The sequence below is a fragment of the Macrotis lagotis genome, chromosome 1, assembly GCF_037893015.1.
Source record: "Macrotis lagotis isolate mMagLag1 chromosome 1, bilby.v1.9.chrom.fasta, whole genome shotgun sequence".
NCBI classification, from domain to species: domain Eukaryota; kingdom Metazoa; phylum Chordata; class Mammalia; order Peramelemorphia; family Peramelidae; genus Macrotis; species Macrotis lagotis.
The window spans coordinates 911,075,703-911,147,791 of NC_133658.1; the positions used below are offsets into that span (position 1 = coordinate 911,075,703).

A 72,089-nucleotide genomic window follows, 5' to 3' on the forward strand; every position below is an offset into this window, starting at 1 on the left:
ACAGCACATTTACATATAGCCAAATCTGATTAAAATTTTAAATATAATCATCCTGCTGTACAATGAGTGCACATTTATTTTCCAATACATGTTCAAACTGTGTCATATAGTAACTAATCATAATTTTTGACAAGAATCTAAATAACCATAATACAAGTGAGTAAAAAAAAAATTGAAACCATAGATTAAATTTAGAAGGGAGGTTTGCATCTCAAAGCAACTGAGAAAACTCAGCGAACATGGAAAATTGTGGAGTAAAAGGCCAAAATAGCACAATAATAAGCAACATTAGCATTTAATTATTTTTTTACCCTCGTAATTCATTCCCAATATTCATTTAATCTGCATATTTAATCTTGCACTCCAGGTGCCCCACTTATTTGACTGGCTCTCTTTAAAAATTTTCTTGAATGTTTAATATTATCAATGATATAGCTATAAGAAAATAATTCACTTAGCAACCTATAATTCACTTGAACCTGCAGAGATTTTAAGTTTTTAAATATCTGTGTCTGTATCTGTCTTTTTCTAAACACTATGGTTCATAAAATGTGCTAAAAGTACTAAAAGAAGAATTTTAAAAAGCAAAAATAACAACCAAAAAAAATCTGTGAGAATCTGAATTCTATGAATCCTTCTTGTTCAAAATTAAATATTTCTGAAAGTAGAGTTTAGTGCATTGCTAAATTATTGTAAAATTATCACAGTATCGATTTTGTTACTTTCAGTAAATAATCAAAATTTTTCATTGTTACATTTTAAGAAATTCATATACTAACTGAAAAATTCAATGTTATGTATTTCAAAATTTCAGAGGAGGCAGAACTCTGAAAAATCTAAATTACGTATGTTCAATGTCTTTTGTTGTTTTCTTAAAATGTTGTGCTTAACTTTTTATTGCAATTATTTAGAACTCTATATTTTTCCATAGATTCATTTTCTTCTTTTAATAGCAGTTTGTTGCCAATATATTTGACTTCTTCTATTACCATGTAAGTGCCTCAAAATTCCCCTTCAGTGGAACATTCGAGGTTTCTTCAAACAAGGGGTCTAACATAATACCAAAGGAAAATGATAGGGAGCTCAAGATTGATTATATGAGCACTTTCATAATCAATTGAGATAGTGACATTGGGGCAGTCCTGGGAGACTGGGGCAACACATTGGTTCCTATTACCATTTTCCAGTAGCTGATGAGAGCTGGTCAGAAAACAATAGAATCAAAGATTTGGAGGACTTAGAAACTGGAAGTTGTATTATTTATCACAATAACCATCATGTTGAGTTTTTGAATAGGGTATTAAACTTTAAAGAAGACTTCATATATAGTTCACATTTAGCCTATCTGGATGTCCTTTTACTCTTTATGTCCTTGTCTCTTTTCTTTAAGGTCCTTTTGAACTCTCAATCCTGAAATGTTTATTTAGTTTTTTCTTTATACATTAGAAAATGCTTTTATCATAGAATTGATTGTTAACTTGAGAACAGTGTTATGTCTTGACAGACAGTTGAGAAATGTCTATCCAGTGCTTCTCCATTCAAAATAAAGGAGAAATTTTAAACTTTACCTATGATCTCCAAAGGACAGCTCATAATATCTGCAGAAAATAGAAATTTTTGCTAAGTTTGCCCTTCACGAGAGCTGATATAAGGGGTCCATTGTGTTACAGTGTTTTAAACATAATCAAATTATCTATAATAAGTCATTAAATATATTGAAACTATAGATTAAATTTCAAGGATCTCAAGGAAACTGAGAAAACCCATCAAAACGAAAGTGGTTAAGTTAGACTAGGACTTTGTAAGATTAAAGCTCACCAACAGATTTATTTGTGAAATTTTGTGAATACATTTTATAATTAATACTCCTCAATTTGAGAATGAGTGGACAAGTTCTGGTATGTGAATGCTATGGAGTATTATTGTACAATAAGAAATCCTGAGTGGCTTGACTTCAGCAAACCAGAGAAAGTTTTGAATAAAATATGCTGAGTGAGGTGAGCAGATCCAGGAAACATTGTTTATATTAGCAATATTGTAATGTCAACTCTGACGGAAGCAACTTGTCTCAGCAATTCAGTGTTCAAGGATGATCCTGAGAGATCTATTCCGGAAAATGCTAGCCATATGCAGAGAGGAAACTATGGATGCTATATACAGAGAAAAGCATGCTATGTTCACTTGTAAAAAAATGTTTCATGTTTTTTTTTCTTTCTCATATCGTTTTCTCCTTAGTTCTAATACTTTTTACAACAAGAATAATATGGAAATATGTTAAACACATTTGTGTGTGTGTACAAACTATATCAAATTGTTTGCTGTCATGTAGAGAAGGGAGAGAAAGTGGGGGGAGTGGTCGAAAATATAAAAGTCAATAGTCTGCAAAAGGATGAATGCTGAAAACTATCTTTGCTTCTAATTGATCATTATCAAATAATTTTTTGAGAACTTTAGATGCCATTCCATTTCATGCCTATATGTTTAATATTGATAGAATTTGATTGTCTATGCTATCGTTCAAGAAGATAAGGTTTTCTTATATACTTCTGCTAATTAGATCTATTTCTGTGTCTGGTTTGTTTGGGATCATGATAGCTACCCATGATTTTTTTTGCTTCAGCCAAACTATAATAGATTCTGCTTCAGTATTTATCTCTTTCTGTGGGTATATATATAATATATATATAATATATATATATATGTATATATATATATATATATATATACATATATATCTTCTAATGTATTTCTTATAAACATAATGTAGCATTATGGTTTGTAATCCAGGTCACATTTACAGTGTATTTTCTACCATTGTGTTTCAATCTAACTTTTTTTCACTTGTCTCCTTTCTCTTATATCCTTCCCTTTCTCACAAGTGTTTACTTCAAATCACCATTTCCCCCATTACAATCTCATTTTATGAGTTTCCTCTCCTGTTATTTCCATGTCTTTTCACCACTTTGCAGGGTAAAGTAGATTTCTGTGTCTTACTGTGTATGTTTTTACCTTTTGAGTCAATTTTGAAGAAAGTAAAAATGGACTTTTGCCTGCTATCCCTATCCTCTATTTTTTCTAATCATTATAATAGCTTTTTCATGCTTCTTTTATGTTGTATGACTTTTCCCATTCAATCTCCCCAACTCCTTCAAGTTCTCATGTAATTTTCATACTCAACTTTGTATTTATTTATGTGGATATCATTCCAACAAAGTTACCTCGTATCTACACTCTATGTCTACATGGACTATGGGAAAATTTTATTCCAGCAATGAACTTGTTAAGAGTCACATAATAATGAACTTGTTAAGAGTTACAAATATTACATTGACATCTAGAAATAGAAACAGTTTTATATTATTACTTTTCTAATGTTTTCTATTTCTTATTTTGTTTTTACCTTATTTTTCTCTGTTGAGTTTTGTATTTGGAGATCAAAATTTTGTCAACTCTTGTCTTTTAATTAGAAATGCATGAAAGCCCTCTATTTCACTAAATGTCAGCTTTTCCCCCATGAAAAATTCTATTCAGTTTGGCTGGGTAGGTGACTCTTGGTTGGAACCCTAACCATTTTTCCCTGCTGCTTAGTCATATTCCAAACCTCTGGTTCTTTAATATGGAAGCTCCCAAATTCTATAATCCTGACTGTAGTTCCATAATGCTTGAATTGTGGTTTATTAATTTTTTAATTTACTTTTTGGTTGCTTAAAATACATTGTCTTTGATGTGTGAACTCTGGAATTTAGTTGTGAAATTCATGGGAGGTGACATTTTGGGATGTCTTTGTCGTGGTGATTGATGGAGTATTGCAATTTCTGTCTTGCCCTCTGGTTCTACTATATTAGGACAGTTTTCTTTGATAATTTCTTAACAGATGTTGTTCAAGACGTTAAAAATATTTCCATTTACCCAATAATTCTTATATTATTTCTCCTGGTGTTTTTTTTTATGAGAGTTTGGTCTCTAGTTCTCTAGTCTTTAGTCTACCAAGATTTTTGTGCCATGGCTCTGGGTCTCACTGATGGCTTTCTCTGGACTTCAAGGCTTAGATGGTTGCTTTCTCTGGAAGGTAGAGCTTTCTTCAGACTTGTTAAGGAGAGAATGGAACCACCCTATTGACCTTCCCTGAGAATAAGGTTTAACTGCAGTCCTTCTTAGAGGATGGGACCTTGCTTCTTGGTTGCTATGGAAACAGATGCGTGCTTCTGACCCTGGTGGACATCTTGTTCCTGTTCTGCTATGGGTTCCTATGCTAACAGGGCCAAATTGCTAGCAGACCCTGGTGGTCTGATGTGTTGCTGATTGGGCTGAGGGGTGGAACCCTGCTGCTGTGTTCCTATGGAAATAAGGTCTCTCTTTTGGTTGTCTAGTCCTGGGTTAGCACTTCATCACTGTTCAGCAATGGGTGTCAACATGTGGCTGCTGACCTACTTTAGAGCTGAGGTGAATGAGTTGGGACCTTGCTGCTGCACAGACTGCTCACTTGACTAGGAGTCTCCTGTGCAGGAGGGTGAGGCATCCCTAGTGGATTGCCCCAGGTTTGTAGATCTGAAGCAGGTCCCCTGCTGTGAGGTGGCAGTGGCAGCTGCTGCAGCTACTACTATTACTAATACTAGTACTACTACCACTAGTAGTAGTATTAGTACTGCTAATACTAATACTAATTGTGGTACTGCTACTACCATTACTAGTAGTAGTATTAGTGCTACTACTACTACTACTACTATTACTAGTACTACTGCTACTGCCACTGCTACTACTGCTGCTGCTGCTCTTGGACCTCCCTTTTCTCCCACCCAAGAGAGAAAAACCTTTTCTGCAAAGCTACTAAGTAAGCTGCTTCCCTGTTCCTAGACCAGTTCTGAGATTGTTTGGTAGTTGTTTGGAAGGGAATTAGGGAAGGATTCAGGGTGGGTTGTCTTGATAATCATATAAAAATGCTGTCAAGTCTCTGTTTTGATTATGACTTTCAGGTCATCTAATGATTGTGACTTTATCTCTAGCATCTAGTTGCCTCATCTTTTCCTTTCATTTTTTTTCCTTTCTTTTTTTTGCAATGAACCACTTTATAAGTATTTCTATTTTTTCATTGATTTGAAATTGATTGGTTCTTGATATCTTATAGCATCCTTTTTTATTCTAACTTTTAAGGAGTTGTTTTCTTCAGTTAGTTTTTACATGTTTCCACTTGGTCAAGTGTATCTTTAAAGGTTTTGTTTTCTTCAGTAGATTTTTTTTATCTCATTTTCCATTTGGCCAATTGTTAACCAGTTTTTTTTTTTAATTTTTGCAAACTCATCTCCTTTCTTTTGCTATAATTCTCTTAAAACCCTCTAAATTTCCCTCATATTATCTTTCTTTTAAGTGATTTGCCCCAAGGTCATGCATTTTTATTCAACTCTTGTCTTTTAATCAGAAATGCATGAAAGTCATCTATTTCACTAAATGTCAGCTTTTCCCCATGAAAAATTCTATTCAGTTTTGCTGGGTGAGTGATTCTTTGTTGTCACCCTAACAAGTATTAAGTTATTGTTTTCTTCCACTGAGAAGCCCATACTTTTTCTATCAGCTTTGCTTGCCTTGTGGGGTTTTTGATGATTGCCATCAATCTCTTTACACATTTAATGTGGTCAGAAGACCAAACCCATGCCTCAAAGTGATTTCCCTTTTGGTCTTTTCTGCTGGATCCTTTAAAAATTGCCAAATATCTTAGTTAATAGGTAGCATTTTAGAGAAAGTAATAAGAACACAAGGACATAAATATAGGATTTTTTCAGATTTTGCTTCAGTAACAAAATTTCACTATTTATAATTGTGTATACTTTATGATTTCCTGTGTGTATATTGCTTAAGTTCATGACCAGTGATTACCTGATGCTTCTCTTGCTAAGACATAATCATGAAACCTACATATTCATAGCTCCTATCTTTTCCTTAGAAAGTCACCTGAGAGGGGTGGCTAGGTGGCATAGTGGATAAAGCACTGGCCTTGGAGTCAAGAGTACCTGGGTTCAAATTCGGTCTCAGACACTTAATAAATACCTAGGTGTGTAGCCTTGGGCAAGTCACTTAACCACATTTGCCTTGCAAAAGTCCTAAAAATAAAACAAAACAGAAAGTCCCCTGAGACTAGAGATGATACCATGTTGCTGTTAATCACCAATGTCCCCTTTTTCTCAATTCCATTTTGTTATTTGAGTATATTCAGCTCAATAATATTATCTTTGGTTCATCCCACAACCTCTCTCTTTGGATGCATGTTTTCTATACACCTGATAATTGGTACTTACTAGTTGTGATACCCAATTTCTCCAATTCCTGCACTCACTCTTGCAAAAAAAAAAAAAAGAAAGAAAAAAGAACAAAAAGAATGCTAAGTCTCTCTTTCTCCTGGCTTTCCCATTACCTAGCACTCCACTTTCACTTCTAGAAGTAGGAATTTTTAAGATGCAAATGAGAGTAGGACAGTACACAACAGGATCAAAAGAATCCTAGGACTTAGAAGTTTGAAGGGATTTTAATGAGAGCAATAACCTTAATCACATCCAACATTTGTATAGAACTTTGATGCTTGAAACATAATTTATATTTAGCCAGACCTGATGTGCTTTTATTATGAAACTCCTTCTTTCCCTTTCCTCAAACCATTTTGAATTCTTATTCCTGAAATTTTTGTTAAGTATTTTATTCAACTTTAAATTGTTTGTAATTGAGCCCCTTAAGACAAGTGATCTGTGCTGACAGTTGTGAAGTATAGATCAATTGTTCCTACCTATGAAGTCATGCGGAACATTTTTCATTTTCCCTGCTGACTACAAGATTTCATAATCAATGTCTAGAGAAGACTGAGAAAAGTACTATTCTGTGTAACTTGTCCGTCAGCGAGAAAGTTATAAGGAATGCATTATTTCATAAGTAAAATGGAATGAAAGCATAAAGTGAGACAATTCACAATAAATATGATATTTATCAATAGGTGCATGCCGGCTTCTAAGAAATGCTTCACCATATTGCTTTCTTGCATGTCAAAGACCCAGAGCAAAAGCATAGTTCATTTTTGATAGATCTTGGACAAAATATAACAGAACAGAATGGGGGGCTGATGTTTTTTGGATGAGGGTAAGAGGATTGAAAAGAGAGCTGAGGTTCAGGGAACAGCATGGAGGCTAGTAACACCCCTTCTTTACCTCTCAGACTCCACATGCAAGATAACCAACCAGACATCCTTAAAAAGATCTAAGTGCATTTAAGGAATAATTCATGTCCATGTTTCAACATAAAGATAAAAATAAAGATAGCTAAAAATGGGTTTGATGAACAAACTTCCTGTTGTGAGGTTAAAAAAAAAAAGGTCATTGTCCTTTGTCTCTAGTCCAGGGATCTCTTCTACCTTCTTGCTACAAGCAGAGGAATATCAGCTAGGAAGATTGATCCCTTGTTAGGTTCTCACAGATAAAAATTTCCCCTCATTTGAACACTCATTGACCTGCCTTCATACTGATAAATTCCTGGTCATCAAACTCCATTTAGGCAATGAATGAAATTCTTTCCTAATCAGGGAGCTTTATATTGTCCTAAATCAAGCTTTATATTGTTCAAAATAAATGAATGACAAAATTTTATATTCACAATCCCCTTTTTATCTATATCTACATCCATATCCCTATAAATGGTGAGGTTTTGCCTGGGTCACCCATTGATTGACTTCTCCTAAAGGTCTCCTCTTCCTCTGTTCCTTGGAATCTATTCAAGTACCATCAGATTTTCAGATAGAGAGAAAGTTCTGGGCTTCCAGTCTGGATATGCAGATCACTCTGGCTCAGACTATTAGTTGTAGTTGAAAAAGTCTGTATGGCTAATTTAAATGGTGAAGAAGCTGAAGTTATTCCTCTTAAAGAATCTATAGATATTAAGTCCATCTTCCCCGATCACACAATTCATAAGTTTCAAAGTAAATATTTGAACCCATTTTTGTCACTTCATATCTCATAGTCAACTACAAAATATCTCAGGCAACCCTCATTAGCCAATTCTATTGAGAATCAAGTTAATTGCTTCAGTAAGGATAGATAATGAAGCTAGTAATTTTAGGGCTGGAATTCCGAACTAAATTTTCAGACCATTGTTAATTCCAAATTCAAGTGTCTTTCCATTGAAGATGTCTCCATGAAAAGAAAGGATTAGTGATTGAGTGGATCTATTCTTCCCTTCATATCCTACAATCCAAGGTTTCATTTTGGTTGTTGGTGTTTTGGGGTCTGTATGTGCAGTAAGAGGCTTTGAAAACTGAGAAATCTGTGTCGACATTTGTGTGGGGTGGGTGACAGGCAGGCTCTTTAATGGTATTGGTCCTGTGAAGGAATTCCAAGACATTGACTGAACTGGCAGGACAGGGACTGACATTGATGTGAAGGAAGATTCTCAGCAGAGGAAGCTCAGGAAAAGCTCATTCCCTAACTTGCATTTCAGTGATCCCCTCAGCATCATCACCCCTCAGTGATCTTGTGTAGCTCACACATTCACTTCTCCCTGCACACCCATAAAAGTGTTTCTCCCAAGCTGCTTCAAGACAAATTTTTTAAATTATTATTTTTATCCACACTCATCTGTAATAAATAATTGTTGATGGGTATAGTCTCACTTACCAATAAAAAAATAGCTACTGCTGATTTTCACCTGGGAAAAGATTCAAGCTTCTGGTGACACTTCTGAGATCCCAGGAAGTCAATGTTCCTTGTCTTGTGGCTGACAAGATAATCACATCTCTGGAGACAGGCAGAATCTTGAGTCTATAACTAACTTCTGTCTCTCCCATCTGCATCCATAACCTGAGAGGCAGAGTCCAGATTTACACCTGTGCAGCAGAGCCCAGCCTGGTGAGTGTCTTCCCTCCATCTGATTCTTTCCAAGTCTGGGACTTAGAGGCAGAATATTACTTCTCTTCCTGAAGGTCAAAATAGAGGCAGAGTGGGAGATAAATCCTACATGAAGGTTCTGACATATTCCCTCAAAATCCTCAGGAAACATGCTTTTTTGAGGAGGGCTTCCTTCCTAAATTAAGTCGTTATTGCCATCCATGCAAGCTACTGCAGTGTCTTCCAAATAATCTTCTTGATTGGAAAGTCCCCTGTATCTCCTTGTACCCATTTTGTAAGAATTTTAATTCCAAACCCAATTTTCATCATAGCTGTGCCCTTAATTTCAGGAAGGGTCAGGAGTGAATGCTCCTTTTATTCTATTTGAAATTCTACTTGCTTGGTTAATGGTGAATGGGAAGTGATCTGAGAAGTCATCTAGCCAAAAGAAGGGGGAGGGGAAGCAATGCAGGTGGCCTCCATCACTTCAGCAAAATCCCTTCTAGCTTGCCATTCTTAAACAGACTGCATCTCTAACACTTGTAAAAACTTTCCAAAAGCTAACCTTCCTTTTCCTTTGCCTTGATCAATGTTCTTGTGAAATTTTCCTTGTATTCTTTCCCAGTGACATTAATTTTCTGAGGACCAATCATATGGCAAAACCTCCTTCCAGATCTTCTTCAGCAAGTCCCAAATGCACACAAGGATTGGGTCTGCACCTTGGGCATAGTTCCAGGGTATCCTATTCTTCTCAGTGGCTGCAGAGGGGGCATATTGAAATTGTGGAACGTGGATACATTTGTGCCAGTTGGAGAAATGAAGGGTCATGATAGTCCCATAAATGCCATTTGTGTCAATACTACACAGATTTTTACTGCAGCTGATGATCATACGGTGAGGATTTGGAAGGCACACGGTTTGCAAGATGGTCACATCTCTGACATAGGAGACCCCAATGAAGATGTTACCCTTAATTAAACATGAATTTAGATAATCATTAAATATAAAACTGTGATAAGATTCTGTGTACTCTTATACTCTGCCCTATATGAGGCAAGCAGTTTAAGTGAAATTAACTGGAAACACATCCTAACTAAATTGCTAAATATATAAGTTGTATCCACTTCATAGAACACACAAACACACACACAATATTTAATAAATGCTTGTTGTGGCTTAATTTACCCTATGTTTAAAAAATACCCTTGATAATTATTTGATCTGTTTTTCATTGCATAACAGTCATGGTATAGAATTTGAAACTGGAAAATACAGTGCAAAATACTTAACTGATTTTCTTATGGTAATATATTGCAAATGTTAATGAAATTATTCTCCCTGATGTATATGATGTTTCTTGAAATAAAATTTACCTTAATGTATTAACTAACACTACTAAATAATTTCTCTTAATGTTAGCCTTTTCCCCTTATTGACCAAAGTTGTTTAGCTGTATTATCCTCTGTGCTCAGGACTGAAATGTTATTAGATTGCTTCTTTTTGTTCTTAGTGCTGTTCATACCTTCTGAGGTGAAAGAAGTACATTCTAATGGAAAATATTAATCTATTTTCCTATGAAGTATTTCTATTATCACTTAATTTCACTTTAACAGTAAAAATGTTCTTCCTTTTAATCTAATTTTTATATATTCTGCTACAATATTTTAAATGTGTTGTATTTCCAAACCTGGACAGTTAAAAATGAGAAACACATCTGTAGTGGGGAAAGTTTTTGTAAATAGGTGAAGTACAAAGAAAGATTACTTTCCATTGTGACTGTATGAATTTTTAAATGTTATAGAATGGATAATGAAAAAGGGTGTATAATTTATCCAAAGATTTAGAATTTTAATTTGTAAATGCTGTTAATTTAAAGTTTTATGTAAGTCAATATTTTAAAATACTCTTTTTGTGTTTTGCTGTGTGTTTTGCTGAAAAGATTCTTGTAAAGGAAAGCCTGGGCAGAACTTAAATAAACTACCCATATGAAAAAAAAAAAGAAAAGTTCAAGTACTGGACTCTAAGCTCTGCCTAATACTGCCCATTGGCTGAGACATAATTCTGTTTAAAGACAGATTCCTGAAATAGAGTCACTTTCCATGGAGTGGTCCCTAAATTTGTTTTATTTTCATTTAATCTCTGAAGTTTTTTACCTTCAGTAAAGAGCTCAAGCTATTTGGGGAGATTCTCACTAGAACCATGTTAAAATTTCTCCAACAGTTTAGAAATGAGATGACTGCATCAATTCTGAGGTCACAGAGGGATGGAAGTAAAACCAGTACATCAGAGGTCAATCAGCTAGGTAAGATTTCTTATTCCTATCAAGACTTTCCTGCTTGCATTCAAGACTTCTTGTCCTCCTGAGTAGGATTATTTTCCTTTAAAATCTCTTGTTTTGCATGCTGCTACTGCAATTTTTAAGCCAAAATGATACCTAATTTAATTAAGAAAAAATTTCAGAAATTGGCCTGAATAGGAGAGTATAGACAGTGATTATTTACTGAATGAATATATTCAGTTACCTGGGAGAAAGGGTGGGGTAGGTTTTCTATTGGAATGTATTCTTTGATCCATTAATGTGGCCTTGTTGTAGTGAATCCAATCTGTATCAAAGATGGATTAGAATCAGGCTAATGTGATCTTTTCAGGTATTCTGATTTTTTGTGAGGATAAATTAGACCATGAATAAACAACATAGTAAGTGGAAAGAGTTAATCAGGATTATGTAGAAAAATCTCAATCTTAAATGCTTAGAAAGAAAGTAGGTGATTTCATTTGGCATTTGACAGCAGTAAGGTTATTTGCATTGCATAAATAGAGCTATTTATAGGTTTTAATAAAAGAATATGTTCAACCAATGAGACTTATGGATTGTTAGAAGACATCTTTTATTTGAAGAAACTTTCTCTCTGTTCACTGTATCTTCATTACTTTTCTTTTGTTGTTTATTTTCTGTTTCTTGTTTCTTTTGTTTATTTCTAACTTCCCAAAGTGTCCCTGGATATGGGAATTTAGGACTATAATGAAAGATTTTGTGCCATAAGTTTCTAGGAAGAATGAAAGAGATTAGGACTCTTTTTTTCATTTTTTTATCAGATCAATATCTGCCATTTTGTAGAGTGGAATTATTTGTAGGTTTACTTTTACCCATGCTCTGATCATCCAAAGATAAAATGTGGAAAGAATGAGAGTTTGTTAGATGAAAGACTGGAATATTTCAAAAAGCCTGTTTCAATTTCTTATTTCTTTTTTTCCTAGTTTTTTTCTGGGGTTGGGAGGAGAGAGAGAGAGAGAGAGAGAGAGAGAGAGAGAGAGAGAGAGAGAGAACAAGAACAACAAAGAGAATCAGAGAAAAAAGAGAGAGCTATACACAGAAACGAGAGAAATAGACTCAGAGAGACACCCATAGGAACAAACACATATAATCTCTCTTTCCTTTTCTTTATAAATTTATGACTTTGCAACCTAAAGCAACTCTGGACTCAAGTATTATATGTTCATTATGAATTTTCACATTGTAAGACAGAGTGAGCTTTGTATGTTTTACATAAATGGAAATATCTTGTTGTATTTTTTAATTCGGCAGTTTTCTTTGGTGGTTGCTGACAGTGCAATCTCCCTGTTATTTCTTTGCTTCCTTTATCTCATGTTTTCTCTCTGATACTTCATATGTATAAAGATTTATAAAAGTTTGAGTTTCCAATTCTGTAAATTTTTAAATTTGTTGTTTTCTATCTTCAAAACTATGCATAAAACTGTGCATAAAATATTTCTCTCCAGAGAAACTGAGAGATGGACTATTCTAATTATTTAATATAAATATGAAGATTAGTAAAATATATTATATTGGAGGCATGATGAACAGACTAAAACCTTTCATATTTCAGCTTTAATCTATTCTATTGTCCCTAACATGCATTTTAATAGTAATTTTAATAATTATACTGATAAGACCAACAAATGATAATAAACCATTCTTATAGAACACTGGCATATGTTCATGATGGTAAATAATAAAAAAAAATGAAATTTCTTACCTGTCCCCAGTCCAAAAAGGGAGACTTTGGAGAATATTACTTTAAAAAAAATTGCTAATGGTAAAGGAATCAGTAAGGCCCATGAATCAAGAATTTTTGAATCAAAACAGGATTTAAGGGTAGGTAGATGCTGCAGTGAATAGAGGCTTGAAATCACAAAATTTCAGGTTCACATCCATCCTTAGATACTTGACAGTTACTAGCTGTGAGACCCTGGGAAAATCACTTAACCCTGATTGTTTCAAATACAAAACAGAGCAAAAAGGAATGATCACAAGGATTAGGATCTTTTTTAGAAGTGTGTGCAGTTACTATTAATAATTACTGTATGGGAATTCAGAGCTGATACCTTTTCTCACACAGTCAACATAAGCTCTGGGAGCATATTCAGAATTTTCAGCAGGAACTAGAATCTTGAGCAAGGTCAGTTGGATCAATTGTACCTCTAGACAGATTTCTATGCATTCTTTTTGTTATAACTTCTTGACCTATGATTTCTTTTCTTTTCTTTTCTTTGTTTTTGGTTGGGAGGGGGGTTGATAGGCAATGGGTTTCAGTGACTTGCTCAAGGTCACAAAGCTAATGAAGCCTTAAGAATCTGAGTGCAGATTTGAACTCTGTTCCTCCTGAATTCAGGGCCAATGTTCTATTTACTGGGCAAGCTAGCTGCACCTTGACTTATGATTTCTTAGGAATTTTTTTTCTAAATTATCACTGCATTTTTATGGAGACTATGACAGATGGAGACTCAGGAGCATGATAGAAAACTCCAATTGATCAGATTTATCCATAGATGACTGAAAAAAAGACATTTTCTAAGGATTCAATATGCCAGCAAAATGGGAAATGGAAAACAGACTTGTCAATAGATAGGGAGGAAAAACCCCTAAAACCACGAGTGCCTATTTTCAAGAATGTGACACTGAGCTATTAATAACTGAATAGTTGATAAAAAAAATGTATTCAAAAACAATAGATGAGATTCTTTTTTGTGTGTTATCTTTTTTTCTTTTATACTGGATTTTATACAATTTGGCAGATTTGTATCTAGGAAGATAGATTTCATTTGTCCCTTCTTTTAGGATGAATGGGAGGAGAAAAAACATTAATAGAACTATGAATATGTGAATTTTAGTTGAGGAAAGGAACATAAGTTACACAACAAAAATGTGAACCCAACTTGTTTTGACTCCAAACAAGCCTGTTCACATGTGTTCCTCAACAAGAAAACAAACTTTCTTCACATATCTTTTTTTAATTAATTTCTATTAAAGATATTATTTGAATTTTACAATTTTCCACCCAATCTTACTTCCCTCCCCTCACCCCCCCCCATGGAAAGCAATATGTCAGTCTTTACTTTGTTTCCATGGATTTCATCCTCTTTGTGTTGCTCTTTGCCTTAAAATCTTCTGGTAATACTTCCACACAAAATCTTTGGAGTTCTATTTATAACTTAAACATTTTTCCTCTTTCTCTGTTGACATGAATAGCATCATCCACAATGGCATCAAGGACAGCAATACCACCCTAACCAAAATTACAACTAACAACAATGATAGTTATCATAAAAGTTGTAGCCACAGTAGCAGAACTACCAGAAATAGAAGACATGGTCATCACAATCATCACATTGTCGTTGTCTTGGACATAAGTGTTTGTACCAGTCTTAGATTTCTTTGGTATAAATGAGAAATTTGCTTTACCAGACCAGAGCAGAGTCCTTTATGAACCTTTGCTTCTAAGAGCATTATCTGACATGGCAAGAGTATGAAGGTTACCCAGGATTACTGACACGGTATCAAAGGTCACACTTCAAGATATTTTGATTTTGAGGCATTTAGTCATTTTTAATGCATATTCCCATAAAACAGTTTTACAGGCTTTGGTAACCATTTAGTACTCTTCAGTTCTATTTCTCTATATTTTCTTGATGCTTGCTTCCATTGTTTTCATAACAATTTTGATATGATTTTATTATTCAAATATATTAAAATTTTTTGAATACTATTGACATCAATTTAGAAATTATTCTAGGAACCTCATTGATCCTGATGAATTTTATAACTAGATGGCTGCTGTCATTTGCTTCTTGGTATCTAAATTTTGGTATTGTACCACTAAAACTATGAAATGTATTTTAACTATCCAATTTCACATAATAATCATTGAATTACATTCTTTTGTTTTGTTTTTTTGCAAGGCAATGAGTTTAAGTGACTTGTCCAAGGTCACACAGCCAGGTAATTTTTAAGTGTCTGAGATGGAATTGAAATGCAGGTCCTCCTTGATTCCAAGACCTGTACTCCATCCTGTGCACTACCTAGCAACCCCAATAACTTTCATTTTTTGAACTACTCACTCTTGCTTTCAAAATTTGGATATTTGAGGTTCCTTTTGTTAAAGAATAAGTAATTTTTATAATTACGTTTCATTTTATGTAATTCTTTTCTTTAGTAGTTCATGATTTGATTTGATTTGATTTTATGATCACATTTGCTTAATTTTTATTGATGTCATATATTTTTCTCCCATTTTCTGTGGATAAATAACTCATTTAATAACTAACTCATATTTGAATTTTGTGTTAGCCTGGGTTTTCAGAGGCATAAATTCTATTCAATTTGACATTTTAAAAAGCATTTGAGAGATTTTTTGCATATGACAATTACATTGCTAAAATCAGATGTAACATGATGCTCTAACATTCATCTTTTATTGTCACACTGCTATTGTGAATTTTAAAAGTTTCAATATGAATTAATTTTTGTTAAATTGAATCAAATAATATATTTAACTATAAGCTAAAGGATAAGCATAGAATTCCTCTATTGCTAAATTACCCACTGGCTTTTGTTCCAGAACATGAATAATGCATAATTTTCTTTCACATTTTTGAGTTCACTTAATGAATTTCCTTTATATTAAACTTTGTTTACATAGATTTTAAATCAGTCTAATTTAATAATATATTCAACTCTGTTATTTTTCACTTTATTGAATGTTAGCTTATTTCAATATTGAATTGTCTTAACTCTCCAGCCTTTCTGGATTTTTGCATTAAAATTGAACATTCAGTTTTCCAGACCCTTCAATCTCTTTCATAACTAAAATGAACATTCCTATTGGTCTGGTGAAATTGTGGTGTTTCACTTTTAGGACTATCTAAAATTTGGATATTTGCCATCTTCCAATGAGCAATGGAAAACATCAGAAAATACAAATCAGGTTGAGGATCACAAGCTTTAAGCTGATCATTAGGAAATGTTCTCCGAGAAAGTTTGAAAGCTGTGCTCCTCCTTTCTCCCTCCTTCTCTACATTTCTCCCTTCCTCCCCTCCCTCCCTCCCCCCTCCCTGCCCCCTCCCATACAACTCTCTTTCTTCCTTGTTCTCTTTGTGACACTGATGTCGTGTCAGAATTATTGTTGTCTCCTTAGTTCTAGGTCTTGTCTTCTTCATGCAGACAGGAGCCGGTCTACTGGGGAACTTCTTCCTCCTTTGCCATTGTGCCTCTACTTTCCTAAGTAGGAGCAGGATGAGGCCCAAAGACTCCATTTATTTCCACCTGGCTTTGGCCAACTCCATAATGCTTATTTCCAAGGGGGTCCCTCAGACGTTGTTTGGATTGGAGCCGAAAAACTTCCTGAATCATATCGAATGTAGACTTATCACTTTCCTCCATCGTGTGGGCCATAGTCTTTCCCTCAACAATACGTGTCTTCTGAGTGGTTTTCAGATTATCACCCTCAATCCCTTTACTTGTTCCTTATTATCAGAACTCAAAACCCATGCCTCGATTTACATTTTCCCAATCTGTCTTTGCAGCTGGATTTTTCACATTCTATTAAATAGCTATATCCTTGTGAATCTCAAGACCATTATAATCAGTAACAACACAAGGATATGGAATCTAGGATTCTGTTTCCACTATGCTTCAACCTCATTCACAGAAACACTATTTATAGCTGTTTACTCTGTTACGGATTTCCTGTGTGTGGGCTTTATGGTCATAGTCAATGGCTACCTGGTGCTTTTCCTGCATAGACACCATCAACAAGTCCAACATCTTCACAGTTCCAGCCAATTGTCAAGAAAGTCATCAGAGATTAGAGCTACCTACACCATCTTGGTGTTGGTGAGCACCTATATCTCCTTCTATTCAGTCAATTCCATTTTGGCACTCTATCTCTCTTCGTTTAGTAAACATAATCAGTGGATGATACCCATATCAGCCTTCTTGAATGCATGTTACTCAGCCATTAGCCCATTTGTATTGATCAATTCTGATTCCCAAATTCTACATTTCTTTTATTCATTCTGGGGAAAGAGAGTACCACAAGACCCTCTTTTTTTTGGATGTTCCACTGCCCCTAATTCTATTTCCATTTTTACAAAAAGAAATTTATCTGTTGCTCATGAGAGCAGATCAGAAAATAATAGAATACAAGAATTGTAGAACTTAGAATGTTGGAGATGTATTATTAATGATAATAAGCACCATATTGAGTATTTGAATAGAGCTTTCAAGTTTGAAAAGACTTCACATTTAACCTATCTCAACTCAAAACTCATGCCTCAATGTATATTTTCCTATTCTATCTTTTCTGCTGGATTTTTCACATTCTGATTAATATCTATATCCTTCTGAATCTCAAAAATACTACAATCAGTAACAGTATAAGGATATGGAATCTAGGATTCTTTTCCCACTTTGCTTCAACCACATTCAGTAAAACACTCCTTAATAATTGTTTATTCTGTTACTGACTTTAAGTCTAAACTCAGCTCAAATGGAGGAGTGCCTGCCATGGGGCGGGGGGGGGGGGGGGGGGGGGGGCTGGGGGGGGGGGCGAGAAGGAGGCAGGGACTTCAACTGCTTAGCCTTAAGGTGAAAAGCAGGTTCTGAGAAAGGAAGAAAATATGGAAATCATGTGTAATGAATTTCCTTGCTCTGATTGCATGGTCTAAAAATGTTCTACTCCTCACCCTCACTCTGTTTTTAAAATTTACCCATTTCTGAAGTGGATTTTTGGGGAGCACTCTGAGGTATTACAAGGGTATTAGTGCTGTTAAATTCTGATAAAAATCTTTGTACAGAATGGAAGTAAGCAAGCTACATTATTAAACTGGTTTTATCTAGATTATGCCCATGTAAGTTAAATCTGAGGCCTTTGATGAGCTCCCTTGAAACACCTTTTAATTCAAGGCATTCATAAGTTCTGTAGCAAATTTGGGAATCTATATGTATTATTAAGAAGAAAAACAATATTTATGTTAGCAGGAATATTTGCTGATTTCTTTTGGGAAAAAGACACAGGGGGAGAGAGTTTTATAAAGGCATTTATGTTAAGCCTAATGACGATGATAATTGTAGGATTCTTGATGTAATTTTGAATGTATATGCTGGATTCTCTGTACAAGGGACTCTAAAACTTTAATCAAACTAAAATTTTGGAAGTTTTAAAATTGCATTGTTGATAGCTAACTAAATGGATTGAGGTTTCATGTAAGGATTTAGTCCTTTGCCATTGGATTAACCTTAGCATAAATAAGAATTTTAGTGGAGTTTTAAATATATCATATGCATGAGATTGAATTCTTGGAGGATCCAGGTGAAGAAGCTTGGAAGACAAAAAATGGAAAAGATACTGGGATATTTATTTTGCTTTTGTTTTATGGGAATAAGCATAACAATCTTGTGTTTAATGTAAATTAATCATTTTATTTTAATTTTTAAGAAGTCAAGATTGTAGATTTCTTCCTTTATGGTAACTTCAGACAGCAGATGTGAGGGTTCTGAAGGATGACTGGACAAACAGCAATTGTGTGGCCCCCATGTAAGGTGACATCGCTGAGGAAGATGAGTTTATCAGTTATGTGAGATACTTTTTGTAACTGCAGAGAGAATACGTTTTCAATATTTGGCTACCTGTTGTGATTAACGCTTGATTGCTTTGAAAGGGTAATAAGGGAAGTATCAAATTAGGACCCCATCTGGGATCCTTGAAAAGTTAAAACTATGTAGTGAACATGGTCTAGTTCTGTGGGTTTATGAATTATATAATAAGGGAAAGATTGCTCTTTAAAACTAGTAATTAATATTGTATTCCTACTGCAGTTTTGATACATTGGAATTAATAACACACGTGGGAAAATTTAAAGTGACCTAAGATATTTTAGTGGTTTTAAAAATTCTGTAAGTAATGATTTGTGTTTTAAGCATGACTAGTAATAGTTAAACAGGTCTAATGCTTAGAATTTTCCAGTTATAAATGTAAATTGGGATTATTCTGGTTCTATATCCCAAAACTGTGATTGTTTGCTTTAAAGTAAAAGCAACTATGTAATATGAGAAAGATAAAACCAAGAAAGATAATTTGAGATTTTTCTGAGATGTTCTTTAGCTAACTGTTATGGGAGAATTAAAGAGATGATAGACAATCTCCTAGCTAAAACTAGGTATTAATTTATAAAACACCACAGTCTAGAAGAAGGGTTCTCTAGCCAAGAGGCATCTGACAATATCATCTTTATATAGAGATAGAACAGATATGACTTCCCACAAAGGGATGTGAGTCTGGAGATCAGAGGCATGGAGCAAGAGGTAGGAGATGAAGTATGTAAGATCAATCATAATTAGAATTCCTTGTTTTGACTAGGACCTAGGAAGGACACTCAAAGATTTGGGTAGGGTCCCATCAAGACTAAAATTAGAAATTAATAAATTGGACTCACATGAAGTACTAATTAGGTAAAATTATTATTTTAGATCATAGAACATTTAATTCATTTTCTTTTTTATGTCTGATACCAGGATTGATCAGCAAAAGGAAGTGTTAGCTGGTCAGTGTATTAAGGAAGCCAAGAAAGTCTACAGGATGCAGATTTCAAGTGACAGGGATGAACAGTTGAGGGGGGACTTTTCTGTGTGATCTGAGATTAGATCCTTTGTGACTTGATTTACCAAATGTGACATTTGCATAACATCTCACCTGATAGGTTAAATCTGGTCTAAGACATTTGACTACCCACATAACCTGTGCCTCAACAATGACATTCAAAAATTCTATCTATAAAGGAATTTTCCCCTTGATGTCCTGGATCTTTATAATGAGCTTCTTTGTGCAAACCAGATAAAGAAGTTTTAGGGTAATTGAATGTAATAGCCAGATAGGTTAAGTGTGTGACTCTGGCACCTGCTGTCAGCTATATACTTAGGTAAGGATTAAGATCCATTAATGTTTTTTAGAGGGGATATTTAAGGAAGAAAATGAGAAGTTTTTAGGACATGCCAACATGATCCTGTGTAATTAATTTCAAGATCTAGTTTAACGAAAACAATGTGAATCAGCCAAGTACATCAGGAAAAAGAAAGTCTATGGAATATTTGGGAACATTTAAAGAAAAAATATTCATTTTGACTAAGGGTGTTTGAGTCATTATTGTAGTGAGAACAAAAGGTTAAGACTGTTTTTATCTATAAATCAGTCACCAGATACTCTGTGAAATTTATATGTTACAAGTTTAAGTTAATTTGACAATTTTCAGTGAGTTCACTCATGTAGTAAAACAATGATATAAGTTTATCATGTTAAAGAGATACATCTATGTCAACATGTCAGTGAGGGAAAGGGTAAACTGTAGTAAGCTCCAGAATGTTATTGTCTTATGATGAAAACATGTTTTGATCTGAGTAAAGTTTTGTGTTAAGAAGTTCCTTCACCAGAAGATGAGTTCTCAGTAAGTCATCTGAGTTGAAGAGGACCTTTTGAAACATATACCGAAGATGCAGGAGGGCACTGGAGGTCTCCAGGGGAGAAGAGAAGAGCAAGAGCAGGAGTGCAAGAGAGTGAGAGAGAGTGCACCAATTTATCTCCATTATCTGATGCATATGTGTGTACATTGTTTAGTCAGGGGATCTTCCCCTTTTGATACTTGTACCTTTCCCTTGATCCTGTAAGTGAATTGCTCATACTTGTGCCCCTCCTCTTATAGATAGTATACCAACCAAGGATGAATATTATGCTGGAAAGGAGGAGGGGTGGGGTGAAGATGTAATCCATTGAGAGAAAAGGAGGTCGAGATTGTTGAATGGCATGGTTACATCCTATATGAGTCTGTGATTCCTATCATGGGAGAGTCTAATTACTGATTTAGAGAGAGATATAAATAATGGTGTAAAGTGGTTTCAATGAGTAAGATATAAGAGAAGGGACTGAGTGGTATTATAACTAAGTGAAGCCTCCCTCATTGTTTAGATGTTTCTTCTTTTTCTGGAAAGCCACTTCAACAGGAATTGCAAAGTCTGCATTGCCCCAAGGTCAGGCATAACAAAGATGATACAGCACTGTGCTAGTTGAAGGATACAGGATTGTCTCTCTGATTGAATAAAACTGGATCAGGATAATTATGCAAATGGGGCTTGAAATGCTTTATGCAGATTATTTAGATACTCACAGAAAGATTGGGAGCTCAACTATCCAGCCAAGGGGATTGCATACCTCCTTCATTTGCACTCCTCCTAGAGCTGTAACTCATTTTGTAGAGGCTGTGCCCCCTTCTTGAGAAGAGCAAATAAACTCCTTTTTGTTTTCTGGTCTGGATCTTCTGACTGTTCTGTTTAAGGAAAACCAATGCTGTGACATATGATTCTGCTACTTCACAGTCCCTAACTTGGACTTCAGGGTTCCTCTCATCTTTATCCCTCAGAGATCCTGTGCAATTCTTACAATCACATCTCCCTTTTATCCTACAAAAGTTTCTCTCAAGCTGCTTCCAGATGTATTTTTTAAATTATTATTTTATGTCTCTATTCATTCATAATGAATAATTGTTTATGGGAGGTGTATTCATCTGGGACAAAGTTCAAGGTTTTTATGAGATCCCATGAAATCAATGTTCCTTGTCTTATGGCTGACAAGAGAATCACATCACTGGACACAAGCAAAATCTTGCATCTCTATTTAACTTCTATCTCCCCGACCTGCATCCATAACCTGAGGGGCAGAGTCAAGGTTTACAGGTGTGCAGCATATCCCAGTCTGGTGAATGTTTTCTCTCAATCTGATTCTTTCCAAGTCAATGACTTAGAGGCAGAACATTACTTCTCATCCTGGAGGAAAATGGAGTTAGAGTGGGAGACAAACCTTGTATTTGATGATGAAGGCTCAGACATTTTTCCTCAATACCTTGGTGAAGCCAGGTCTTTGTGGAGGTCTTCCTTCCTAATTCAAGTCTCTACTGCAGCCCAGGTGGGCTACTGCAGTAACCCCTGATTAATCTTCCTGATTTAAGGCCCGTGTAACCCCTTCTACCCGTTCTGTCAAGAATACTTTTAATTCCCAACCTAATTTTCATCCTAACTGTATCTTTTATGTCATAGATTCATAGATCTTAGAGTCAGGAAGGAATGCTTCTTTCATTTCATTTGAAATTCTAGTTGCTTGATACATGTAGAATGGGAAATGATATGAGAAGTCATCTAAACAAAAGAAGGGGTTCCATTACTTTGCCATCCTTAAATAGACTGCTTCTAAACATCTAAAAATTCACCTTCCCTTTAATTGCTTTGAACATTGTTTTTGTGAACTTTCCTTGTATTACTTCCCAGAGATATTAATTTTTTGAGGAACAGTCATATGGCACAAACTCCTTCCTCTTCCTTCATTTTTCCTCGATTGAAAGGGATTGGTACTATACTAAATTCTCTGCATAATATTACCCATTGGGTGAGATAAAATGTCCTTTACATAGATTTTAAATGTTTCATTTAATACTCTATTTCCCTTTGTTACTTTTTTCAGTTTATTGAAGTTTAACACATTTCAATAATGAATTGTCTTAATTCCCCTTCCATTCTGGATTTTTTGGATTTTAAAATGGAGCATTCATTTTCACACACTCATCAATCTCTTTCTTGACTGAAAAGAACATTCCTGTTGGCCTGGTGAATTTGTGGTGTTTCATCTTCTCTGCTTTCTAAGATTGGATATCTGTCATCTGCCCCATTACCAGTGGAAAAATAAGAAAATACAAGTCAGGTTGAGATCACATGCTTTATGCCTATCATTAATAAATGTCTCCAGGAAAGTTAAAAAAAAAACTATGTTCCTCCTTGCTCTCTCCTTCCTCTATCTTCCTCCCATCTTCCCTTTCTTTCTTCCTTGCTTCCTTCTTTCTTCCCTTATTTCAATGTCCCCCATTGCCTCCCTCCCTTTCTCTATTTTTCCCTTCCTCCATCACTTGCTCCCTTCCTCCATTCATCCCTTCCTTCTTCTTCCCTCCATTCATCCCTCCTTCCCTCCTTCCCCCCCTCCCCCACACACTCATTTTCTGATGTTGATAAAAGGTATTAGAGGATTATTTATCTTGACTTAGTTCTAGGTGTTGTCTTCTTCAAACAGGCAGGAGCTGTGCAGCTAGGAAGCTTCTTCCCCCTTTGCCATTATATCTCAACTTTCCTGAGTGGCAGCAGGATGAGGACCATAGACTGCATTTTTATCCACTTGGTCTTGGCCAACTCCATGGTGCTTATTTTGATGGGAGTGCCTCAGACATTGTTTGGATTGGGGCTGAAAAATTTCCAGAATCATATAGAATGTAGACTTATCCCTTTCCTCTACTGTGTGGGCCAGTCTCTCAACAATACCTGCCCTCTGAGTGGTTTTCGGATTATCACTATTAGTCCCTTTCTATGTTCTACATTATTAGAACTCAAAACCCATGCCTCAATGTACATTTTCCCAATCTGGTTGTTTTGCTGGATTCTTCACATTATGATAAAATGATTGGCAGGATTGTTCATTATAAGCCAGCTGAATTCTGTTCAAAATTTAGGAAAAACGAATTATGACTTCTGGTGTTACATGGCAAAAGCAGTTATAAGATGAAAATCAATAACTTCCAAATAGAGTCAACAGGAAAAAAATAGAGAATTACCTTGATCATTTTAATTTAATTCCCCCCTTTGAACAAAACTAGATACGTATTTGTCACAGATCATTTAAATATAGACAAACTCTATAAGAATTTTTAAAATAATCATCAATAATATGGTGGACTTACACAATAAGTGTACTGTTCAAAATTTTGTTGGATTCTTTCTTTTTTTTTAGGTTTTTGCAAGGCAAATGAAGCTAAGTGGCTTGCCCAAGGCCACACAGCTAGGTCATTATGAAGTGTCTGAGACCGGATTTGAACCCAGGTACTCCTGAGTCCAGGGCTGGTGCTTTATCCACTGTGCCACCTAGCCATGCCTGTTGGACAATTTCTAATGATGTTTTTAGAATAATCAAATTATCCATTATACAAGACAGAAAATATTTTGAAACCATGGATTAAATTTAGAAGGAAGATTTGTGTCTCAAAGCAACTGAGAAAATCCTGCAAACAGTAAATTGTGAAATAAAAGGCCAAAAATTGCACAGTAAAGAGCAACAAATTTAAATAACATTAAATCTTCTTCTAACCATTAAATCTTATTGTATACCAGTAACTCACCCCCAATGTCCCATTTAATTAGCATATTTAATCTTGGATTTCAGGTATCCCATTTCATTGACTGGCTCTTTTTGAACAATTCTCTTGAACACTTTGGAATTGTTCTCATCCTCAGGCTATCCTTAAAGGTGCCTCCTCTTCACTTGAGTTATTTCTCTGGTTCCATAACTCTTATAAAATAGATCTCTGTGTAATCCTCTTAAATCTTCCAGTTAAAATCACCTCAAATTTTGTGGTTTCTATTAGCAATCATAGAGTTACAAGAAAATCATTTAATTAGTGTGCACTTAAAACTTCAAAGAATTCAAGTTCTTAAATGCCCCTTTCTGTTTTTGTCTTTTTCCAAACTCTTTGATTGATATAAATGTGTTACAAATGTTAAAAGAAGAAACTTCAAAAAACAGCAGCACAAAAATTATGAGAAATATGAAGTGTATAATGAATCCTTCCTGTTCAAAATTTAATATTTATGAAAGTAGAGCTTCATGCCATGCTAAATTCTCATGAATTTCATTATAAGCTAATTTGATTACAGTAAGTTACTAAAATGATTCATTGCTACATTTTAAGAAATTTAACGAATTGAAAACTTCATACCTTAGGATTTTATAGTATCAGAGAAAACAGAACTCTGAAATTCTTGTAATTTATATATGATCAGTATCTTTTGCTCTTTTCTTAACATTTTGTACTTATTTTTACTGAAATTACTTACAACTCTAAATATTTCATTGAATTCATTATTTTTTCTTTTGGAATTTCAATTTATTCCCATATATTTGCCTTCATATATTGGCATTTTAAGTGTCTCAAAATTCCCTTTCAGGGCAGCTAGGTGGTGTAGTGAATAGAGCACCCATCATGGAGTCAGGAGGACCTGAGTTCAAATCCAGCCTCAGACACTTAACAATTGCCTAGCTGTTTTGCCTTGGGCATGTCACTTAACCCCATTGTCTTGCCCCCACCAAAACCCCTAAAAGTTCCATTTCATTGGAACATTCAAGGTTTCTTCAAATAAGGGATCCACCATGATACTAAAGAAAATGACTGGGAAATTCAAGATTTATTTTAAAAGTATTTTAATAATCAAAATGTGATACATTGGGGCAGTTGGGGAGACAGGGGGCAACATACTGATTCCTTTTGCAAAAAAAAAAACATATCCCTCCCAAACCCCTGTGATAATTATCAAAATCAGACAAATAGAGGAGGAGCTATAGATTATCTTATGGTGAACTGGCTGATATTTTCAGGTTTATACTGCTCAGCACTGGGCTTGGGTCCAAGACACCTGTGGTGTCCTGTCATTGCTGTTTGAACTGGAATCCCTGACATACAAGTCTATTGACTGAAAATATATCAATGATGTCCTGGTTTTGTCTTGGTCTTTTAACTTTCATAAATATTGGCTTACTTATAATATTCATGGTTTTCTTTGATAGGGCATCACTTTATTTTTGATGGCATTCACCAATAGAAACTTTAGCTTAGAAAAGTAAATTTTTGGCAATTTTTACATATTCAAAAGGTCCATGTTATGGTTTTCATCTATAGGGATCCCAAAGGAGCTTTTAAGATTGTTAAGAATCTAAGTCTCATTTGAAAAGCACAAACTTTTTATATAAAGATGACATCTAATATACATTGGACAAACATAGAATTTTTATTTTATATTCCTTTATTTCACAAAAGTCTTGGAATGATGAGATTAACAGATCAGCTAAGCAATTAATTCCAATTTATACAATTTATCAGTGTACATCAATTGAGTTGTCTTACAGTAAGCTGAATCTATACTTCAGGACATGCTCTTCAAATGGATGTTTATTCCACATTAGATAATAAACCTAAATAAAATTAACTTCCTTAAAGGTAATTAAAGATATGCCATAAACTATTCTTCTCTAAAAAACAACAGATTGGACAAATTCTTTTACTCATTTCTGTTTTCAACTTGAATTAATAGGTTTATACACTGGTCCACCTCACTTTTTCATCAATGTGTAATGATTCCTGTACAATTTTGAGAAACTTCAAGGATGTTATCTTATACAGGAATACATATACTCTGAAGAGGCAGATGAGAACACCAAACAGTCATCAAGAGAGCTGTTTTGGGAATGGGGATGAGTTAAACTCAGATTGAAAATCTTAAGATCTTACCTATCTGCCTGCTAAAATAATGCAAAGGCTAAATATAAATTTGGCAGTGATAAGAACAGTCCATCACAAATTGCCTTGCTCTAGAGTTATCTGATGTGAAAAAGTTAATTGTTATGAGTAATATTGTTCCACCAGCCCTAAACCCCAGAGCCAAAAATGACTTAACACTGGTGTAATAAGATAAAACACCTTAGATCCATTATATTTCTAATGAGCATTAAAAGACATTAAAAGATAGACAATTTTTACAGCATGAATAATATGAAATATAGCAGAATTACATAATCTGACACCATTTTTTAAAAATTGAAGGTAATAGTCCTTGGTCTTTGTTCAAACTCCACAATTCTTTCTTGGATACAGATGCGACTGTCACACATAAACCAAAATTGTTTCTGATTGTTGCCCTGTTGTATGAGCAAGTCCATTAAGGTTGATCATCACTCCCAAATTGCTGTTAGGGTGTACACTATTATTCTGGTTCTGCTCAACTTGTTCAGCAACAGTTCCTGTGAATCCTTCCAGGCTTCCCTGAATTCCCATCCCTCCTACTTTCTAATAGAACAATAGTGATCCATGGCATACATATACCACTTTGTTAAGCCATTCCCCAATTGATGGACATTGCCTCAGTTTCCATTTCTTTGCCATCACAAACAGAACTGCTATGAACATTTTTTGTACAGGTGATGTTTTTATCCTTTTTTCCCATAATACCTTCGGGGTATAGACCCAGCAGTGGTACTGCTGGATCAAAGTTTACGTTTTTAAGGGAGAGTTCATCCCATTCACATTCAAAGTTAGAATCCCTGACTCATTACTGCCTTCCATGTTATCTTCCCTCTGCTTGTATTTTCCCCATTTTTCCCATTTATCTGTATTCCCCAGTGTTTTGTTTGCCCTCCTATATCTAACCCCCTCCCCTTTTACCCATTTCCCTTTGACCCTTCTTCCTTCCCTTCCTTCTGTTGATTCCTCCTTTCCTCCCCCTCCCTTTCCCCCCTTTTAACACTTTAAAGGTAAGTTTCTTAACTTAACTGAGTTTGTCTGTGTGTGTGTGTGTGTGTGTGTGTGTGTGTGTGTGTGTGTGTGTTAACTTTAAGCCAATCTGATGAGAGTAAGATTCAGGTGGTTCTCACCTCTTCCCATCTTCCCCTCTATTGTAATATGTCCTTTGTACCACTTAATGTAATGAGATTTACCCCATTCAATCTCCATTCTCCCATCTCTTTACTATCCTCCTTTTCAAGGAGATATTGATTTTAAATCATTCTCTCTGAGTGACAGAAAGGTCATGAGTGTCCAATCACTTCTGGCTGTTCACTCTAATATAATTACAATTATTGAGAGTTCTTAGAGTCTTTCTCCCAGGTAAAGATATAGCCATTTTCATCTTATTGGTTAACAGTTTCTCGAATAAGTCATACATATCTATCTCTTCTGGCTAATTAAATTCTCTCTAATAGAGTTACAATTTTTGAGAGTTGTTAAAGTCTTTCTTCCAGGTAGAGATATTGCCAGTTTCATCCTTTTTGACAATAGCTTTTTCCCCTCCCCCCACACAATTTTTTAATTTTACCTTTTCACGTGTCTCTTGAATCTCCTGTTTGAAGTCCACATTTTCTATTAAGTTCTGGTCTTTTCATCAGGAAAAGTTGGAAGTCTCCTGTTTCATTAAATGTCCATCTTTTTCCTTGGAAGAGAAGGCTCAGTTTTGCTGGATAATGAATTCTTGGATGCATTCCAAGCTCCCTTGCTTTTTCAGAATATCACACTCCAGGCCCTTCGATCCCTTAGTGTTGATGCTGCCAGGTCCTGCGTAATCCCTATTGTGGCTCCCTGGTATGTAAATGGTTTTATTTTGTCTGCTTGTAGGATTTTCTCTTTTACATGATAGTTCTGGAATTTGGCTATGATATTCCTTGGTGTTTTCATTTTTGGGTCCCTTTCCAGAGGGGATCCATGTATTTTTTCGATAACTATTTTGCCCTCTGGTTCCATGATATCAGAGCAATTTTCCATGACTAAATCTTGTAACATTGAGTCCAGGATTTTTTTCTCTTCAATGTTTTCAGGAAGGCCAATAATTTTTAGGTGATCTTTCCTATCCATTCTTCGGGTCAGTGGATTTGCTGACAAAGTATTTAACATTTTTCTTTTCTTTTTTCAACTTTTTGGTTTTGCTTAACAAATTCTTATTGTCTCATGAAGTCATTGACTTCCATAGACTCCTTTTTGTCCTAGGGAAGAATTTTCTTCATTTACCTTTTGCAACTCCTTTTCCAATTGGTCAATTCTATTTTTGTAAGTTTTCCTTCTGATCATTTTAGGTTTTGAGAGAATTGTTTACTTTTGGATTTGTCCAATTGCATTTTCCTAGGATTTGTTTTCTTGTTGCAAAGCATTAAATTTCTCTTGAGTTACTTTTCCCAAATTTTCCAATTGATTTTTAAACTCCTCCCTGATTTCTTCAAGGAAATCTTTCTGTACTGGAGATGAAATCATATTCTCCTCAGAAGTTCTATGTCTCTCTGAATTAGGGTCTTTTCCTTCTAGGAATTTTTCTATGGTCCCCCCTTTAAAGGCCTTCCTTCATTTTCCTAAGATCTTGTGTTGGGGAGAGGCTGGTTCACAGAGGTTTGGTATTGAGAACCCTATAGGCTTTACTCACTGAGTGTAATATCTCCAGGGGACAATGGGGGGGGGGGGCGGTGCTGAATGCTTTGCTCACTGAGTGGCTAGTAGGGGGTGTTGGAGGCTTTTCTCAGTGAATGTAATATCTCTTCCTGCCCAGTAGGAGGTTCTAGAGACTGGAAGCTACCCTCCAGGCCTTCCTGCAAGTCCCAGACTGTCAGTCCCACTCTCTGGTTCTTTCTCAGAGTGAAGTGGTTCCCACAGAAAAAGCCCCCAGGGCTGATCTTAGACTGGCCAGGCTCTCACCCCTCCCCACGGGCTGTTGGCACCCTGCATCTCTACACCCCCATCCCAGAGGACAGACCTTGAGGTGCGTGTTGTTTATCTAGCTAGCTTCTCTTTCTGGGTTTTGTCGATAGGACTTCCATTAAGAGGCTTGTTTCATATGGTTTATGAGGGGAGATCAGGAGACCTTAGCATAGGACCTGGCTTCTCTCCACCATCTTGGCTGGAAGTCCCCCTCTAGTTCTTTAATGTGGAAGGTCCCAAATCCTGTAATTCTGACTGTAGCTCCACAATGTTTGAATTGTGGTTTATTCATTAATTCACTTTTTTTTTCGGGTGCTTGAAATACCTACTCTTTGTTCTGAGTGCTCTGGAGTTTAGTTCTGATATTCATGGAAGTTGTTATTTTGGGATATCTTTGAGGTGGTGATTGGTGGATCATTACAATTTCTACTTTGCCCTCTGGTTCTAATATATTAGGTTCTAATATATTTGATTTAAAAGATTTTGTTCAGGTCTTTTAAAATATTTCAGTTTTCCAATAATTCTCATATTATTTCTCCTGGGTTTTTTTTTTAAATAGGAGTTTATTTTCTGGTTCTGCAGTCTCCCAAGATATTTGTGTCATGGCTCTGGGTCTCATTGATGGATTTCTCTGGCCTTCAAGGCTTATATTGCTTTCTCTAGAGGGTAGATTTTTCTTTAGACTTCTTGAAGAGGGTATGGAGTCTCCCTATTGACCTTCCCTGAGACTAAGGTTGAACTGCAGTCCTTCTTTGAGGATGGGACCTTGCTTCTTGGTTGCTCTGGAAACAGATGCTTGCTTGTGACTGACCCTGGAGAACACATCTTGTTGCTGTTCAGCCATGGGTTCCTATGGTAACAGAGCCAAGTTGCTAGTAGGCCATGGAAGTGTAATTTCTTGCTGTTTGGCCTGAGGGTTGGGGCCCTACTGCTGAGTTACTATGGAAACAAGGTCTCTCTCCTGGTTGGCCAGTCCTAGGGCAGGGTTTCTTCACTGTTCAGCAATAAGATCAAAGTATGGCAGGTCACCTTCTCTAGAGGTGAGATGAATGAGTTGGGACCTTGCTGCTGCACAGACTGCTCACTTAACTAGGAGAGTGAGGCATCCCTGGTGGATTGTCCCAGGCTTGAGGGTCTGCAGGAGGCACCCTACTCTGAGGCTGCAGCTGCTGCTGCTCTTACTTTTCTTCCTCCTCCTCCTCCTCCTCCTGCTAGTGGTTTTACTACTACTACTTGTACTACCACTACTGCAAGTACTAGTACTAGTACTAGTACTACTATTACCACTACTACTACTACTACTAGTACTACTACTGCTACTACTACTACTATTAGTATTACTACTACTACTGCTGCTGCTGCTGCTGCTGCTACTGCTGCTGCTGCTGCTGCTGCTGCTGCTGTTGCTGCTGTTGTTACTGGCCTTGGACCTCCCTTTACTCCCACTTCAGGGAGAAAGATTTTTCCTGCTAGACAGCTAAGTAAGCTGCTTCCCTGCTCCAGATCAGTTCTGAGGTTGTTTGGAGTTGTTTGGAGGGGAATTAAAAAGGGATTCATATAGCTGCTTCCTCCTTTCTCCTTTGGGCATTCTTTAAGTACCCATCTTGCCCACTGGTTTCAGGACATCAGAGCAGGTTTTCTTGTTAATTATTTGTGAGATGCTGTCCAGGTTTTCCTTTTGATTATGGCTCTCAGGTCATCCAATAATTCCGACTATATCTCTCCAGGATCCAATTACCTCCTCTCCTCTCCTCTCCTCTACCCCCCTCCCCTCCCCTCCCCTCCGCTCCCTTCCACTTCCCTCTCTTCATTTCCTTTATTTTCTATGAAGCACGATATATTTTTCAATTTTTTTGCATTATTTTGAAATTTATTGGTTCTTTTTCTCTTTTACCATCCTTCTTAATGCTAATTTTTTGCAGTTGTTTTCCTCAGTTTTTGTCTTTTCTATTCCACTTGGTCAATTCTAATTTTTAAGGAGTTGTTTCAATGGATTTTTAAATTTCCTTTTCCATTCGGCCAATTCTACTTTTAAACCAGTTTTGTTATTTTTCAAAACTTTCAACTCTTTTTCTTTGTGCCAATTCTCTTAAAACACTCGAAAGTTTCCCCAAGTTTTTTTTCTTTTTTATTTATCGAGGTAATGGGGAAAAAAGTGACTTGCCCAAGTTCACACAACTAAGCAAGTTTTAAATGCCTGAGGACAGATATGAACTCAGGAACTCAGGGCTCCAGGGCCATTACTCTAGCTGTTGTGCCATTATGGCTGCCTGCCACCCCCACCCACACCCTTGTTTTCCTTCTACTTTTTTTTTGTTTTTATAGGACAATGTGTCTGTGACTTGTCAAAGTTCACTTTGCCAGAATTTATCAGAATCTGAGACTGGATTTGAGCACAGCTCTTCCTGATTCCAGGGCTGATTGCCCATATCCACTATAACACATAGCTGCCCCTGTCTTACTTAAGTTTTAACTCCTGTTTTGAACTCTTCAATGAGATCTTTGGGACTTGAGACTACTTTTGTTTGGCGTTTTGCCACTAGACATTTTGACTTCACTGACATCTTCTGACTTGTTTTTCGAGATTCTGAGGTACCATAATTGCTTCTATGGGCAGATCCCATTGTTATCTTGTTTTGCTCACCTTTTTTGTCCTTTTCACTATGAAATTCGAGCCTGTTCCGGCTGGCAGGAGTAATCTGAGGCTTACTATGACAGTGGTTGCAAGCCCTGACAGTTTGCCTGGTGGTTCCTTGATGGTGCCCTGAGGCTCCTGGGGATCCCAGATGTCTACTGTTAAACCGAGGCAGGGGGGTGAAAGATTCCTGACACATTCAGGGGGGTCAGGAAGTTAGCACTGGTGTCTTGTGTGTGTTGAGACAGTGGTAGATTTGGGGCTGATAATTTTCCTGAATTTTGTTGGGTGTTGGTTATTGTTTTCCTCCACAGAATGATCCATGGTCTTTCCATCAGCTTTGTCTGCCTTCTGAGTGGTTTTCAGATGATTATCACTGGTCCCTTTACCCACTCAGCGTCTCCCAGAGTCCAACCCCAAGCCTCAAAGTGTTTTCTCTTTTGGTCTTTTCTGCTGGATCCTTTACAGACTGCCAAATATGTTTGTTAATATGTAGCATTTTAGAGAACGTAATAATGACACACTCTGTTCTGATGTTGCTTCAGTAACAGTTTCATTATTTGTAATTGTGTTTTATTTATGATTTCCAGTGAGTGCATTATTTATGATCCTGACCAGTGATTACCTGAAGCTTGTCTTGCAAAGACATAATCAAAAAAATCTACGTATTCATTGCTCCTGCCTTTTCTTAAGCTGGTCCCCATACCTACACCATCTTGCTGTTGATCATCTATGTCCCCTTTATCTCAATCAATTCCATTTTCTTATTTTAGTATGTTCAGTTTAAGAAGTATTATCTGTGGTTTATCCCACAAACTTTCTCTTTTGTTGCATGTTTTCTATGAACCTGCCAATTTGTGCTCATCAGTTGTGATTCCCAAATTCTCCTATTCTTGGACTCACTCTTGCAAAAAAGTAAAAAGAAAAGAGAATCCTAAGACCCTTTCCCATGGATGTTCCATTGCCCAATATTCCACTTTGTCTTCTAGAAGCAGTTATTTTTAAGAAGTAAATGAGAGTAGGTCAGTACACAATAGGATTGAGGAATCACAGGACTTGGAAATTAGCAGGGATTTTAATGAGAGCAATAAACTTAATCACATCAAACTTTGATTCTTGAACCATAATTAAGCCAATCCAGATGTGCTTTCATTATGAAACTCCCTCTTTCCCTTTCCTGAAATCATTTTGAGTTCTTAATCATGAAATTTTGGGAAGTGTTCTTATTCTACTTTAGATTACATTCGTAATTGTTCCTAATGGGATGTTAAGTACAGTGATTTGGCTGACAGTCAAGGGACAGTTGTGAAATGTTTATCAATTGTTACTGCCCATAAAGTCATGGGGGACGTTTTCATTTTTCCCTGCTGTCTACAAGTTTTTATAACCCATATCTAGAGAAGACTGAGAAAAGTACTATTTTGTGAAACTTGCCCCTCTTCAGGACAGATATAAGGAATGCATTATGTCATAAATAAAATGTAATGAAAGGGTAACGTGAGAAAATTCACAGATAAAGGTAATATTTATCAATGGGGGCAGGTTGCCTTTTAATAAATGCATCTATAATTTTGCTTCCTTTCATGTCAAAGACACAGAATAAAAGTATAGTTTATTTCTATAGATCTTCGACAAAATTAACAAATGACAGAGCAGGGGAGCTGACATTATTTGGATGAGAGTAAGAGGATTGGGAGAGAGCTGAGGTTCAGGGAACAACATGAAGTCCAGTAACACCCCCTTCTTTCCTCCTCAGACTCCTTGTGCAAGATAAACAACCAGATATCCTTAAGAGATACAAGTGTACTTAAGAAATAGTTCATGTTAACATTAAAGATAAAAAATAAAGATTGCTGCAAATGTGTATAATGAATGAACTTCCTGTTGTGAAGTAAAAAAGTCATTGTCTTTCGTCTAAAGTCCAGAACTCTCTTCTACCTTCATGCTGCAAGCAAAGAAACGCTAGGTAGGAGGTTAGGCTCTCACAGAGAAAAATTATTCCTCATTTGACCACTGATTGACATGCCTTCATACTGGTAAATTCCTGGGTATCAAACTCCATTTAGGCCAAGAATGAAATTCCTTCCTAATCAGGAAGCTTTATATTGTCCAAACTCGAGATTTATATTGTCAAAATAAGAATGAATGACAAAATTTGATAATCACAATCCCCTAATTATCCATATCCATATCCACATCCATATAAATGGTGACTTGTTGCCTGGGTCACTCATTGATTGATTTCTCAAGGTCTCCTTTTCCTCTGTCCCTTGGGATCTACTTAGGTATTCTCTGAATTTAGGGTAGAGATGAAGCTCTGGGCATCCAGTCTGGATATGCAGATCACTCTGGGCCAAACTATTGGTTGTGTTTGAAAATATCTGTCTGGTTAAGTCAGATGTTAAAGAAGCAGAAGAAGAGAAATGCAAATTCAAACATCAGTGAGGTTTCACCTCGCACCTATCAAATTGACCAAGATAAGAAATGATCGATGTTGGAGAGGTGTGGGATGATTGGAACAAGGATGCATTGCTGGTGGAATTGTGAACAGATCTAACCATTCTGGAGAGCAGAGCAATAAAATTGTTCATACCCTTTGACCCAGCTATTCCAATTCTAGGTCTATATCCAGAAGAAATTATTAAAAATGAGAAAAGTCCTACGTGTTTCAAAATATTTGTAGAAGCTCTTTTTGTAATGGCAAAGAACTGGAAATTGAGGGGATGCCCATCAATTGGGGAATGGCTAAACAAGTTATCGTTCATGAATCCTATGGAATAATGTTGTTCTGTAGGAAACCACAAATGATCAGACTCTAGAGAAGCATGGAATGAGTTACAGGATCTGATGATGAGCGAAGGGAGCAGAAACAAGAGAACAATGTACACATTTTCTACAACATTGTAAGATGTTCAGCCTTAATAGAAACAGCTCATCTTAGCAGTTCAGAGAGCTAGGACAACCATTTTAGACTGGCTTTGGATAATGTTATCTCCATCCAAAGTATAAACAAAACAAAGCAAAACAAAACAAAACAAAGAAAAATGAATTTCAGAATCTGATGAATACTTTATAAAATTATCTCTTATGTTTGTCTTTCCCTTAATCCTAATTCCTCATGCCAAAAATGACTAATATGTATACCTGTTTATCCAGAATATGCATGTACGATGCTAATCTGCATGTTTGCCATGGGGGGGGCAGGGCAGAGAGGGTGGAAGGAAATTTTATAACTTAAAAATATATTTGTGCATATGTATGAAAGTAAATGAATAAAATATAAAAGTAAGAGAAAAAGTTGAATAAATCTATAGAATCCATCTCCACTGATCACACAATTCATAAATTTCAGAGTAAATATTTGAACCCATTTGTTGTCACTTCAGACTAATCTACCAAATTCTTTTTACTATGAGATATCTCAGACAACCCTCATTAGCCAGTTCTCTTGAGAGTCTATTGAAAATCAAATTAGTTGCCTCTATCAGGATCATGTAGCTATTATGTTTCGGGGCTGGAATTCAGAACTAAATTTTCAGATCATTGATAATTCCAACTTCAATGAAGATCTCTCCATGAAAAGAAAGGATTGTTAGTGATGGAGTGGATCTCATCTTCTCCTAACAACCCAAGGTTTCATTTTGTTGGTGGTGTTTTTTGTCTGTATGTCTATTAAGAGGCTTTGAAAACTGAGAAATCTGCATCAAAATTTCTGTGGGTGGGTGACAGGCAGGATCTTTAATAATATTGGTCCTATGAAGGAAGTCCAAGACATTGACTGAACTGATGGGACAGGGACTGACAATTCTGACATTAATGTGAAGGAAGATTCTCAGCAGAGGAAGCTGAGGAAAAGCTTAAAAATCCAGGCCAACCCAAGATAATCCAAGCAAATTCCCAAACTGGGACACCAATGATCCCCTCACCATTGTCCTTTGGTGATTTTGTGCAGTTCTCACATTCACATCTCCCTACACACCTACACATTTTTTTTTCTCCCAAGCTGTTCCCAGGATATTTTTTAAATAATTCTTTTTGTCTACATTCATCCATAATGAATAATTGTTGATGGTTATACTGTCACAAATCAATAAAAAAAAGTTGTTACTGATTTTCACCTGGGACAAAGTTCAAGGTTTTGTTGATGCTTCTGAGTTCCCATGAAGTCAATGCCCCTTGTCTTGTGGCTGAGAAGATAATAGCAACTCTGGAGACAGGCAAAATCTTGAATCTATGACTAAGTTCTGTCTCCCCCATCTGCATCCATAACCTGAGAGGCAGAGTCCAGATTTACATCGGTGCAGCAGAGCCCAGCCAGGTGAGTGTCTTCAACTGATTCTTTACACGTCAGGAACTTGGAGACAGAGAATTATTCTCATCCTGGAGGTAAAATGGAGGCAGAGTGGGAGACCAATTCTGTATTTCCTTTAATTTTCCCTCAAAATCCTGGGGTAGTAAAGTCTTCATGGAGGGCTTCCCAACTACCTTAAGTTCCTAATGCAACCCATGTAAGCTACTGCAGTGTCACCCAGTTAATCTTCCTGACTGGAAAGTTGTCTGTAGCCCCCTGGACTTATTCTGTCAAGAAAACTTTTAATTCCAAAGCAAATTTTCATCATAGATGTGTCCTTTTATTTCAGAGATTCATAGATCTTAGGGTTGGGAAGTAATGTGTCTTTTATTCTATTTGAAATTTTAGTTGCTTGATAAATGGAGAATGGGAAGTGATCTGAGAAGTCATCTAGCCAAATAGAAGGAATAAAAAACAATGTAAGTAGCCTCCATCACTTCAGCAAAATCCCTTCTGGTTTTCCATCCTTAAATAGACTGCATCTCTAACATTTGAAAAACTATCTAAAAGTGACCCTTCCTTTTCATTTCTTTCATCAATGTTCTTGTGAATTTTCCTTGTATTACTTCCCAGTACCATTAATTTTCTGAGGACCAATCATAGGGCATAAATCTCTTCCTCTTCCTTCATTTTCCCTTCTTTGAAAAGGACCAGTACTGGACTCTAACTCTACCTAATACTGCCTGTGGGCTAACATACAAATTCTACTCCCATACAGATTCTTGCACGGGAGGGTCACTTTCCAGGGAGGCTCCACTAAATTTGTTTCATTTTCCTTTAATTTCTGAAGTTATTAACTTTCAGTTAAGAGATCTAGGTGTTGGGCGAGATTCCTAATGGAACTATGTTAAAATTCCTCCAACGATTTAGATATGAGATGACTGCAACCATTCTGAGATCACAGAGGGATGGAAATGAAACCAGTACATCAGAGGTCAATCACCTAGGTAAGAATTCTTATCCCTGTCAGACTTTCCTGTTTCTATTCAAGACTTTCTGTCCTCCTGAGTAGATTACTTGTCTTTAAAATCTCTTGTTTTGCATGCTGCTACTGCAAACTTTTTAAGCCAAAAATGATATCTAATGTTATTTAAAAAAATTACTGAAATCTGCTAGAATAAGAGAGTATGGTCAGTGTTTATTTGCTGAATGAATATATCCAGATCCCTGGGAGAAAGGGTGGGGTAGATTTTCTTTTGGAATGTATTCTTTGATGCTTTAATGTGCTCCCCCTACTCCAGTCTACAACAAAGATAGTTAAAAAAAATCAGGCTAATGTGACCTTTTTGGGTATTCTGATTTTGGTTGAGGATATATTAGACCATGAGCAAGCAATATAGTAACTAAAAGGGTTATGTACAAAAATCTCAATTTTTCATCCTTTATGTTGCTTAGAAATACAATAGCTGATTTCACATCACATTTGACAGCAGTAAGGTTATTTGAATTGGAGAAATAGAACCATTTATAGATATTTTAAAAGAATATGACTGGGCCACGTGGTGAAGTGAATTGAGCAGTGCTCCTGGAGTCAGGAGGACCTGACTTCAAATCCAAACTTGTACACTTAATAATTAACAAACTGCATGACCTTGGGCAAGTCACTTAATCCCATTGCCTTAAATATTTTTTTTAAATTTCAATTTAAAGAAAAGAATGTGATCTACCAAAGAGACTTATGGATTGCTTATAGACATTTTTTTATTTGAAGAAATTGTCTCACTGTTCACTGTGATCCCTTTGCTCATTTTGTTTTGTTTTTATTTTCTATTTCTTTTTTCTTTTGTTTGTTTCTAAATTCCCATAGTATCCTTGGATGTGGGAATTTAGGACTGTATTGAAAGATTTTTGGGTCACAATTTTCTAGGAAGAATGAGATTATAACTTTTTTTATTTTTATTTTTTACATAGTGCAAAATCTGTCATTTACTGGAATTATTTGTGGGTTGACTTTTACCCATGCTTTCATCACCCAAAGGTAAAAAGTAGAAAGAATGAGAGCTTGTCAGATGAAAGACTGGAATATTTCAAAAAGCATTATTGTATTCCTTATTTCTCCTTTTCTCTAGTTGTTTTTTTTTTCTGGGGCTGGGTCAGCTTAACAAAGAGAATAAAATAGAGAAAGAGAGAGAGAGAGAGAGAGAGAGAGAGAGAGAGAGAGAGAGAGAGAGAGAGAGAGACAGACAGACAGACAGACAGACAGACAGACAGACAGACATTGATTTATAGGAACAGAGAAATAGAAACAAACCTACATATAAACTCTTTCCCTTTCATTCGAAATTTATGGCTTTGCTACCGAAAGCAACTTTGTGACTCAAGTATTATATGTTCAATGTGAATTGTCACGGTATAAAACAGAGTGTACTTGGTACGTTCTTCATGAATGGAAAGGTCTTAGTGTAATTTTTAATTCAGCAGTTCTCTTTCCTGGTTGATAACAGTGCAATCTCCCTGTCATTTCTTCACTTCCTTTTTCTCAGGTTTTCTCTTTGATTCTTCATATGTATAAATATTTATACAAGTATAAGTATTTAATTTTGGAAATTTAAATTTGTTGTTTTCCATCTTGAAATATATGATTTTTAGAAGCATACAAATTGAGAGAGTGATTATTTTAATGATGTAATATAAATATGAAGGTCATTGGTCAAATAGTGTATATTGTAGGTATGATGGAAAAACTAAACTCTTGCATATTTGAAATTTCCCTAACATATTCATTGTAATGGTAATTTTAATAGTTATATTGATAAGACTAACAAATGAGACTATCCCCATTCTTAGAGAACACTTGCATATGTCCACGATGGTGAGTTATGAAAAAAATGAAATTCCCTACCTGTCCCCAATTAGAAAAGTTTGGGAAGCTTATTTCCCGACTTTGTGTAGCAGAGAATATTGTGCTAGGGGTAAAAAAAAATGCTAATGGTAAAGGAATCGACAATACTACTGAATCAAGAATTCTTGAATCAAAACAGGATTTAAGGGTGAGCAGTTGATGGAGCCTTGAAGTCACAAGACTTCCAGTTCAAATCCAATCCCAGACACTTGAAAGTTACTAGCTGTGTGACCCTGGGAAAATCACTTAATGCTGCTTGTTCCAAAAACAAAAAGTAAAGCAGGGATTATAAGGAACAGGAGCTTTGTTAGAAGTGTATGTAGTTACTCTATTGATAATTTCTCAATGGGAACCTAGAGCAGATACCCTTTCCTCACAAAGTCAACATGTGTTCTGGGAGCACATTCAGAATTTTCACCAACAACTAAGGATCATTAGCAGGGTCATCAGGATCAATTAGACAGACCTCTACAAAGATTTCTATGCATTCTTTTTGTTAATCTAATATACCTGATTTCATCCTCTTTGTGTTGATCTTTGCCTTTAAAATCTTCTGACGGTACTTCCACATAAAATCTTTGGAGATTTATTTATGAATTAAATATTTTTTCTAGTTTTTCTGTTGACATGAATAGCATCATCCACAATGGCATCGATAACAGCAATATCACGCCAACCAAAAGCTACAACTAACAACAATGACAGTTATAATAAAAGTCATAGTCACAGTAGGAGAACTACCAGAAAGAGAAGTCCTGGTCATCACAATCATCTCGTTGTTGTCTTTGATATGTGTTGTCTTTGTGTCAGTCTGAGATTTCTTTGGTATAAATGAGAAACTTGCCTTATCACCATCAGACTCTTTTATGAACTTGTGCTTTGAAGCCTTATCTGACATGGCAAGGGTGTGAATAACTTCCCCAGGATTACTGACTCTGTGTCAAAAGGTCACACACAAGAAGATATTTGTTTTTGAGGCACTTAACCATTTTAATGCATATTATCCTAAGTTACTTTTACAGGCTTTGCAAAACATAAAGTGCCTTTTCAGTTCCATTTCCTCTATATTTTCTTGATGCTTGTTTCCATTATTTTCATAGTAATTATTTTGTTTGCTTGGAGGGGGAGGGTTGGTAAGGCAGTGGGGTTACATGACTTGCCCAAGGTCACACAGCTAGGTAATAAGTGTCACGTTTGAGTTCAAGTCCTCCTGAGTCCAGGTCCAGTGCCCTATCCACTGGACCGCCTAACATCCCTCTCAGCATAATTTGGATATAATTTTATTATTGTTCAAGTGTATTAAATTTTTTGAACCCTATCGATATCAATTCATAAATTAGTCTAGGAACCTCTTCTAACCTAATGAATTTTATAACTAGATGGATGATGTCTTTTGCTTCTTGGCATGGGAGCTTTTGAATCTCTAAAATTATGAAATGTGTTTAAACTATGCAATTTCATGTAATAATCATTGAATAACTTTCTTTTGTTTTAGGTGGTTTTTTTACAAGGCAATGGGTTTAAGTGAGTTGTCCAAAGTCACACAGCTTGGTAACTACAATGTGTCTGAGATCACATTTGAACTCAGATCCTCCTTGATTCCAGGACCAGTACTCTGTCCTGTGTGCCACCTAGCTGCTCCAATAACATTAACTTTCAGCTTCAAATTCTCCTTTCACAATTTGGATATTTGATTTCCCTTTTGTTAAAGAATAAATAATTTTTATAATTACTTTTCATTTCGTGTAATTCTTTTCTTAAACAATTATTGTTTTTTTATATTATTTGGTTAATTTTTATGATATCTATTTTTCTCCCATTTACTGTGGTACATCAATCTTTAAATAAATCATACTTAAGTTTTGTGTTAGCATGGGTTTTCAGAGGCATAAATTTTATCATTTTTGACATTTTAAAAAACATTTTAGAGATATTTGATATGACAATTGCATTGATGAAGTCTGATGTAACATGATGCTATTTATCATTCATCTTTTATTAGCACATTTCTGTTGTGAATTAAAACTATTTCAAAATGAATTTATTTTTGTTAAATTGAAACAAATAAATAATGGAACTAAGTATCAGCTAATGGATGAACATAGAGTTCCTCTACTACTAAACACTTGCTTTTGTTCCAATACATAATATTTTTTAATTTATTTTTTATTCTCATTTCATACAAATGTTTTTCTTTACATTAATAAAATATACTTGTTTACAAGTAAACAAAATGCCCTTCCCCCCATGAATAAAGATAGACTTGCTTGGGCAAAAAAGTAAAGGGGGGAGAAAAAAAATTAAAATTAAAAAAAAATAATAGTAATAATTGTAGGTATGTCCAAGTGGTGCAATGGACAAAGCACCAACCCTGGAGCCACGAGCACCCAAGTCCATATCCAGCCTTATAAACACAATAATCACCCAGCCATGTGACATGCAAGCCACCCGATCCCCACTGCCCTACAAAAACCAAAAAGAAGAAAGGAAAAAAAGACCCAAAATGAAATAAAATAGTAATAATAGTAGGGGTGGCTGGGTGGCAGACAGAGCATTGGCCCTTGAGCCAGGAGCACCTGGGTCCAAATATGGCCCCAGACACCCAATGATCACCCTGCTATGTGGCCCCAGGCAGGCCACCCAGCCCCACTTGCCCTACACCCTCCCCCAAATAATAATAACAAAAAATGAGTTTCAGTCTTTGTTCCAACACCATCAACTCTGTCATGAGTGGATCACATTCTTTATAAGTCCATCACAAAAGTTACTTCCATATTTTTCCAACGTTGCCATTGCTGATTGCAACTCCCTCCTTTCTTATTTCTGCACTACCATGTACTATATTTTCTCTCTCCTTTCACTCTGACTCTGCTGTAGGGTAGCTGAGTGGCGCAGCAGACAGATCCCTGGTCCTGGGGCCAAGAAGCCCTGGGCCCCCATACCACCCCTTAGGCCCAGAATCCACCTGGCCAAATGGTCCTGGGCAGGCCATCCAATCCCAGCCCCTTGCAAGAAGTAAAAAAGAAAATGTGTTATATCTGACCACTCTCCCCCCATGGTCTATCCTCTCCTCCTTTATTCACATCCCCACCCCTTCCTCCTGCTCCCCCCTCCTTCTTACTCCAGTTGTCTATACCCCATTGAGTATATATGCTGTTTCCTCTCCTAGCCATCTCTGATGAGAGCAAAGGTTCCCTCATTCCCCCACTTCCATGTCATTGCAATAGCTCATTGTAATAAAAAAAATCTTACGTGAAATATCTTGGACTATTCCCCCCCTCCTTTTTCTTTCTCCCATTCCATTTCCCTTTTTTTCTGTTGACTCCATTTTTACACCATATTTTATCTTTGAATTCAGCTTTCTCCTGTGCTTCAACTATAAAAGCTCTCTCTACCTGCTGTATTAACTGAGAAGGTTCATATGAGTATTATCAGTGTCATTTTTCTATGCAGGAATACATGCAGTTCATCCTCATTAAGTCCCTTATATTTCCCCCCTCTCCTCCAATCTCCATGCTTCACCTGAGTCCTGTATCTGAAGATCAAACCTTCTGTTCAGCTCTGGCCATTCCAAAAGGAACATTTGAAATTCCCCTGGTTCATTGAAAGTCCATCTTTTTCCCTGGAAGAGGACATTCAGCCTTGCTGGGTAGTTCATTCCTGGCTGCATTCTAAGCTCTTTTGCCTTCCGGTATATTGTATTCCAAGCCCTACGAGCCTCCAATGTAGCTGCTGCTAAGTCCTGTGTGATCCTGACTGCAGCTCCACGATATTTGAACTGTGTCCTTCTGGCTGCTTGTAATATTTTCTCTTTGACTTGGGAGTTCTGGAACTTGACTATAATATTCCTGGGGGTTCGTTTTTTGGGATCTCTTTCTCAGGGGGATTGGTGGATTCTCTCCATTTCTATTTTGTCCTCTACTTCTAGAATATCCGGGCAATTTTCCTGTAGTAATTCTTTGAAAATGATGTCAAGGCTCTTTTCCTGATCATGACTTTCAGGTATTCCAATAATTTTTAAATTATCTTTACTAAGTCTGTTTTCCATATCAGTTGTTTTTCCAATGAGATATTTCACATTTTCTTCTATTTTTTCATTTTTTGGTTTTGAAGTATTGATTCCTGATTTCTGGTAAATTCATCAATCTCCCTGAATTCTATTCTTTATCTGAAGGATTTATTCTCCTCAGAGAGTTTTCTTATCTCTTTTTCCATCTGGCCAATTTTGCTTTTTAATGCATTCTTCTCCTTCATAACTTTTTGAACTGTTTTATCCATTTGACCTAAGCTGATTTTTAGCATGCTATTTTCTTCAGCATTTTCTTGGATTTCCTTGACTAAGCTGCTGACTTCATTTTCATCTTTTTCCTGCATCTCTCTCCTTTCTTTTCCCAGTTTTTCTTCTAACTCCCTCATTTAATTTTCAGAGTCTTTTTTGAGCTCTATCATAGCCTGAGCCCAATTTCTGTTTTTCTTGGAGTCTTTAGATGCAGGAGCTTGTGCTTCCTCATCTTCAGACTGAGTATTTTGATCCTTCTTGGGCTCCTTTGCAAAATATTTCTCAATAGTCTTCCTCTTGTTTCTTTGTTCATTTTCCCAGCCTAAGCCTGTTTTGGGGGGGGGTGCTTCCTTAGCTTTTGGGACACTCCCACAAGGGTCTCAGTGTGTGAGATTCTGTCTTCCCTCCTGGTCTGTGATGATGCCCCCCTCTGCCACAGGGCTGAGGTGGGGGGGCCCTGCTGTTCTATGGGGGGGCATAGACTGGGATCAGGATCTGAATGTGGTCAGAGCCCCAGAGTCCTGTTCCAGGGGCAGAGGACAGAGCTCTGTAGTCTCTCTCTGTCTTCACTCCCCTCCCTCAGCTCAATGGGCTCATGCCCTGGGGGCTCCTGCTTACAGGCTCCACCTGCTTCTGTTTCTTGGTCTAGGCTGCTGAAAGACCAGGCTGCTGGCTGTGTGTCCTGAGGGCTGGGCTCCATGTGCTTGCTCTGGCAGAGGTCCCCTGCTGTTTCCCTACTTTGTGCCGGTGCTCCCCAGGAGACTCCCCCGCTGCTGTGAGTTGAGGCTCCCAGCACCCTGGGCCTGCCTCCAGGAGGCTGAAGTTCTTTGGCTCTGGCGTGCCACCCCTCTGGCGGGCCACCCCTCCGGCCCCGGGGAGCAGAGCCTTTCTGCTCTTTTCCAGGTTACCTTGAGTAGGAGAACTGCCTCACTGGGTCCCTTTGTGGGTTCTGTCTCTCGAAAGTTTAGTTAGCGTATTTAGTTTATGAGTTTTTATCAGAGAGCTCCTAAGACTTGATCCCTTCATGTTGCCATCTTGGCTCAGCCCCCTCCAATACATAATTAATGCATGATTTTCTTTCATGATTTTTTTAAATATTGAATTTTCTTTATATTAAACATTGTTTACATAGATTTTAAATCAGTCTATTTAATGTTCTATTCATCTCTGTTTTTTTAAGTTATTGAATTTTGTCTTATTTCAATATTGAATTGTCTTAATTCCTTCCATTCTGGATTGCTGGATTTAAATTGAGCATTCATTTTCCCAGATATCAATCTCTTTCACTGACTGAAATGAACATTGCTATTGGTCTACTGAAATTGTGGCATTTCACATAAAGTATTTTCTAAGATCTGGATATCTACCATCTGCCTGTTAACAATAGAAAAATCAGAAAATAGAAATCAGGTTAAGGATCACATCTTTTATGCTTATCATTAGTAAATGTTCTCCAGGAAAGTTTGGAAGTTATGGTCCTCCTGTATCCCTCCTTCCCTACCTTTCTCCCTGCCTCCCTTCATCCCTCCCTTCCTTTCTTCCTCCCTCCTTTCATTCCTTTCTTCCTTCCTTCCATTCTTCCATCTTTTCTCCCTTCCTTCATACATCCTTCCTTCCTTTCTTTTTCTTTCTTTCCTTCTTTTTTCTTTTTTCTTTCTTTCTTTCTTTCTTTCTTTCTTTCTTTCTTTCTTTCTTTCTTGCATGTCATCTGTCTGACACTGAAAATAAGTCAGGATAGAATTATTTTTTCTTGACTTAGTTCTAGATATTGTCCTCTTCATACAAACAGGAGCTGGTCTACTGGGAAACTTCTTCCTCATTTGCCATTGTGCCTTCACTTTTCTAAGTGGCAGCAGGATGAGGTCAATAGACTACATTTTTTTCCACTTGGCCTTGGCCAACTCCATGGTGCTTATTTCCAAGGGAATCCCTCACACATTGTTTGGATTGAGGCTGAAAAATTTCCCGAATTATTTTTGGGGTAAACTTATTACTATCTTCCACCGCATGGGCTGTAGTCTTTCTCTCAACAATACCTGTCTTCTGAGTGGTTTTCAGATTATAACAATTGGTCCCTTTACATGTTCCTTTTTATCAGAATTCAAATCTCATACCTCAATGTACATTTTCCCTTTCCCTGCTGGATTTTTCACATTCTGATAAATATCTATATCCTTCTGAAACTCAAGACCATTACAGTCAGTAACAACACAAGGATATGGAATCTAGGATTCTGTTCCCACTATGCTTCAGCCTCATTCAAAGAAACATTATTTATGATCTTTTACTCTGTTACTGATTTCCTATGTGTGGGCTTTATGGTCATGGTCAACGGCTACCTGGTGCTTCTCATTCATCAACACCATCAACAAGTCCAACATCTTCACAGCTCCAGCCAATTGTCAAGAAAGTCATCAGAGATTAGAGCCACCTACAGTATCTTGGTGTTGGTGAGTAACTATGTGATCTTCTAGTCAGTCAATTCTGTTTTTGTACTTTATGTCTTTCTGTTTAGTAAACATAATCAGTGGACGATACCCACATCTACTTTCTTGAATGCATGTTACCCAAGCATTAGCCCATTTGTGTTGATCAGTTCTGATTCACAAATTCTGCATTTCTTTTATTCATTCTGGCAAAATAAAGCATCACAAGACCCTCTTTTCACTGGATATTTCACTGCCTAGAATTGTATATTCACTTTTCCCAAAAGACATTCATCAGTAGCTGATAGAATAGATCAGAAACCAATAGAAACAAAGAATTGTAGAACTTAGAAAATTGGAGATATATTAGTTATCATAGTAACCATCATATTGAGTTTTTGAATAGGGCTTCTAAGTTTACAAAGGACTTCACATTTAGCCTGTGTCCTTTTATTCTTGTATCCCTTTCTTAAGACCATTTTGAACTCCCAATCCTGAAATATTTATTTAGTTTTCTCATTCTCCATTAGAAACTAATTTTGTCATAGAATTGAATGAGATGCTGAGAACAGCATTCTGTCATAACAGTGAAGGACTAGTTGAGAAATGTCTATCCATTGCTTCTACATTTAATATAGAGGAGACATTTTACATTTTACCTTTGATCAGCAAGGATAAAAAATAATATTTGTAGAGAACAGAGATTTTTGTAAAGCTTGTCCTTCATAATGACTTGTATTAGGTATATTTTGTTGTAATTGAAACAACAAATTGATGAATTGAGGCAATTTACAGAGAAAGACAACATTTTTAAAGAGGGTCAGGCTCCCTGTGAATAAAGATACAGCAATGAAAGAAATTTCTGTTTTTTTTTAAATTTAAGAGGAGTACCAAAGGAGGAAAACATGCCTGAAGACTTCACATAGCTGAAATTAATATGATGGTTTAAAGAGCTGAGACACAAGGAAGAACATGTTTCATTTAAAGTTTATTAAGGGAAGCTAGCAATAACCCCCTCCTTCCCTTCTGAGAGTCTAGGTACATGAAAACTAACCAAACATTTTTGGAGGATTACATTTAGCATTCACTCCCTTCTGTTCATATTCATCCTCTAAGAACATCGATGATCCTCTAAGAAAGAATAGATCAGTGATTGGCAATAAGTGATTTGTTCATTATAAGCCAACTGAGTTCTGATCAAAACTTATAAATACAGAACAATGTCTTAGGAAATTACACAACAAAACAGTTACAAGACAAAAATCAATTACTTCCAAAACAATCAATAGGAAAATAAAAGAGAATCATCTCCATTATTTTCACTTAATTCCCTCACAGATCATTTATATATAGCCATAATATCTCTCACAGATTATTTATATATAGCCACACTATAAGAACTTTTAAAACAAACATTATCAATTATAGGGTGCACTTACATAATAATTGTATATTTATTTTCCAATAAGTATTCAAAACTATATTGAACATTAAATTATGATACATTCTAAAAAGAATCAAATTAGTCAAAATAAAACCATTAAAAATCATCTAAAGTCATTAATGAAATTTAAAAAGTGACATTTCCATCTCAACACAAGTGAGAAAACCCAGCAAACTGTGTAGTTAAAGGCCAAATTTGCACAATAATTAACAACATTAACATTAATTCTTCTTTTGTCCAGTAACTCACTCCCAATATCCAATTAATGAACATATTTAATCTTGAATTCCAGGTGCCCACTTAGTTGACTGGTTCTCTATAACAATTCTCTGCAATATTTTTGAATTGATCACATCCTCAGGGTGACTTTGAAGATGCCTCTTCTTTATTTGTGCTCCTTCTTTGGTTCCATGCCTCTTACAGATTCATACAAATTCTTCCTACAGCTTTTTAATCGAATAGATATCAGTGTAATTTAGGATATCCTCTTAAAACTTTCATAAATACCAGTTCAAATCAACTCAAATTTGCTGGTTTGATATTATCAATTTTAGAAAGATATAAGAAAATATTTGACTTAGTGAACTATATTTCACTTGCACATTCAAAGAATCTAAGTTCTTAAATATATTTCCCATTTGGTTTCTATCTTTTTACAAACTTTATGGTTGATATAAATGTGCTTAAAAATGCTAAAAGATGAATCTTAAAAAAATTATAAACAACAAAAATAAAAACTATGAGAATATTACTTGTAAAATGAATTCCTCTTGTTCAAAATAAGATATTCAAAGTGGAACTTATTGCCTTGCTAAATTATCATGGTCTTCATTATAAATTACTTTCAGTAAAGTAAGTCATGAAACTATTTCATTGTCACATTTTAAGAAATTTGAATACTAACTGAAAAATGCAAAGCTAAGTATTTTCAAATTCCAGAGAAGGGACAACTCTGAAAATACTTTAATTTATATATGATCGATAAGATTTGTTGTTTTTAAAATGTTATAATTAATTTTTTTCATATTAGTCATTTTTAAGAAGATTCAAGTGAAAGAAAGAATTTTAAGAAAAAAAGAATTTAAAAAAAGAAAAAAATTTAAGAAATATTAAGTTTCAGTTGTATTTAATAAATATCGGTTCTTCCTTTATGGAGATCTAGGATTATTTTATTGCTGAGAATAGCTAAGTCATTCACAATTCATCACTGAACACTATTACTGTGACAATGTCCTCCTGGTTCTGTTCACTTCACTAAGTATCAGTTCATGTAAGACTTTTCAGGCTTTTCTGAAGTCATCCTGCTTGTCATTTCTTTATTTACTTATTTATTTATTTTTTATTCTAATTTTGTACAAATTTTTTTTACATTAATAAAATATTCTTGTTTACAAGTAAACAAAAGACCCCTCCTCCCCTATGAATATAGATAGACTTGCATGGGCAAAAAAAGTAAAGGGGAGAGAAAAAAATTAAAATAAAAAAATAATAGTAATAATTGTAGGTATGGCCAGGTGGCACAATGGACGAGGCACCAGCCCTGGAGCCACGAGCACCCAAGTCCATATCCAGCCTCGTGAACCCAACAATCACCCAGCTGTGTGATATGCAAGCCACCTGATCTCCACTGCCCTGCAAAAACCAAAAAAAAAGAAAGAAAGAAAAGACCCAAAATAAAATAAAATAGTAATAATAGTAGGGATGGCTGGGTGGCAGACAGAGCATTGGCCCTTGTGCCAGGAGCACCTGGGTCCAAATATGGCCCCAGACACCCAATGATCACCCTGCTATGTGGCCCCAGGCAGGCCACCCAGCCCCACTTGCCCTGCACCCTCCCCCAAATAATAATAACAAAAAATGAGTTTCAGTCTTTGTTCCAACACCATCAACTCTGTCATGAGTGGATCACATTCTTTATGATAAGTCCATCACAAAAGTTACTTCCATTTTTTACAACGTTGCCATTGCTGATTGCAACTCCCTCCTTTCTTATTTCTCCACTACCATGTACTCTATTTTCTCTCTCCTTTCACTCTGACTCTGCTGTAGGGTTGCTGAGTGGCGCAGCAGACAGATCCCTAGTACTGGGGCCAAGAAGCCCTGAGCCCCCATACCACCGCTTAGGCCCAGAATCCACCTGGCCCTATGGTCCTGGGCAGGCCTTCCAATCCCAGCCCCTTGCAAGAAGTAAAAAAAGAAAATGTGTTACATCTGACCACTGTACCCCCATGGTCCATCCTCTCCTCCTTTATTCACATCCCCACCCCTTAACCCTGCTTCCCCCTCCTTCTTACTCCAGTTGTCTATACTCCATTGAGTATATTTGCTGTTTCCTCTGCTAGCCATCTCTGATGAGAGCAAAGGTTCCCTCATTCCCCCTTGCCTCCCCCTTTCCATATCATTGCAATAGCTCATTGTAATAAAAAAAAAATCTTATTATGTGAAATAGCTTGGACTATTCCCCCTCTCCTTTTTCTTTCTCCCATTCCATTTCCCTTTTTTTCCTATTGACTCCATTTTTACACCATATTTTATCTTTCAATTCAGCTTTCTCCTGTGCTTCAACTATAAAAGCTCCCTCTACCTGCTCTATTAACTGAGATGGTTCATATGAATATTATCAGTATCATTTTTCTATACATGCAGTTCATCCTCATTAAGTCCCTCATATTTCTCCCCTCTCCTCCAATCTCCATGCTTCACCTGAGTCCTGTATCTGAAGATCACACCTTCTGTTCAGCTCTGGCCATTCCAAAAGGAACCTTTGAAATTCCCCTGGTTCATTGAAAGTCCATCTTTTTCCCTGGAAGAGGACATTCAGCCTTGCTGGGTAGTTCATTCTTGGCTGCATTCTAAGCTCTTTTGCCTTCCGGTATATTGTATTCCAAGCCATATGAGCTTCCAATGTAGCTGCTGCTAAGTCCTGTGTGATCCTGACTACAGCTCCATGATATTTGAACTGTGTCCTTCTGGCTGCTTGTAATATTTTCTCTTTAACTTGGGAGTTCTGGAACTTGGCTATAATATTCCTGGGGGTTGTTTTTTTTGGATCTCTTTCTTGGCGAGATTGGTGGATCCTCTACATTTCTATTTTGCCCTCTACTTCTAGAATATCAGGGCAATTTTCCTGTAGTAATTCTTTGAAAATGATGTCAAGGCTCTTTTCCTGATCATGACTTTCAGGTATTCCAATAATTTTTAAATTATCTTTCCTAAGTCTGTTTTCCATATCAGTTGTTTTTTCAATGAGATATTTCACATTTTCTTCTAACTTTTCATTTTTTGGTTTTGAAGTATTGATTCCTGATTTCTCGTAAATTCATCAATCTCCCTGAATTCTATTCTTTGTCTGAAGGATTTATTCTCCTCAGAGAGTTTTTTTATCTCTTTTTCCATCTGGCCAATTTTGCTTTTTAAAGCATTCTTCTCCTCAATATCTTTTTGAACTGTTTTATCCATTTGACCTAAGCTGGTTTTTAGCATGCTATTTTCTTCAGCATTTTTTTGGATTTCCTTGACTAAGCTGCTGACTTCATTTTCATGTTTTTCCTGCATCTCTCTCCTTTCTTTTCCCAGTTTTTCTTCTAACTCCCTCATTTGATTTTCAAAGTCTTTTTTGAGCTCTATCATAGCCTGAGCCCAATTTCTGTTTTTCTTGGAGTCTTTAGATGCAGGAGCTTGTGCTTCCTCAACTTCAGACTGAGTATTTTGATCCTTCTTGGGCTCATTTGCAAAATATTTCTCAATAGTCTTCCTCTTGTTTCTTTGTTCATTTTCCCAGCCTAAGCCTGTTTTTGGGGGTGCTTCCTGAGCTTTTGGGACACTCCCACAAGGGTCTCAGTGTGTGAGATTCTGTCCTCCCTCCTGGTCTGTGAATGATGCCCCCCTCTGCCACAGGGCTGAGGTGGGGGGGGGGGCTGCTGTTCTATGGGGGGGCCTAGACTGGGATCAGGATCTGAATGTGGTCAGAGCCCCAGAGTCCTGTTCCAGGGGCAGAGGACAGAGCTCTGTAGTCTCTCTCTGTCTTCATTCCCCTCCCTCAGCTCAATGGGCTCATGCCCTGGGGGCTCCTGCTTACAGGCTCCACCTGCTTCTGTTTCTTGGTCTAGGCTGCTGAAAGACCAGGCTGCTGGCTGTGTGTCCTGAGGGCTGGGCTCCATGTGCTTGCTCTGGCAGAGGTCCCCTGCTGTTTCCCCACTTTGTGCAGGTGCTCCCCAGGAGACTCCCCCGCTTCTGTGAGCTGAGGCTCCCAGCACCCTGGGGCTGCCTCCGGGAGGCTGAAGTTCTTTGGCTCTGGTGGGCCACCCCTCTGGCGGGCCACCCCTCCGGCCCTGGGGAGCAGAGCCTTTCTGCTCTTTTCCAGGTTACCTTGAGTAGGAGAACTGCCTCACTGGGTCCCTTTGTGGGTTCTGTCTCTCGAAAGTTTAGTTAGAATCCTTAGCTGATGAATTTTATCAGAGAGCTCCTAAGACTGGATCCCTTCTTGTCGCCATCTTGGCTCTGCCCCCATAATTAATTTTTATGCTGCAATTAATTAGAACTCTTAATTTTTAAATCTTTTTTCTTTTTGAATTCCAATTTATTTCCATTTATTTGCCATCCTATATTACCATATAAGTGCCTCATTTCCCCCCAGTGAAACATACAAACTTCCTTCAAACAAGTGGTCCCACATGATTCCAAAGAAAAAGAAAGGGGAGCTTCAAATTGATTATTTAATTATTTTAATAATCAGTGTCGGATACTTACACTGGGTCTGTCTTGGGAGATTGGGGCAACATATGAAATCCTCTTGCAAAAAAAAAAAAAAAAACACTTCCCTCCCAAACCCCCATTGTAATTACAGAAATCAGAGAAAAAGAGAAGTTATAGGTTGTGTTAGGGTGAACTAGCTGATGCTTTGGGTTTGTTCTGCTCAGCACTGGATTGTCATCCCAGACACCTGCGATGTCCTATCATTTCTGTTTGGACTAGAATCCCTGACATGCAAGGTTTTTGACTGAAAACATGCCAGTGATGTGTTGGTTTTATCTAGGTCAGTGTGTTTTCTTTTTACTTTCATTAATCTTAGTTTAATAATATTATACATACTTTTCATTGATAGAGTCATCACTTTATTTTTGATTGCTTTCACCAGTAGAAACTTCTGTTAGGAAAAGTAAATTTTTCATGAGTTTTACAGTTTAAGGGTTTACATTATGGTTTTTAACCTGTAGGTATGCCCAAAGGAAGCATAGAGGTTGTTAAAGATCTAAGTGTTTTATGAAAACCACAAAATTTTTATTTAAAGATGATATCTAATTTACATCGAACTAATTCATATTTTCCAAATTCTTTTCCTTTGATTCACAAGAGTTCTGTTATGAGATGAACAAGCCAAATAAGTAATTAATTCCAAGTTTATATAATTTATCACTTCACATTAATTGAGTTGTCTTAAAGTAAGCTGAATCTTTTCTTCAAGACTTCTTCTACAAATGGATGTTTTATCCCATATTAGATAGTAAACCTAAGAAAAATTGCCTTTTTCATTAAAGAAGCACAAGATATTTCATAAATTGTTCTCCTCTATGAAAATAATTTGCATTGAAATTCTTTTCATCAAGGGTAATCTGAAGAATTTTCCATTTTCAACTTGAACAAATTATTTAGACTTCTGTCCAACTAATTTGTGCATCATTGTGTGATGATTCTGTGAGAAATTTTGGGGTGCTTGGGTCCCACAAGAATGTGAAGGAAGAATTGTTAGTTTACATTACAGACTGGGGTCTGCATGTACTGTTGCCTATGGGCAGGTTTGTGAGTCAAGACAATAGAATTAGCCTCACCTGATCAAAAACTGAGACCAGATTTCACCACCTAGTTCTAAATTAATGTAGGGTCTTGGTCCTTCTCCAAAGAGGTAGTAATAGGCAGGGAAGGGAAAACACATGAGGACCAATGTATTAGATTGTGAGGTCAGCCAATGATTGGCATAAAGGGGTAGGAACAAAGCCTTTCTAAGTGCATAAAAGACCTAACATTTCTGGGCTTCCTGGCCCCTCTCCCATCTTGAGAGAGGTGTGCCATTTATTGAGATGTCTTAATAAAAAAAAATTAATCACTCTGGACCAAGTATTCATGAGCCATTTATAGCAATCTGGGTGCTAGTTCTAGGATATTATAATGTACATCTCTTCTTTGATATTTTTCCCTGAAGAACAGAGGGAAATAGCAGGCAAATGGCTTGAATTCTTAGTGGTCTCCATCAGGGGAAATATCTCAGAGATTCCTGGGAAGACTGGCCTGGGGTTTGGAGTAAAGAGTGATTAAAATGTCTGGAGGTAAGGACCATGGGAAGGGGTGATCTCCAGGATGATGGGGGTGGTAGCCGGAACTGCCCTGGCTGAATAAGTCCCCCAAGCAGGAGATCTATCCCAAAGGAGAGACCAGATGATGCTAGGGTGCCCCAAAGAGAGAGAGAGAGAGGGAGATTTGGAGTCCCTCTTCAGACATTTCCCCCAAATCTTAAAGTCCACCTAGGGGAAGGTTGCCTCCAGACTTGGAGGGCAAGGGAACCATGTGGCCAGTAGGCAGAAGCCAAGGAAGCCAGAAGAAATGAAGCTGATTGGTTCCAGTCTGATGTATGAGTGAATTTGAATGTTTTGGTGGAGATATGTAACCTTTCTTGTGCAAGTGTTCTGTGGCTTTGGGACTCCATCTAAGTTTTAAACAGGGGCAATTGGGAGTTGGACAGAGGAGATTCAGAAGGTGGGGGAGGAGGAAGTAGTCCGACTTCTGGAGCTCTGGAGCTCAGCCCCTCTCTCACTGAGCCCAAGGTAGCTGTGCTGGTGTGTAGAGTTAAAGAGAGAAGTGTGTGGGGGGAGACTCCTAAAGAAAATATTCTGTGGTTTGGGGAGAGTTTAGGAGAGAAAGAACTTTTAAGGGAAAGATTAAGAAGTTATAGGAGGGAAGATTTCTTATTCTTATGACTGTCTGAGAAAGACCCCATGATTTCTCCCTGGATTGAGGGAAGTGGGTGGTGGTCTAGATCCCATTTGCCATCTTGTTAAGACCTGAACACTAAACTGAATTCAGCTGAGGAGGGCCCCACCCATGGGGGGGGGGGGGGCGTGGAGAGGTAAAAGACTTACAGTGCTTAAAAATTAAAGGAAAAAGACCACACCAAAATTGTGATTGAGAAAGGAAGAAAATATAACATCAGAGATTGGAGACACATTTATTGAAAGGAAGTCACCTTTAATGAAGTCTCTGCTCTGGCCAGATTACTTAAAAGTGCTGACTCACTCCATTTTTAAGGTCGACTCCTTTCTGAAATAGAGTTTGGGGAATCACTCTGAAGGTTTTAAAAGAGAGGAATTAGTACTGTTACATTCTGACAAAATTTGTACAGAATGAGAGGAATTAAATGATCTACATTGTTAAAGTGGTTTAGGATTTTAAACTATTGTAACACTGAGTTAAAGAAAAGTGGTATGCGTTGCTAAGAAGAAAAATATATAATTATGTTATCGGGGATATTTACTGATTTCATTTGGAAAAAAGCTCTAATTAGTTTTAATGTTAAACCTAGTGGTAACACTTGCATTTTTATTTTGGATGGAGTTTTTTAAATATGAGTACCAGATTCTCTGTACAAGGTACTCTAAAGATTTTATCAAACTAAACTGTTGGGAAACAAACTAGATGAACTGTTATCAGTTATGTGATTTTCTGCAAAGAGATTAATTCTATTTTTAATATTTTGTTATCCCTTATGAACATATAAGCTATTTAAATTCTGTAATGTTAAAGCCTGGAATTATCATGTGATTGGAAATATCAAAAATCATGACCTCTTTTCATATAGATCTGTGGTTTCATGCATAATGGAAGGATTGTTTTGTATAATGTACTAATTTGTATGTTTTTCTGTTTTGTTATATTGGAATTAATACCATGTTGGAAATTTAAAGTCACCTAAACTGTTCTAATGGTTTTAAAGAATTCTGAAAGTAATAATTTGTATGTTAGGGGGCAGTTAGGTGGAGCTGTGGATAGAGCATTGGCCCTGGAGTCAGGAAGACCTGAGTTCAAATGTGACTGTGGAACATTGGGCAAGTCACTTAACCACAATTGCTTTGCAAAAGCAAGAAAAAATAATTTGTATGCTAAGGATGGCTACTAGCTAAACAAGTTTATGAATAGAGGTTTCTAGCTATTTATGTGAATTGGGAATATTTTGGAAAATACACACACACACACACAAACACACACACACACATATATGTATGTATGTGTGTATATATATATATATATATATATATATATATATATATGTATATCTGCCAAAAATGTGGTTGTTTTAATGCAAAAGCATCTATGTAATTTGAGAAAGAGAAACACAAGATAATTGGATATTTTTCTATGACAATATTACCTTAATTGTTAGGTGAGAATTTAGGAGATGATAGACATTCTCTTTGCCCAAAGAGGCATTTATTTGTTGTAAAATAAAATAGGCTAGAAGGGGGGTTCTCTAGCCAAGGAGAATCTGATACACCATCTTTATATAGAGATAGAGGAGATATGATTTCAGATAAAGAGATGTGGGTCTGGAGATCAGAGGCCTCCAGTAAGAGGTAGGAGATAGTCATGTAGTGCTAGACATACTTCGAATTCCTTATTTTAGCAAGTACCCAGGAAGGACACTCAGAGCTTTAGGTATAGGATTCATTAATTGGGATCCCATTAAGACTATAATTGGAATTTTTTTATTTTTTTTTTTACAAGGCAATGGGGTTAAGTGGCTTCCCAGGGCTACACAGCTGGGTAATTATTAAGTGTTTGAGGCTGGATTTTAACTCAGGTACTCCTGACTCCAGGTCGGTGCTCTATCTACTGTGTCACCTAGTCACTCCTTATGATTGGAATCTAATGAATTGGACTCAAAGTTCTAATTATGTCAAACAACATTTTAGATGATGAGACTTTCTAATCAATGTTCTCTTTTTATGTCAGATACCAGAATGGTTAGCAAAAAGGAAATGTTACTGGGTCAGTGTCATGTCCTTGGAGTTAAGGAATCCAGTGGGTTAAAGAAGATGTAAAATGACAGGGATGTACAGTTGAAGGGGTAGCTTTTTAGTATGGCCTGAGGCTGGTCCCTTTTGACTTGAGTTCCCTAAAGTGACATTTGGATAATTTCTCACCTGGATGAATAAATCTGGTCTAAGACATTTGAACAATCCACATGTCCTCTGCCTAGAAACTGACATCCAATAATTATATCCATAAAGGAATTTTCATTTGATGCCCTGGATCTTTATAGTAACTCAGCAAAGGAGAAAATGTTTTAGGTGAAATGGATTTAATAACCTGATAGGTTAGGTACTTGACACTGACATCTGCTATTGGCTACATGTAAAGATAGCAATTAAGTTTCCTCAATTTTTATGTTAGAGGGGATATTTAAGTTGGAAGAATGGAAAATTATTAGGATAATTAAAGTTTCAGTCTATTTTAAGGAAAGGAATAAAAGTCAGATAAGTACATCTGGAAAAAGAAAAATTTTTTGTATATATATTTGCTAATATTTTGGGAAATATTCATTTTGGTTAAGAATGTTTGAGTCATTATTGTAATCAGAGCAAGCTTAAGTTAATATGATAATTCTTAATGGAGTTTACTCATGTAGTAAAACACTTAATGTAAGTCTATTGTGTTAAAGTGAATTTTATGTCAATACGACAGTGAGTAAGGAAAAAATGCTAATTTCAATAAGCTCCAGAATCTCATTGTCTTGTGATGAAAACATGTGTTTTGATCTGAGTCAAATGTTAAGCAGTTTCTTTAGCAGAAGAGGAGTTCTCAGCAAGTTACCAGAGTTGAAGTGGACCTTTTGGAACCAATTCAGAAGATGCAGAAGGATACTGGATGTTTCCAGGGGAGAAGAAAAGAGAGGAGAGATACTGGACCAGTTCATCTCGGCCACCTCTCACCTGTGTGTACATTGTTTAGTTTGGGGGTCTGTACTTGTAACTCCCCCTTGATTCTGTAAGTGTGACACCCTTACTTATGCTTCTCTCCTTATGGAAAAGGAGGAGAGGCAGGGCGAAGATGTGCTCTATTGAGAGAAAAGGATATCAAGATTATTGGGTAGCATGATTTTATCCTGAGTCCTATCTTTGATTTAGACAATAGGATATTATTAATAGTGGGAGGAGTATCTAGCTGACAGGAGTCATTGCCTAATCTTGTGGTGTGGCTATCTGTGATGGTCCACAGAAGTTTGAGAATTGGCCTTGGGTTCCATTTCCCCTGAGTCCAGCCTAGATTCTCATTTCCTGGGCAGAGGTACACTGTGGCCTAGGATGCTGGTCCAGAGGAGAGAAACACCAGAGGCATATGACTGAGTCAGTTCAGGGTGAGTATTATTTATACCAGTTTGGGGAGTAGCAAATGTCTGTGGACATGTCCAGAAGCAGGGTACACATGTTCTGGACTGTACAACTTAATGTGTTAGGTGAACTGAGACTCATGTGAGATGTAATGATGGTACCTGGATCACTTGTCAGGATCCATTATGGTGAAGAAAATTGTGATTACCACTGCATATACCCATCTGCCAAGGATTGGCCAGGGTGTTGTTATTTAGACTTATGGGCCTGCTCCCTGGACATAGGATGGGAGTTACAGCTGTGGAACTCCAATTTATATCCTGATAGACTAATAAGACACCAAGGTTAATGGAAATAATTACCAATTAGACAGGTAGCATTCTGGACTTGCTGGCTGGCTAAGCTATTCAAGTAAAAAAGAGAATTATTCAACATAGAGTTGTGTTGAGTTCCCCTGTCCACCTGGAGGTCCATTCAGATCAGGACAGAAAAAGAATTACTCATACACTCAGGTGGGGAATGCTAGCAAGACATCTAGCAGAGCCAGGTTATTGAAAGTATCAAACAGTTCCTATAGAAGAAAACCACAAAATTAGCATGCAGGAGAAAAACAGTGATGTAAACTTTGTTTTGGGCAGGATGTAACCCAGATGGATGCAACTCAGGTGAAGAAGTTCTGGAACAGGGTCATCAACAAGTGAGGCCATGAATGACACAGTTGTCTTATCAAATGACAGTTCCATGGAAGGGTCACGAGAGCTTAGGTCTTTTGGCCATAACTGGCTTCTCACCCCAAACTCACTCACTCAAGCAGCCTTCAACAGGGTTGATTAGACAATCTGTTGATTGGAGAAGAAGGAGTTTGTGGTAAACTGAATCTATCAAGTTGCTGCCTAAAGGTAGATAGATGACAATAGGCAAATAGTAAAAGACATCAGAAAGTTGTCATGTGCTCCTGCACGAAGCTGGAAAATAGGGCCAGTCCTTGTCTATGATAATGAAGAAGTACAAATCTTGATAGAAGGAAAAAGTTGTTAGTCATTTCAATAAAAAGGATTATGATTTACGAAAGACATCACTAATAAAATATGAAACCCAAATTCTTATTATAAAAGAAAAGGGGGAACTGTGAGGAATATGTGGCTGAAATTCCATAAGAATGTGAAGGAGGAATTGTTAGGCTGTATTATAAAGACTGGGCTCTGCCCATGATCAGGAGTTAAAATCACAAGACTCAATCTGATCAAAAACTCAGATTAGATGAGTGTGTCCCACCTTTCTAAGGTGGGTCTTGACCTTCTCCTTTGTGAATGCTTAAGGAGATCTAGCTGTTCTTGCTCATGAGTGTGAAAAGCAGGGCAGGAGAATGCATGGGGACCAATGTATCAATTAGGTTGTGACCCCAGCCTATGAATGGTATGAGAGAGCAGGACCAAGGCCTTTCAAACTGCATACAAGATTTTGCCTTTTGGGATTTCCTTGCCTCTCTCTCTCCCACCTTCTGAGGTCTGCCATTTGTTAAGCTGTCTTAATAAAATCATTTTAATCACTCTGTCTTCTCATGCTGGAGATATCACCCCTAGTCTTCATTTGGTGAATTGCTCTTCAGAAGTTTCATTTGAGGAAGTCCCCTCCCTCCTCCCATACTCAGTTCCTAACTCCTTGGACTACTTTGGCACCTTGCCGCCATTGGATACTTTTCCTTCCTATGCCCCTTTCAGATGCCTTTTATGTATGGTCTTCCCCAATTAGAAGGTAAATTCTTTGGGAGTAGGTACTGTCTTTCAGTGATCAGGGCAAATAATAAGGACTTAATAAATCCTTTATCTTAGCTAATCCAGATCATTCTTATAGGTCAAGTATGATAAAACTAATTCCCCTTGCAAACAACAGATTTTCAAATAGTTAAAGAATAATATGAAGTCTTCCTTAAATCTTTCCCCTTAAAGCCATGCATCTCCAATTTTTCACTAATCCTCTTTGGTTCTGGTGACTCTGCTCTTACTAATGCATCCTTAACCATGGGACCTTTTATTTCCCACTCTCCTATGTACTCTCTGTAGACTTCATTCGACTCCAATAGGTCAAATGCTTCCTTACAATCTATAAACAATAGAAAAAAAAATTCACTGAAATTCATCTGGAAGTTCAAAAGATCATTATCTCAAGGGAAATAATGAAAAAGAAAGATGAAAAAGAAGGAACCTATTGGGGTCAGGTATTAAACCACATTATAAAGCAATAGTTCTCAAATATACTTGGTCCATGTTTGAAAATGGCAAGTGAGTGGTGGCTAGGTGGTGCAGTGGATAAAGCACTGGCCTTGGAGTCAGGAGTACCTGGGTTCAAATCTGGTCTCAAACACTTAATAATGACCTAGCTGTGTGGTCTTGGGCAAGCCACTTAACCCCATTTACCTTGCAAAAAAACCCCTAAAAAATGGCAAGTGAGGTAACCCAGTGAATAGAGTACCAGGTGTGGAGGAAGCAAGGCTGCTAGTAAGTGTTAACTACCTTTGGCCAGTTTGGAACTCACATCATCCAGTGCTGGTGCTCTCTCCAATGAACCATCTAGCTAAAGGTAATTAGAAGAAAAGTTATTCTACAGCATATTCTTCTGCACTGAGTTGTACTAGAATAGAAATAGGATTCTAAAAGCTAGTCAGTCCCTAGGATTTAACTTCACTTTGGAAGCAGGGCCAAATTTAAGAATGGAGCCACCAGACTGGCCCTTTTATCCAATTCAAGAAATATTAAGATAGGCATCTTAAATAGATTTGATACTATTATTTATTCCCACTCCAGAATCTTCCAAATATCTTTCTTTATTAATTTATTTTTACAATTACAAGAATTTTCAACAAAAGTTTTTGAATTTCTTATTTTTATCCCTTACTCCCTTCCTTCTTCTACCCTTGCAAGAAAGCATTCTATTATAAGCTACACATATACAACTATGTAAACGATATATTCATATTGATCATTCAACTACATTTTTCTTATTAAAAATTTTTAATGGTAACAGTCTATCAATCCATAATTAGAAATTGTCCTTCATTCTTGAAAAGGACCAAATGACATCATTGTGTTGAGGTGAAGGTACAATGTGACCAACTATAGCTGACTGGACCAACATAAGCTCAGAAGACCCTATCATAATTGGGGTATAAATAGTCCATGTGAATATTTGGAGTGGAGATGTCTCTAAATTTATACCTCAACTTTTCACTTGGGTTACAGAATTCTTTTTTTGCTCTTAGAGCATAGTAGCTTCTGTTATGAGTACATTTTGATGGATTGCCTTGTGCCAGTGTCTCCCATGTCTCACAATTGATACCAAGCTCTTCAGAGAGGTATTGCGCAATGAATGCCACCTTTGAAGCCAAGATGCAGAGTTTTGAACGATTCTCTGTCCTTTGTGCTCATTTTGACCTAACAATTAACACCAGCCAGCACCACATCATTCATACATGGAACCATCAGTTACAGCAACTGGAGAAATTTTAAATGTTTACCTTGACAGTATACTTTCCAGGGATGTATGTATAGGTGATATAAAGTTGACAAATGTATTACCAGAGCAAGCTCAGGATTTATAAGATTCCAAAGGAAAGTGTGGGGAGACGAGGAATTTACTTGCCTACCTTTCAGAGGTAGATGGACCTCATTGCTATATTCCTGTGAAACCTGGGCAGTCTGTGAGCACCATGCCAGGAAACTGAATCACTTCCATTTAAACTGAATAATTCTAGTCTTGGCAAAATTCTGGAGATCAACTGGAAAGATAAATTACCAGATAATGAGGTCCTTTCTCAAGGTGAATGGTACAATCTGAAGGGCTGGCCACATTACAGAGAACTCAACTCAAAGTTAGCATTCACATAAAGAAGATAAATTGTTAAGCAAGGGTGGGGAGAACTGCAACAAATTTTTCTGATAAAGATCCCTTTCCTCTCATATTCAAATATATAAGAATAAAAGCCTCTCTCCAACTGATAAATGATCTCAGAATATGATCAGTCAAGTGTCAGAGGAAGAACTCCTTGCTATACAAATAAATAAATAAATAAATAAATAAATAAATAAATATATATATATATATATAAAATTGTATTTTTTTAAACAAGCTTAATTCACCAATAATGAGAAATAAATATTTAAGCAATTTTGAAGTTCTGTCTTAGACCCTTCTGATTTGCAAAGATGACAAAAAAAGTAAAATGAGCAATGTTGGTGAGATTGTGAAAATTGCACACTGATGTCCTATTGTTGGAACTATGAATCAATTTAGTCATTTGAGAACAATGTGCAATTATTTCAGAAAAATTGTTGTTCATCTTTCCTTTTTGAATGGGACAAATGAACTCAAGAGGTGTGAAATGGTTTTCCAAGAAAAACGTGCAAGGAATGTAAGGTCTGTAATAAGACATTAGTGGTGATACATTGATGATGCCAAATTACAGAGATCAAAATGGGGCAGTCCCTCTTATTGTACAGAAAAAAGCACAAAATATCAAAGGAAAATTCAGGTCCATGGGTCCTGCAATACTTTCAGGCAATTCTGTGGTTTTTATTTGTTATTCCAAGGATCAGCTTCAGTCCAGGTTGCTTGAGGAAATCTTCCTTTCTAGTAGAAAAACTTCTCAACACTTAAGGTCAAAACACTCCCCTCACCATCAGAAATCATTGCTTCTAAAATCTTTTAAAAAAATTTAGAATTATTTAAGATATTTTTAAATAATTTGTAGATATTTCAACAATATTATGGTTCCAGATGTAAGAAATACAAAATATATTAAATTACAAAAGATGATTTTTGAATTATTACCCTTCCCTAAACATGTTTCCAGGCTGAAATTTTATTTCCTAGAACAAAACAAAGAAACAGAGGTTTCTTTAAGTTTAACATTCTTAGAGTTTACATTTTTGTTTCATAATTTTATTCATTTTTACCCAAATATATCAGTTTTAAGAAGAAATTTTTTTTCTTATACATATGAAAGTTCCAAACTGAAAAAATAACTTATTTCTTCCACAGATTCTTTCTACTTGCAATTATTACAATAACTTTAAATGCTTTTAGTAATGTGGATAATTGATTTAATATTGCAATGGTAAGTTTCAATTTTCTAGAAGTAGAAGTTTTTCTATAAAAAAAGAAATGACATTTAAAATAACTTCAGACAATATATAATATTGGAAGTTTACCTGCCAGTATGAACCCAGGACCTAGAGAAACACGATCACAAAATACTTTTCACATAAAAGCCAAATAAAACCAATTGTAGAAATTAAATTGCTCATGATCAGGCCAAGTCAATGTAATTTTGAAAAAGTGACAATCTTACCCAATGACATACTTATTTAGCATCATAGTATTTTGTCCTTCATTACTGAAGAGCTGACATAAGTCAAAAGGAAAGTGTCCAACTGCCGAGTGAGGCTGCGCAGATTCTGAGTCAGATTACTCCCCCATAGGTTGGGCACCCATTGTCCATGTGAACACCTAGGGTGGGTGCCATTTCCTTTGGCTGCTTCAATTCAGTCTAAAAGAGCACAGCACCCTCTCTGATGGGACCGTGCCTTTCCAGGTGGTCCTGTGCCAACCTCTCCTAGGAACAATCAATTCCACAATGCTTAAGGGAGACCTTCAGAGTGGTTTGGCATTTGAACAACATAGAAGCATAACAATAGCAGATTTCAGATAAGCATGATTGGAAGTAGGCATGTAAGGGAGGAAAAGGTTCCTTCTATGATTATGCCACTCTTCAAAGCAAGTTGCTAAAAGATATTTAACTTCTGTGAGCCCAAGTTCCATTCAAACTGGGAAAAAAAATCCTTCCCGTTAAAAGAAAGTCAACAATAGAGATGACTATGATATTGTCTATGATATTGTACATGCTTAGAAATTGGAGTTCACATGCCATCTCAGGACAACCCCAGACAATTCACATAACCTGTTAGCCTCAGTTTCCTCATCTATAAGATAATGTTAACACATACCATATATCATTATTAGATTAATATAAGACTATAATAATATTATCAAAGAGCATTTGTTACACTTAAATGTTGCAAATCACTTTGATAATAGATAACACTGACAAATGGGCCTCATAATAAGCAGGGGAGTTGAGTCCCATTATTATCTTTGTTTTATTGGTGAAGAAACTCGGCAGACAAAAGATTGCTGAATTGGCCAGAGTCACATGAACAGTATTATTAGTAGGTGATTTAGAACTCAGTTCTTCCCTACACCAGATCTACTGTTTTAACCCTTATATTACTTGACTGATTTGAATCACATGGATTTTATTTTATTTACTTATCACACCATTCTGAGATGGAGCTAATGAGTATCACCAAACAGTTAGTCAGAGACACATTAATGAAGGACTCCTAAACCTGTGACTTCAGGAGCAATATATCATAATTATTTTCTGTCTTGAATGTTTCCAAATGTCCCTTGGAGACTTCCAATGGCAAACCCATCACATCCAAAATAGAATTTAGATGTTCCCTTACCAGATCTCAGCTTCTTCACTTTTGTTTTGAAACCATTAAACTTCCTGTCACTCAAGTGCTTAAACTCCAAGTTTGAGTATATTCCAGTCTCACCATCTTCCCCAACCAATTCAGTTTTCAGGAATGATCAGTTTTAACAGTAATGCTTCCATGGTTTTTTGGTTTCTTATATACCCAGAACCTCCATTATAATGTAGGTATTCTTTAGGATCTGAATTGTACAAAGTTTTGTTTTGCTTTTAGGTTTTTGCAAGACAAATGGGGTTAAGTGGCTTGCCCAAGGCCACCCAGCTAGGTAATTATTAAGTGTCTGAGACCAGATTTGAACCCAGGTACTCCTGACTTCAAGGCTTTATCCGCTACACCACTTAGCCGCCCCTTGTAAAAATTATTGAAACTGTGCAATTCAGGGGCAGCTAGGTGAAGCAGCAGATAAAGCACAATCCCTGGAGTCAGTTAAGTGCCTTGGGCAAGCCACTTAACCCCATTTGCCTTGCAAAAACCTAAAAAAATAATAATATAATAATTTTTACTGTAATCTCTGGGTTACTTTTCTAAATTCAGTGGTCTCTTCCTTGTCCGATCTACCCTCCAGCAGCCAAATCCTATTTCTAAAGCAACACTTTGATTATTTTCTTGGCCAAAAAGTCCTCCTTAAGCCCTCTAGGATTAAAAAAAAAAAAGCAAAACTGCTCCATTTGCTATTTGAAGTTGTATATAATCTGAATTAAAGGTCTGCATAGCATAGACTCACTTAGCCAGTAGTGGTGGATTGGGTCTCCAGGAGTCAGATCCTTTTTTCTCCCCTCAACTTTCTCAATAAGGAGAAGGAAGGGAGCATTTTCTAGAGTTAGCGTTTGTTGTCTTTGTCATGGTGCCTGTCCTATGATTATCAGCCAATACAAGTTATTCAGTTAGAAGTAATTATATTTTAAGGTGATACAGTGTGCTCCAAAATACAGAGAAGTCTCAGATACTTTCTCCAGGAGTAAACACACCTGTAGTCCAAGAGAAAGTGACCCCAAGTTTAAAGTGCATATACAGAAAAAGAGATAGCTCACAGATCCTCCCAAATTCATTTTCTAGAGTCCTCAAGATGATTCTCATCAGTAAAGTGGGGCTTTCTTCTGACCTTCCTAGGGAGTCCCAAAGTTGTCTCTCCCTAATATATCAATGTTACCTTGGTTTATGATGCTGTCAGTAGTCTGAGGATTCTGCTGGGCTGTCAGAGCCATTTAAATCATTAGGACTTTGGAAGTTCACGAAGTCATTCTCTGTTGAGGAGAGAGAGGTAGAGACTTCTCCAATCCTCAATATAGGTCTTTCTGAGGAGATTCTCTAGAACCATTCTTGCTTCTGTGCTGCTAAACAAAGGAATGAGGTTTCCACACTTCCTTGCTCTGATATGCAAAGCCCATAGGTCAGCTACATTTTTTTCCCTTCTGCTAATTACACCATTCTTCCTATTACACCCAATTGACATTCCTTTTCATGATTGATTTTTTAAGTAAGGTCACCTAGGTCTCATTCATATTTAGCTCCCATTTGTTATTGGGTGATTAAATGGAGCAGTCCAGGCAATTCTAACAATTATAGGTCATTTAATCCTTTCTCAAGCTCACAATATTGTGAGCAATATTTCAAATGAACCATGAAGGAACTGAGGACTTTCAAATGTAAGTGGTGAAAAGAGGTACATAGAGTTCAATTCCAGCCTCAGACACTTGTGTGTGATCTTGGGCAAGGCACTTAACTCTGATTGCCTCACATCCAGGACCATCTCCAGTCATCCTGATTTATATCTGGCCCTTGGACCCAGGTGATTCTAGAGGAGAAAGTAAGACTGGAGAATTAGTAGAGTAGCCCCTCATTCAAATTCTATTCATGTGCTTATCATGATATCACCTCCCTGATTTCATAATCTTCAAAAAAAAGGAAAACCATCACAGATAAAGAAACTGAGGGAAAATACTTGTAATTTGCCAGGATAACAGAATGAGGGGCTGAGGTCAGATTTGAACTCAGGAAAGTGATTCTTCCAAAAACCTGGTTCTGCACTCTATGAACCATGAAACCTATCTGCCCCAAAGTAATACAGGAAGGTTAGTTATCAAGCCTCAAATTTAAAATTTATTACAGACCTCAAGAAAAGATGAAAATACTCAAGGAAAATACTTTAATTCTTTAGGTTTTTCAGGGGCTTGGGGATATTCCTACAAATATAGAAGAACATTAAATCAAGAGTAGGTAACAGAAAAGAAAAGTTGGCACCATTATCCAAGGACAGTGACAGGAATAGAATGTTCAGAATGTGGCAACGCAAGCTGACCACAGCAGACATTTGTTATTTTGGAGTTTGGTGTGCTTATTTTGTGAAACTAGTAACTGTGGGGAAAGGTTCCAATAAAAAGAGATTTAACTGTTGTTTGGGATGAATAGGTCAATGAGAGCTGACAGCAAAACTTATAGAAGCTAGGGGGTGCAGATGATAGAATGTAGGAACCTCAGACAGACACTATCTGACTTTGAACAAGTGACTTAACTGTTTGTCTCAGTTTCCTCACATATAAGATAAAGATAATAACAGCACCAACCTCCCAGGGTTTTGTAAAAGTCAAATGAGATAAAATTTGTAATGTACTTAGCACAGTATCTATCATTAGAAATAAAACAACTTTTTAAACATCATCATTTTTTTCTGTTTTTTCTTCCAAGTAAAGAGAAATTAGAACTGGCATGGACTGAACAGAAAATAGTATTTGAGAGGTGATATTCTAGAGTAGAGATTGGACAAATCAATGAAAATGGTTGCCATTGGGGAATTCAAGTCACCTGTATTAGATGAACTAAATCCTTGGGTCCTGAAAGTGCTAACAAATGAGATTCCTGAGTGACAGTTAAGGTTATTTGAAATATCATGGACAATGGGAAAGGCACAATAATGTAGGAAAAAGACACAAATTCCTAAGTTCAATAAGTGAAGAAAACGATGTCATAAATTTATAAGGTGCAAAGTTTTACTTGGGGAAAGGAAACTCTCCTAAAAATCAGTTTCCTAAAGAGAAATGGTCTATCCTAGAAGCCAGTAGACTTTCCTTTATTGGAGATCTTTGAATAGAATTTGGATGAACACCCATCAGTTCTTTTGTAATGGAGAATATTTTGCATGCGTGCATTTGACAATATGACTACTGAATGTTTTCTTCAGTCAAAATGTCTAGTAATTTATGTACTAGAATGCCAGAAAAAAATTTTTTTTTAATCTCTCCAAAGACCTGAAGAGAAACATGATCTCCCATGGGTTGTTGGAGGAGTGGGGGTGGGGAGGGATCAAAAAGAATACAAAGAGGATAAGAAAGCAGGACCAAATTTTGGAGTTCTAAGACTTATCAGAGGCTCTTCTTGATTAAGAGTGAGATAATATCTTGGAGAAGGAATTCAACTTAGTAACATGTTTAAAAGTTTGCTGTGTGTGAAAGATTGAATCAAGTGTTAGAGAAAAACAAAATGAAACAAAATTTCCCCTCAAGGAGCTTTTATTCAAATAAGAAGACATGTGAGGTATAGAAGTCAATTTGAAATAAGCTATAGAAATAAATATGAAATAAATTTGGAAGGGAAACAGTATTGAGAACTGCGTTAGATAAAATATAAGTTATAGACAGATGCAGATCAATATAGTTATAGATAGGTATTTGTTGACAACTATGGACATTTTACCAAATGTAAAAATTCACTGTATTAGAGACACATCATAATCTTAATTAAGTGAAAATATGGTCAAAACAAAAATTTAAAATTATCCCTTTTTGACAAAAGGGAAAATGCTTTAATTTAATCCTAAAGAAATGAGCCAAAGGGAGATCCAAATAGATTGATGCTCCTGAATCTACTTGTCTTTTCACAAACTTCAATATGTCTAGCTGGTCAAAGTGACTTCCATGTGCTCTCAATTGATTTAAATTGGTTTGATTCCCGTAAGAAAAGGAAACAGCTGTTGTGGTTTTACTATTTATTCCTAAATTTATAAATCCCTACATTAATGCTCCATTTTTTCTTAGCTGTCACATGAGCCTGCTCACTGGGACATGAACTTTGGAATAGAATAAGACATATTTATAATTTTTCTAGAACCCTGATTCTCTCTCATCAAAAAATGACCTTAAAATAAAAAAGGAACCTTTCATAAAACAAATATCTTTTTAAAGTAATCCTGTATATAATATTAAAATTCTGTTATTCATTTTTTTATCAACAGCAAAATAGAGATGATTTGGGGTACAAATGTGGCCTAATGGACAGAGTGCTGGGTCTGGTGTCCTTTCAGAGTTTAAATCTGACCCAGAATACTTCTAACCATGTGATCCTGCACAAATCACCGTTAACCCTGTTTGTATCAGTTTTCTCATCTGTAAAATAAGTGGAGAAGAAAAGGCAAACCACACCAGCATCTCTGTCAAGATGCTGACATCATGAAGAATCAGACAAGACTGAAGAAATGACTGAAGAACAATAGGTGATTTATTACAGAAATGCTGCTTTTAGTCAAACAAAAAAATCCATTTGGAATGACAAGAAGTTCCATCCCCCCAGCAAAGTGAACTGATTTCAGACAGGTGGGCCTTGCATTAAAGGACTGAGCATCATTTATCAGGAAGCATCGAAAAGGTGGTGAGTATTCCTTATCAGATAGCAGAGGTAAGAGTTCTTAATGGGGCTTTAGCCCCGGTAATCTATTCTGTGGGTTCAGGGTCTACTGGATTCAATTTATCCTGGCATATGAGAACTGGTTATTCTTTGTAAGTGCATTTGTATCAGCAGTCAGCCAACACATCAGTTCAGATTGATTTATTATTTTGTTGACTGTTTCGTCTTAAAAAGAGGATCAAGAGGGGCCAGCTAGGTAAAGCAGTAGATAGAGCACCAGCCCTGAAGGCAGGAGGACCTGAGTTTAAATATGGCCTCAGATAACTAACTATGTGACCTTGGACAAGTCACTTAACACCATTGCTTTAAAAAATAATTTTAAAAAATAGAATTTAAAAAAGTGATAGAGTAAATCTAAATAATATAGTTAAACTTAAAGTGGGCATGTATGATATTTATTTTCTGGGCACTTAGTGGTTAAATATTTACCAGAATGCACCTATATAGGATGCTGTGTTTTGCATGTTTTATCTAGTTAGGAACAAAGATATTCTGTTTCATCTCTACTCTTGCGGCTTCTGTATTCAGGATAGTCAGAAGTCTTGGAACTCTGCATCATCTTTTTCTTCTTGTAATTCAGGATAAAAATTCCTATTTCTCTCGGTTGTGATCTTGGAGGAGAAATTGACAAAGAATTTGAATATAATTTTCATAGTGTACATTAAACTTAATATAGCAAAAATGATCATTTTGCATTCTTTTCTAATCTTTTTCTTTTTATTTTAATAATTTTTTGTGTTTCCTTTCTTTTTTCTTGCTCCTTTTTTCTCCCTCCGTTCCTTCAAAAAGACATCATTTACTATCCAGTCTCAATGTAAGAATGATGAAGGTTCTGACCCATACTACATGACCCAAAGTGAGTCACAACATCTCAATATTAAATCCCTGCACTATCTCAGAAGTAAATCTCCAAGACCGTCAACGTCAGTAGAGTTGTTCTCTGAGAGTTAATGTGACAAAAGGTAAAGAATAAGCATTGGAGAGGATATGGGGAAATTGGGACACTAAGTGTCTGTGGGTAGAGTTATGAACTTCTCTAACCATTAAGAAGGTTAAATATTCAAACTGAGCATATCTTTGTTTACAGCAAAATCACTACCAGGTCTGAATTCCAAAGAAATTATAAAAAAGGGGAAAGGATCCACTTTGAAGGAATGATATATGACAAATTGTTTCTTGGTGACAAAGAAATAGAGGGACTACCCCTCAATTGGGACTTCTCTGAGCAAGTCTTTGTTTGTGCCTGTGATACTATTTTTCTATGAGAAAGGATGAAAGTCAGGTTTCAGAAAAACTTGAAGTAAAAAGGACTAATAGAATATTGTACACAAAAATAGCAACATTGAGTGATGACCATCTATGAGAGACTTAGCTCTCCTCAGCAGTTCGGTGATCAGAGGACAATTCCAAGAGGGAGGTGATGGACGATGTCATCCAAATCCAAGGAAAGAACTATGGAGTCTAAGCAAATCCTTCCTTTTGTTCCAATTTACAGTCGCCATTTGATGAGCTACTTGTATTGAGAAAACTCAGACAACTCAGAGGACATTCCAGTGATCCAACCCATATATAAAACTCTGAAAAATAAGAAGTGGGTCGATCCATTGAGTTAACTGAATAACATGGAAGTTTCTAGAGAAACCCACTTTAGGGGGCCTATGGAGAAGTCACTAAGCCATGGAGTAGAGTTGGATCAAAATCAAGGTTAAGTGACTTGCCCAAAGTCACACAGGTCTGTTGGTAGATTTGTGAAGTTATCCAACCACTAAAAAGGACAGTTTGGAACTATGCCCAAAGGCTCATCAAACTATGCAAACTGTCTTTTGATACACCTAAGTCACTACTAGCTCTGTATCCCAAAGAAATCACAAAAGAAGGGAAAAGGACCCACTTGTACAAAACTATTTATGGCAAATTGCTTTGTAGTGGCAAAGAAATAGATGGACTACCACTCAGTTGGGGAAAATCTGAACAAGTTTGTGGTTATGCCTGTAATATAAGTTTTCTATGAGAAAGGATGAAAAGACAGGTTTCTGAAAAAGCTGAAGTACACAGAACTAGGAGAATATTGTAGACAGTAAGAGTAACACTGTGTGATGACCATCTATGAGAGACTTAGCTCTTCTCAGAAATGCAGTGATCAATGTACAATTCAATGAGAGAGGTGATGGATAATGGCTTCCAAATCCAAGGGAAGAACTAAAGAGTCTAAATGCAGATTAAATCATCTGTTTTCAATTTTTCATTTCTTTCTTTTTCTTTCTCATTTTTTATCTTCTCTGAATTTTCTTTTTCAACATGACTAATATGAATATGTTTGACATGATAGTACATGTGTGACCTAGATCAGATTGCTTGCTATCTTTGGGAGGGAGAAAAATTGGGAATGCAAAATCTTCAAAAAAATGAATGTTGGAAATTAGCTTTACATGGAATTGGAAAAAATATAATGAAAAAATAAGCATCAATTTTTTACAAAACATAAGAGTTTCTATGCATTGGTGATAGTAGTTTCTTCATTGGAAATTCTGAATATCAATGAAGTCAAAGACACCAGAGACACCAAACAAAATCAAAATGAAACAAAAATTACTCTTTAATTCCCACTACTTTTAATGGAATTTCTTCCATATATGCATATATATATATATATATATATATATATATGTGTGTGTATCTTACACAAATGCACACACATATAATGCAAAGATATACATGTCTACATACATACACATTGACCTTATAATTGTATGGACATATGTGTATGTTTTTATGTATTATCCCATGAAAACCAATTCTTACATGGACCATGTTTAAAAATGTGAACTTCATGCAGCTTTTCTGAGGACGGGCAAAATTTGGTCACTGTATTGACAAATGTTTTGAAATTTTTGCAAAGTTTTTTTCCTATTTATGTACATATATTGTAGTCGTCTCTTCTGAAAAATATTCTCCTATTTTTTTCTAAATTAAAGGTAATAGTCCTTGGTCTTTGTTCAAACTC

The 72,089-nt window shown here is 36.5% G+C and overlaps 1 protein-coding gene and 1 pseudogene across 1 annotated transcript; both read left to right on the top strand.

Annotated features, from left to right (window-relative positions):
* The first annotated feature begins 16,350 nt into the window (after positions 1–16,350).
* Positions 16,351–17,349, top strand: LOC141508881 (vomeronasal type-1 receptor 1-like). The gene has a single exon (XM_074217919.1). It carries the CDS (start codon positions 16,351–16,353, stop codon positions 17,347–17,349), a length of 999 nt encoding a protein of 332 aa, XP_074074020.1.
* A 3,330-nt stretch (positions 17,350–20,679) lies between these two features.
* On the top strand, positions 20,680–46,292 carry LOC141508888 (vomeronasal type-1 receptor 3-like; annotated as a pseudogene).
* Positions 46,293–72,089: the final 25,797 nt, after the last annotated feature.

Bases quoted from the DNA above. Each gene is read 5' to 3' on its own strand.
- LOC141508881 (XM_074217919.1), top strand. From the start codon at position 16,351: ATGCAGACAGGAGCCGGTCTACTGGGGAACTTCTTCCTCCTTTGCCAT.